Source organism: Gastrolobium bilobum, unplaced genomic scaffold (genome assembly GCF_033153095.1).
Source record: "Gastrolobium bilobum isolate Gb01-03AN ecotype WA unplaced genomic scaffold, APGP_CSIRO_Gbil_v1 utg16750, whole genome shotgun sequence".
NCBI classification, from domain to species: domain Eukaryota; kingdom Viridiplantae; phylum Streptophyta; class Magnoliopsida; order Fabales; family Fabaceae; genus Gastrolobium; species Gastrolobium bilobum.
This window is the reverse complement of record NW_026899821.1, coordinates 34,934-97,131: the sequence shown is the minus strand read 5'-3', so window position 1 is coordinate 97,131 and position 62,198 is coordinate 34,934. Positions and strand designations below refer to the sequence as shown.

At 34.0% G+C, this 62,198-nt stretch overlaps 5 protein-coding genes across 10 annotated transcripts; 3 read left to right on the top strand and 2 right to left on the bottom strand.

Annotated features, from left to right (window-relative positions):
* The first annotated feature begins 3,604 nt into the window (after positions 1–3,604).
* On the top strand, positions 3,605–5,810 carry LOC133293777 (prolyl 4-hydroxylase 1-like). Its single transcript, XM_061492383.1, has 5 exons — positions 3,605–3,669; positions 3,753–3,804; positions 3,921–4,010; positions 4,590–4,682; positions 5,373–5,810. Exons 1-5 carry the CDS (start codon positions 3,656–3,658, stop codon positions 5,493–5,495), a joined length of 372 nt encoding a protein of 123 aa, XP_061348367.1. The 5' UTR covers positions 3,605–3,655; the 3' UTR covers positions 5,496–5,810.
* Positions 5,811–21,331: 15,521 nt separating this feature from the next.
* On the top strand, positions 21,332–35,520 carry LOC133293769 (prolyl 4-hydroxylase 1-like). Of its 5 annotated transcripts, none has more exons than XM_061492370.1 (13): positions 21,332–21,393; positions 21,608–22,266; positions 22,997–23,044; positions 23,593–23,661; positions 26,661–26,713; positions 26,858–26,923; positions 28,166–28,240; positions 31,454–31,528; positions 33,457–33,527; positions 33,611–33,662; positions 33,779–33,868; positions 34,452–34,544; positions 35,235–35,520. In XM_061492370.1, the coding sequence occupies exons 2-13, from the start codon at positions 22,203–22,205 to the stop codon at positions 35,340–35,342; spliced, it is 864 nt and encodes a 287-aa protein (XP_061348354.1). In that variant the 5' UTR covers positions 21,332–21,393; positions 21,608–22,202; the 3' UTR covers positions 35,343–35,520. The 5 variants fall into 5 exon arrangements, with proteins under 5 accessions (XP_061348354.1, XP_061348357.1, XP_061348356.1 ...); XM_061492373.1 differs by lacking the exon at positions 21,332–21,393 and having other exon boundaries at positions 21,587–21,781; positions 22,009–22,266; XM_061492372.1 differs by lacking the exon at positions 21,332–21,393 and having other exon boundaries at positions 21,587–21,781; positions 21,999–22,266.
* A 4,323-nt stretch (positions 35,521–39,843) lies between these two features.
* LOC133293770 (prolyl 4-hydroxylase 1-like) lies at positions 39,844–48,010 on the top strand. Of its 2 annotated transcripts, XM_061492375.1 has the most exons (12): positions 39,844–40,063; positions 40,791–40,838; positions 41,398–41,466; positions 41,924–41,976; positions 42,121–42,186; positions 43,151–43,225; positions 44,916–44,990; positions 45,870–45,940; positions 46,024–46,075; positions 46,190–46,279; positions 46,860–46,952; positions 47,609–48,010. In XM_061492375.1, exons 1-12 carry the CDS (start codon positions 40,000–40,002, stop codon positions 47,714–47,716), a joined length of 864 nt encoding a protein of 287 aa, XP_061348359.1. In that variant the 5' UTR covers positions 39,844–39,999; the 3' UTR covers positions 47,717–48,010. The 2 variants fall into 2 exon arrangements, with proteins under 2 accessions (XP_061348359.1, XP_061348360.1); XM_061492376.1 differs by lacking the exon at positions 41,398–41,466.
* A 387-nt stretch (positions 48,011–48,397) lies between these two features.
* Positions 48,398–53,603, bottom strand: LOC133293776 (uncharacterized). Its single transcript, XM_061492382.1, has 6 exons — positions 53,388–53,603; positions 53,090–53,288; positions 52,862–52,934; positions 49,722–49,771; positions 49,196–49,309; positions 48,398–48,793 (listed from the first exon to the last, which is right to left on the bottom strand). Exons 1-6 carry the CDS (start codon positions 53,569–53,571, stop codon positions 48,655–48,657), a joined length of 759 nt encoding a protein of 252 aa, XP_061348366.1. The 5' UTR covers positions 53,572–53,603; the 3' UTR covers positions 48,398–48,654.
* Positions 53,604–54,138: 535 nt separating this feature from the next.
* Positions 54,139–57,224, bottom strand: LOC133293772 (isoprene synthase, chloroplastic-like). The gene is made up of 6 exons (XM_061492377.1): positions 56,896–57,224; positions 56,536–56,794; positions 55,627–55,999; positions 55,280–55,498; positions 55,038–55,176; positions 54,139–54,866 (listed from the first exon to the last, which is right to left on the bottom strand). Exons 1-6 carry the CDS (start codon positions 57,157–57,159, stop codon positions 54,321–54,323), a joined length of 1,800 nt encoding a protein of 599 aa, XP_061348361.1. The 5' UTR covers positions 57,160–57,224; the 3' UTR covers positions 54,139–54,320.
* Between the last annotated feature and the right edge of the window lie 4,974 nt (positions 57,225–62,198).

Genomic DNA, 62,198 nt, shown 5'->3' with positions numbered 1-62,198 from the left:
TTTTATTTCTTCCCAGTCATCACCTGTGACAATTATGTCGTCAACATAAACAATGAGGATAGCAATTTTGCCACTATCGGAGTGTTTAAAAAATAAAGTGTGATCAGTCTGAGCTTGGATAAATCCTCTTTCTTTAACAACACGAGTAAACTTTTCAAACCACTCTCTAGGGGATTGTTTAAGTCCATAAAGAGATTTCTTCAACATGCCCTGTTCAAAACCAGGTGGTGGATCCATGTAAACTTCCTCATGTAAGTCCCCATTTAAGAAAGCGTTCTTTACGTCCAATTGATGCAAGGGCCAATCAAGGTTGGCAGCAAGTGATAGTAAGACTCGGATAGAGTTAAGTTTGGCAACGGGAGCGAACGTCTCCTGATAGTCTATCCCATAAGTCTGAGTAAATCCTTTGGCAACCAATCTGGCCTTATATTTGTTGATGCTGTTATCTGCATTAAATTTTATTGTGAACACCCATTTGCAACCTACAGTTTTCTTTCCTCTGGGAAGTGCCACGGACTCCCAAGTTCCATTTTTTTTAAGAGCATCCATTTCTTCAAAGACTGCATCCCTCCATTTAGGGTCATTAAGTGCCTCTTGGATATTTTTTGGTATTTTTGTACCGTCTAATATAGTGTTGAAAGCACGAAAACCTGGAGATAACTTTTCATATGAAATGTGATGAGAAATAGGATGAGCAGTGCAAGATCTAGTACCTTTTCGATGGGGCACATCTAGGTCAGGTGTACCAGTGTTCTCAAGTGGATTGCTGGAACTAGGACTCGGGTCAGAATCCTGGCAGTCTAGAGGATCTTGAGGAGATTTTCGCCTACTGTAGAATTTTTCCCATTTACCGGGAGGATCTCCAGTCTCTGGTACAATTTCTGTCCTTGTCTCCTGTACATTAACTCCCCCTGACTCCAAAGGTAAAGAAACAACAGATGTTTCCAAGGGTAAAGGTAAGACAGTAGAATTATTTGGATTCCAAGACTTGTCTTCATTTATACCAATAGACTTCCCCTGAAGAGAAGTCGAGGGAAAAAATGATTGTGTTTCACAAAAAGTAACATCCATAGAAACAAAGACCTTTCGAAGAGAAGGTGAGTAGCACTTGTAACCTTTTTTATTAGGAGGATATCCTATGAAGACACATTTAACAGACTTATGATCAAGTTTGGACCTTTGATGTGGAGGAATATGAACAAAAACCACACAGCCAAACAACTTTGGAGGAAGGGAAGAGAGAGCCTGGAAGGAGGGAAAAGAGCGGGTAAGGCAAGATATGGGAGAATGAAAATTCAGGACGCGAGAGGGCATCCGATTGATGAGATATGAGGCAGTCAAGACAGCCTCCCCCCACAGGTATTTAGGGATATGCATTGTAGACAAGAGGGCTCTAGCAACTTCAATGAGATGTCTATTTTCCCTTTCAGCCACCCCATTTTGTTGAGGGGTGTTAGGACAAGAACTTTGATGGATAATACCTTGCTTGGTTAGGTAATCACCAAGAACAGAATTAAAATATTCAGTACCGTTGTCAGTTCGCAGGATTTGGATAGAGGTCTGGAATTGAGTTTGTACCATAGCATGAAAATTTTTAAAAGTGGCTGCAGCTTCAGACTTATCTTTTAGAAGATATACCCAGCATACTCTAGAATGATCATCAATAAAGGTAATAAACCAACGAGTTCCAGATATATTTTTTTCACGAGCTGGGCCCCAAATATCACTATGAATCAATGTAAATGGAGACGAAACATGATAATCTCTAGGGAAATAAGAAACACGAGAGTGTTTTGCAAACTGACAATCATCACAAAAAAAGGAACTTGGTTTTTTGTTGATAAATAAGTTTGGAAGCAGCTTTTGAAGATAAAAGAAATTTGGGTGTCCTAAACGACGATGCCACAACAAAACATCATTACAATCGTCTGATAAACATAAAGAGTGATTTGCAAAAAATCTCTTTTCATGAGAATCTTCTTCAAAATAGTAAAGCCCTTCTTCCTCTCTAGCACTGCCAATCATCAGCCTCGAATCCTGTTCTTGAAAAACACAGGTTTTGGCAGAGAATTTAGCAACACAATGCAATTCAGAGGAAAGTTTACTAATAGAGATAAGGTTACAAGTAAGAGAAGGGACATGAAGGACAGAATTCAGAGTAATATGTTCAGAGAGCTTAATGGATCCCTTTCCCGCAATATTAGAGAAACTACCATCAGCCGTCCTTATTCGTGACTGGTGATAATAAGGGGTATAAGAACAAAAGAGGGATGCATTACCTGTCATATGATCAGAAGCTCCCGAATCAAGAATCCAACGACTACTATGATCAACATGGAATGCCATACCTTGTTGAGCAACATGACTAGTTGTCTTAGCAGATTGAGACATCACCTTCTGAAATTGCTCATAATTCTTACCGTTTAAACGGTGGTTAGTAATCTGTATAGCTGGGTTGTCTCCGGAAGACGAAGAACAGGGAAGAGGAAAGACACCGGAAACATTACCGGATGATTTTTCAGAATGCTTATTCTCAGCCTCAATATTTTCAACTTCCATTGTTCAAAATAAAAAAACAAAAAAGGAACTCCAATCGTTCAGAACTGAAAAATCACGAAGAGGAACCAATTGGACCCAACAAGAAGAGTGCTCCAATCGTGATTTAAACCCCCAGAACAGGAAGAGGAAGGCCATGTGAGCCGTTCTGTGAAAGCCGCGTGACAAACGGAGGCCGGCAGGGCGGCGCGTGGCTCACACGCGCCGGAGAGGCAGTTCTGCAGTGGCGGCGCGTGGCTGACTTTCCGGCGACGGGGCTGACGTGGGTCGACTCGGAAATGGCTTCTGAGTCCAATGGTGGCCTTGGTTTCGTGATTGGAGGGGTCCAGATATGGTTTCTGAGTTATTTTAATAAACAGTGAAAAATGGAAAACGGAAGGAAACGTGAAGGTTTACAAGATGACCACAGGATAACCTGCTCTTGATACCATGATGAAATATAAGACTGAAATGTATTTTTTTCATATATTGATTGACACCCAAAGGGATCTTTATATACAGATTACAAGGTAGTTAAGGAGTTGAAGTAATAAATAAAATACACAGTAACCGAAGAGGCATCACACTACTCAAAGGAACAAGTAGCTAGAAACAAGTAGAAAACTCTAGAATATTCTACACCAGTAAATGTGAAAATTACTAAAATGCCCTTAGGACTGAAGTTCAAAATTAAATAAAGTAAAAACTTATTAAGGCTAGTAACCCTAAATAACAGTGATCCATTAGCCTTGTGGGGGGTAGTGCAGTCAGACCCAAAACAAAATAAAACCGAAATTATGTGATTATTCATTTATTTGATATTTAAGCTTAAGCTTTCTTGATGATAGAATGCCCTGCATATTAGTCATATTAAATTTGATTTCTGTATATGTATAACATTTTTTACTCTGTTTTTTTCACTGTTATATAAAATTTTAAGTTTCCTTGAAAACCTGTAATTTTTTTTATTATAACATACCATTTTTTTAAAATACAAAACTATATTTTATTGGATAGAATTAATTATACAGTCTGATAAAATATGTTCTTCTTGCTCAACTAGGCAATTGAAAAAAGAATTTCTGTCTATTCTCAAGTACCAATTGAACATGGAGAGCCTATGCAAGTCCTGAGGTGAGGATATGACTTATTTTTTATGTTATATCTGAACAAGATGGGTTTTGCTAGTATCAAGGCTAACATGTGCAGCAGCACAGGTATGAGAAGAATCAGTTTTACAAACCACATCATGACTATTTTTCTGATACTGTAAGTTGTATTCCTCTCTTTGCTATTTTATTATTACAATAAGCACAAGAATTGCCTTGAAATGGCTTCAATGAAACCATCTGCAACCCTTTGTGCTTTTCTTTTTTTTGAGACAGTTCAACTTGAAGCGTGGTGGGCAGCGAGTAGCTACAATGCTACTGTATTTAAGTGACAATGTTGAGGGAGGGGAAACATATTTCCCAGTGGTAAGCTTCTTGTTTTCTGAAATTTTTCATTTAGCACGTTTTGGTAGTTGCTGTAGATATTGTTCTGAAGCATATGAGTAGCCTGAATCTAAAGCAATTATGAGGTTGCAAGTCGATGCCGGAGTTGTGTCTGAGAATGTGTTATATTTTGTTGACTAACAAAAATATCTTTTGTTCTTCAGTTTCTTTGTTTAGATCCTAGAACTGTCAAAATTGTGTTGTATGTCCCCTAGCTTTGTTGAAATTCTTATTCTGCATTCTCATTTATAATTTATTAAATTTTGGCTCCTGTGAGTTTTGATAGTTGCTAAGAAATAGAAAGCCAAATGATAATGATGCCATGATTATGTGTACTACTCAGACTAGTTATGTTACTCTTATAGACTGTTTTCCTGAATTACGGTATTTGTTGATTCTATTTGGATTTTACCTTCAACATGAGAAATAGGCTCAATTTGTAATATGCTATTATTTGCTATCTATTCTGTGGTATGTGCGCTAGTATTAACTATCTGACATTCTAGTTGGGCTTTTTGACTGTACTGAAGGCTGCTATTGATAATATGCAATGCATTTTAGGCTGGTTCAGGTGAATGTAGCTGTGGTGGGAAATTTGTCAAAGGGCTATCAGTGAAACCAATCAAAGGAAATGCAGTGCTTTTCTGGAGTATGGTTAGTATAATTAATTTGCTTGTTAGGGACATCATTCATGGGAATTATGAAATAGGAGCAGCTATCTATTGTCATAATTGTTCTAGTACTTTTCTTATGTTTTTAAGACTGAATCTTTAAGCACAAAAGAGGGAGAGAGTATGTGTCATTATTAATAATTGTCAAACCAAGTCCTTAAAAATACAATAAAATATGGGCTCATGCCATATTCATTTGTGGAATTTACTGTAATGTCTCATATCACAAACGAAAATACGGAAATATGTTTAAGACCATATGCATCTTCTTAGATCAAGGGAGCCTTTTTTGTTTTCTAAGAACGGCCTGCTTTAATGTCCCACTTTTCTTGTGTATTTACATGTTGCAATTTGAAATTTATTTCATCAATTGCAATTTCATGCCCTCCTGCCTTGTTCTATATCACCACTGTCTATCTTTTTCACCTTTTTTTTTTTGTTTGTTTCAACTTTCAATATATACTCGTTGTAATAATGCTGTTAACTCTAGCTGGTTCAGCAATAGGGCATCGCTACTATTCTTGTCATGATAGAAATATTATCTTTGCCGTGAGTATTGAATCACGGGGAGTTATAATTCTTTGGGCTATGCATTTTTTAAATGAACCTTTACAGTGGAAAGTTGTTTTGCCAAATAATAATCACCTTTTAAATGTCTGCTTGGTCTTCATAGGGACTGGATGGACAGGTAGATCTGAATAGTGTGCATGGAGGATGTGAGGTACTCTCTGGGGAGAAGTGGTCAGCTACCAAGTGGATGAGGCAGGGATTTCTCCCCTCATATTCGTCCTTATAAAAAAAATAAGTTTGATTAGTTATTGGTAATATAAATATTTGATAGTGGTAAAAGCTTCAATCAATAAACTACAGCGTAGTGTGATATTATTATTTGCGCCGGGGATGGTTTAGTCTATATCATTGTGTATCTTTGCGACCCTCTTTTTATTCTAGTTTCTGGTAGATCTAGACATTTTATCGGGATTATCATTGGTCTTGGTCACAAGAATGCTTTAAATCGATTACGTCCCGGTAATATATTCCGCAAAACTAATCTGTTTGTAATGATTTACGAAATCCTTTTTAGTTTAGAGGATGAGAACTTTGGCGTAAGCTACATAATTCATTAAGACAGTTTATAAACAAAATGACCTCTACTTGTGTTACAATAAATTTTATTTCGTTTGTATGATTGCAAAACTCAAAATCATTGAAACTAACTCCACAAAAGTTAATGAACGTGGAATTGAAATATACAAGAATAAAGCACATGCCTTGTAATTTATTTTAAAGCGTTCTCCATCATGTCTAATAATAATGTCATCCTTTTCATCAGAGAAGGCAACATCACTCCGTTAGTGATAATAAAATCTAACAAATATTAGACTAGACTTGTCATTTCATCAAAACGTGAATGTTATTTAAAGATGACTGGAATCGTACTAAAATAATTGTTAGAATACAAAACTGAAACAAAACAAGGATGACTAACGTGGAAAATATACTCTCATGTTATTGGAGAGTATTTTTCTCTCCCACATATACATCGATTTTTGTGTTTTTATTTTTTTTATAAATAAGTGAATCCGACACATAGTTATGTTTATAGCATGAAAAAATTTCTTTCATATTATATGAGATTAATAAAGCCCCATAATATACTATTCATCTGGAACAGAATCTCTTTGTTTGCCTTTTAAACGGACAGCCAGCTGTCCTGGACCATAGAGACAGATGCGCAGATCGTCTTGAACAAAATATTAGCGTCGTTTGTGAAATCGATAAACTTCTATTCCGGTGCAAAGAAATATGCTTTAGGTGTCGTTTGTTAGAAGGAATTTTTTAGAATTACCGGGAAATTAAAAGTGATAATTTTATTTATCTACGTTTTGTACAAGATTTTTAAATTTTTTTTGAGAATCTGATTTTTTCGGTATTTTACTTTGTGTGGAATTTTTTTTTGAAAAAACCATCCAGAAATACCATCTAGTGATATTTTAGAATTTTTATCGCAAAGGAAAATTTAATACAACTAAACATAGCATCAAGAAAATTAACCCAATATTCCCGGGAATATGTCAATCTACCAAATAACTTTTTGGTAACATTCTCAGAAAACTCATTTTATCATCATATTCCTATAAATTGTGATTCCTAGATAAATTTTTTTTTTTCCTCTACCAAACACCCTAAGGGGACGTTTGGTAGAGGAGAAATTTTTTGGTGTCTGAGAATCATGATTTCTAGGAATATGATGAGAAAATAGATTACCTAGGAATATTGCAAAAAAGTTGTTTGGTATGACAAAATTTTACGAGGATTATTTGGTTAAATTTACCGAGTGTGTATTTGGTTTATGGTTTAATATTGATGGGAATGTTGGCCAAATTACAAAATAACCCTCCCCTCATCTCTCTCTCCGATATTTCCAGCATCGTATGAACCATACAAAGGAAAAGCAGGTTTTAGAGCAAATCTTTCTGTTGTTGTTTCATCAACATTTTCGCTGCATCTGCAAGCGGTGGGTTGGGTGAACAAGGCAAATAACGCACAAAATAACCATTAACCCAAAAAGAATGAAAAATAAATGAACTTCTGCAAATATGGTTCCAAACCACACATAAATCACAAAACACAAACCATGGACACAACTCAAGAAAACTCAGAGAGATCTAAGGAGGTGAGTATGTCGAAGGAGGTGAGTAGACAAGTTGTCAAAATGGAAGCGCAGACATGTCCAAAAATTCTAGACTACAATTTCTTGTTTCCGATAATTCACAAATACCACACTTTCGGAGATAATTTCAGAACGGAAACTGATCACAATTTCTTCACAACTTTATTTCCTAGGTAAATTGGATACCAAGGCAAATAATGACAAATCTCCTACCAAACATGGGTAAAGGCAATACCCACATCACTTTTCCTGGCATTTTCACAAATATACCTCTACCAAACATGCCCTAAATGTCACGGGAAAATTGAAACTAGAAGGGACATTGTCTATCTTGTAAACGCCATGGCATTCCACCAAAAAGAGGCTGTGACAGCTATATAACTTTAGGGTTTAACTTTTCTTATGTTGTAGGATTGTAGGAGAGAAAAAAGTAGAGAGAAGTTAAATGTGGGTCCCATATTTTATATTAAAAAAGAAAAGAAAAATTATTTGGCACGAAAAACGAATTTGTATAGGAAAATGAGAATATCTCATGTAGCATGAGAGTATTATTTCCCATAACTTTATAGGATAGAAACAACAAAGAGAGGTTGTACCAGACTAACAGTACTGTAATACCCTGAGAAAAAAAAATAGAAAAATTTTAATAATAAAATTAATAGTAATAAATAATAGTATAATAAACTAAGTATATCTTAGGGATGTGCAAAATAACCAAAAAATTTGGTCGACCCATGAACCGAACTGTCCCATAAAATAACCAGTTTTTAAAGAACCGGTTCATGAACCGAACCGATATTTAGAACCGGTTTAAGAACCGAACCGGTTTTTAGAATCGGTTTAATAACATAACCGAACCGAACCATTTTCAAACCGAACCAAAATAATTTTTATAACTTTATTTTTTAAATTTTTAATTTTTTTTCTTTTCAAAAGAGGGTCGACCCGAACCGGTTTCGAATCACTTCCGAACCGAACCGAACTGAACCACTTCCGAACCGAACCAATTTTGAACCGAACCGAACCACTTAAACCAATTCGATTTGGTTTTTCAAAAAATCCGGTTCGGTTCGACCCATGCACATCCTTTGTATATCTTATGTATATGGAATATGTTATTCTACCAATCATTTTTTCTGCCTACTTTTGTCTATCACTCTAAAATACCATTAGATCAGAATCTTAACTAACATTTATTTTTCTCTCTCTTCTTGAGATTCTGATCTAATGGTGTTAGAGAGTGGTAAACAAAGTACGCAGAAAAAATGATAGGTATAATAACTTATCTCTATGTATATTGAGTCTAGCATAAAGTGGTGGACATTGATTATTATTTAATTGATAATATAAACAATTATTTTGTAACGATAAGTTATATAAACTATGATAACCTAAAGAAAAATAATAGTAGTAAAATTATATTTATTCCTATGAGTATTATAATATTAAATATTTTGGATTAGGATAAGTCAGCATTATCCTAGTAATATCTTATTTAATTAAAATGAGTCAGCCACGAGTCAAAATCATCCTATGAGTCAGTTATGAGTTAACAATATCTTATAATAAGCCTATAAGAAAAGAAAAAGGAAAAAAATTCTAAGAAGAAAAAAGAAACAAATGATTATAGGAAACTAAGGAAAAATTTTCTTTAAAGAAACATTTGCAACAAAGCCCATATCTTGAGCCCAAAACTTTAACTATATATAGGGGTTTAATCTAGCCGAACCAAATCATTTGTAATCCCCACCATCTCTCCATTTCTCTTCTTCTTTAATTTCTTCTTAATTAAAATTTTATTTTATTTTTATTTTTATTTTTTGCTACCAAACTGCATTTCTTAAATCATTTTTCTTCCAAAGAAATCATTAATCACGGAGATCAGGTAATCCGGTAATCATAATCCCATCTTTAATCCTAATTCCTAGGTGATCTTTAATCCTAATCCTAGGTGATCTTATGTTAGTTTAGTATGAAAATTTTCATATGATGATCCTTAGGATGTAAATTTTAAATTTAAATTACTACACGTGATATTTACAATATTTTTGAAAACTTTATTAAAAAAATAATAGGATTATTATTTTGGGAATAAATAGAGATGATGAATAATTCACTATAATTGATTAAATGATAAATTTTTTTTTGATTATGTGCGAATAAATGTGGAAATTATGATTATGAAAACATTCCAAATATGTGATTTATTATTGAATTTGAAATTGTGATACTCTTTAATAAAACTTTCCAAATAATTGATTTATGATTGAAATTGAAATTATATGTGATTGTCACTAATTAATAGTGGAAAGATAGCTTTTGGGACGATATCTCCTAAAGCGATGACCACAATCTTTGAGCTTTATGCCTTCAATATTTATATGATGTGAAAAGATGTTATCCGTTCTTCTCAAAGTGGTAGAACCCGATGAGAGTTTTTTTGTTTTTTGGTCCATTTTTATTTATTTATATTTCTAAATTGCAAAAATAATATTTTCTATTTTTTATTATTGTTAATCAATCAAAATAAAATAAATGATTGGTAAATAAATTGCCCTACGGGAGAGTTCATATCTCTATTTAGATTTAATTCGTTACTTTTAGTATTTTGACTGCAACTTGTAAAAGTTGGTTGGAATGTTATAATCGTTCAACGATTTCATACAAAACTTTTAACCTTCAAGCGATTAAAATATTTATAAATTTGTTTAATAGAAAATGAAAAGGAAATCAAAATCAACATTTCAGCATATCGTTTTGATGATTATGATTGTGATTAGGATTTGTTTATTTCTGAATATATAATGAATTAATGGCAATTAAAACGATTTAAAACTATTGTTTAAAGAAAACTGTTATTAAGTTATTTGAAATCATTTCAGCATTTATGAGCATATTATTACATTCATGATTTAAAGTGTTCGTTTCATTTCATCATTAATGATATTATTATACTCACATTTATGATTTAAAGTTATCGTTATTAGAACCATTTCAAATATTGTTGAACTAATTATTTATGCCTCTTATTAAGAATAAGCCTTGTGTATAATGCGGAATTTATTTTTAATGCTTATTTTTCTTTTATATTAATGGCTAGTGGTGTGTGGGGCTTATTGTAATACTTGATGCATATCCTCACTGGACTTTTGGGTAGAACTTTTAAACTTATAATTGTTATTTTGACAACTTTTGGAAGTATGCAAATGGGCTCTTTCTAATAGCATGTGATATAATATACAGTAGCAATATATAATTTAAAATTTTTAATTTATGTAAAATATTTTAAATTCTTCATTTATTTTTGTTTATGCTCCTTAAATGGTAATGGCTACTTGAGAAATATATATTCTCCTACTCTTGAAATATTAGTGAGTGTCTCATGCTCCTAAAGTAGCAATGAGTTTTAATTAAAAAAAAATTATTGAATATTTGATAACATATGTTATCTTGCTCCTAATGTAGCATGAGTGAAATAATACTTGAGAAACATATATCCTCTTATTCATGTAGTGGTAGTGAGTGTTTAAAAATATCCTTATTGGATATTTGCAATATTATATCATTTTTTCTTATTATTAATTTCAGAATCTTTTCAGTATAGCGTTATATCAATTGTTGAAAAGCTACATTTTCACATTATTGAAGTAAGTGAAAATAATTACGATTTCAGATCTGTTGGTTCAAAAGCATTGCCTAAAAGCAAATGACAAATCTATTAAAGACTCTAACTATTTTGAGGGCTATGAATACAAATAATGATATAATCCTTGAAGGGATGAAAGAAAATTCAATGTTGGTCAAATCATGACAAAGAAAAGAAGCCAAACGAAGATAGCTAATAAAATAAATATGGCTACATAAAATAAAGGCAAAAATGATAAATCCCATGTCATTGAAAAGAAGCCTAAAGTCATTTTGTTTGTTATTGCTCCTGAAGTAGCAAATACATAATTAAATTAACGAATTCATTCCTTAATTTTTTTATTATTTTATGTTATTTCTAGTATAAATTTTTTTATATTTCATTTATGGTGATTTTATTGTTGAATATTATTGAAGAAACATATTTTGTCTTGTGTTGAGTTTGTTAATTTATTAACTTCCTGAAGAAGTTATATTTTATATATTTTATTAATTTGCAGAATATTGCAAACATTTACAAATATTATTATGTGACTAATTGTCCCTAAAGGACATCATATGAATATAATAAATTCAAAGTACATAAATAATTTTATCTTTTGAAGAAAGGAAAGAAAACTTCAAAGTGACAGTCTTGAAGAGGGCAATCTAACAACTTCATATTTCTAGAAAAGGTGACCCCATGAGTGGTCCAATCATACAAAGATTATGAGAACTCAATAAGCTCTAAAAATATGAAAAGATGATACGAAATAATGTTTGTGTATATATCATTGACCATGAACCTGAAGTTCGCTGCCTCATATGCTCTCAAGCATACTCCCTCTTGAACTTGTACGTGGATGTGAACATGACATTTCTCATTTTCCCATTTTGTTGTTGTTGCATTATATATGTCCTTATGCCACTTGAAAGTTTTACATTTACATGAGTTTTTGAGACTCAATACATAATCAAGTACTTGGAGTAGAGGTGCCAAAGTGGGCGGCCCGCCCCGCCCCGCCCCTCCCCGCCAAAAAATGAGCCAGCCCGCTCCGCTCCGCTTTTGAAAGTGGGCTCAAAAACTCAGCCCGCCCCGCCCCGCCCCGTTTGGCGGGTTGGGCGGGTTGGCCCGCCATCCTGAGCCTATTTTACACTGACCCGCCTATGCCCGCCATCAACCCGCCAAAAAAGAGCCCGCCCCGCTTTTGAGATGGGTTGAAAAACTCAGCCCGTCCCGCCCCGTTTAGCGGGTTGGGCGGGTTGGCCCGCCGAGCCGAGCCCGTTTTGCCAGCTCTAACTTGGAGCCCTTGATGGATGATTTTTTTTAATACTTGATTCACTAATAAAACATTTAATGAGGGACATTTCCCAGCATTAGGGGGAGAAAGCGAGAAGCTTAATGAGTCTAGTAAACGCGAGAAGCGTGAATGAGACTAAAGACATAAATCTAAGGAAAATAAAAATAAGTCACTCATCGCGCTCTTGAAGAGGTCAACCCTGAAGAAAGCGAACTCGGTGAAATAAATGTAGCTGCTAATTTTTAACAATCCCGGAAATACGTAACGACAAGATCTAAATGTCTTGGGAAACGACGAAGATTTGGTTGATATTGACATAAAAGCATGCAATAAAACTATATTAATAAGGGAGAAAATATAATAATATTATCTGTCGCTAGGCGACACCATTGCCTTCTCAGTAGCTCTTTGTTATCTCAAGAGATAATCTGAATCTAGAACCCAAAACCATTCAAGAATGCCAGAAGCATTCAGATGAGAACGAACGAAAGGAGGCAATTAAGAAGGAACAAGGGTTTTCACAGAGTCCCTATATCAATTATGATGTTTATTCTCTGTAATAAATTCTATTACATTTCGCTACTTGATCAATATGGCAATTAGGATACATATCAAAATGCATTTAATGGACATCGTGACTCCAAGGTCACTTGACAATGATATTTATATGAAAATCCCTGAAGGATTCTCCATACCCTATATGGAAAGAATAAAATTCGCAATATGTTTAGCATCAAGCTGCAAAAATCATTGTATAATGGTCTCAAGCGTATTATTATCTCGGCTTGCAGATCGAGCATCTTTCAAAATGATTATTTTATTTTCACCAATGTTATTATATAAGTGACCCAATGATGGTTCATTAACTAGAAGTGAATATAGATCCATTTAGACCAAATAAGGAAAAAAGATTAGGACATGAAGCTCGTAATCTTAAACATCATGGAAACACTATTATACTCTTCAAATTGCAACAGGTATGATATTGCATTTGCAGTAGAAGTTCTAGCTAGACATAGTGTGGCCATTTAAGACATTGGAATGATGATAATCATATTTTGGTTATCTTCAAGTATTTACACATGATATAAAGATTTTACATTGGTGGAATGTTTTGATGCTAACTATTTGTCTAATAATAACAGATTAGATATGCATCTGTTTGTGGAAGTACTGCAATGCTATGGAAGGCTATAAAAACTAAGCCTAGTCGCTACTTCTTTAATATATTACTTTCATCAGGGGAGCGAATTTATCCCTGAAGAATAGAACTCTGAAGGTTTATTACTATAATTTTCCTTTGCTAAGATTTTCTTCCTAAAGGGTTTTTGTAACATTCCGGGCGCTGACGAGGGCGGGGAGTGATCGCCGGTGCAAAATGGCATGGACAAGGAGCGGCTCCTGGCAGGCTTCTAGGGACGGGGGTACATGAATGAATCGAATCAACACCCGAAAAAGAGGGATTCTAGAGACTGTGCTGGTATGGGATAGTACAGTTGGGAATGACTTATAAGAATTAATTGGTACTACCTATACTAACAAGATGCATCTACTTTTCGGTAGCCCGAAATGGAAGAACTCCATAGTTAAGCGTGCTTGACTTGGGGAAATTCTAGGATGGGTGATCTCCTGGGAAGTTTTCTCGGAAAGTGTGCGAGTGAGGACAAAGCACGCCGAAAAGTATCGTGTTAGTGTGTGGGGACAGTCGTTAATCCTTGCAAGTTGCCAGGCGTTACAAGTGGTATCAGAGCAGAGCCTCTCTTCCAGTACGGAGTGGTTCGAGAACGAACCAGGCGGAAGCTGGTGGGCATGTAACATCCCGGGCGCTGACGAGGGCGGGGAGTGATCGCCGGTGCGAAAGGGCATGGACTAGGAGCGGCTCCTGGCAGGCTTCTAGGGACGGAGGTACATGAATGAATCGAAATAACACCCGAAAGAGAGGGATTCCAGAGACTGTGCTGGTATGGGACAGTACAGTTGGGAATGACTTATAAGAATTAATTGGTACTACCCATACTAACAAGATGCATCTACTTTTCGGTAGCTCAAAATGGAAGAACTCTATAGTTAAGCGTACTTGACTTGGGAAAATTCTAGGATGGGTGACCTCCCGGGAAGTATGCGAGTGATGACAAAGCACGCTGAAAAGTATCGTGTTAGTGTGTGGGGACAGTCGTTAATCCTTGCAAGTTGCCAGACGTTACAGTTTTTCTTGGCTAAAGGTTTTTAATAAGACAGTTTATGTGAGGTTTTTAATAGCACACATCATGGACTCTTTTTCCTTCGTTAATTTTTTTCCTATTGGGTTTTTCCTGCAAGATTTTAACGAGGCATGAAATTAGCATAATAATATCCAACGAGATGTGTTGTAAATGGAAGTTAATGATCAAATTAAATGAACATTACTACAATTTATTTCAGGAGAATATTATAAGATAATCATTTTAGGAAATTGTAAATGCTGACCTATTCCCTTAGCTCCAGTAACTATATGACTTAATTGAGGGGTAGTTATACACATTACATTCTTTTTTTCTTTACCAAGTTTTTATCCCACCTAAATTTTCTTGGAAAGGTTTTTTAATGAGGCATATTTATAGTGTATAGTCATTTAACGGAGAGTGTTGTAAAATATATAGTATAATATGTGGATGACTCTTTGGTTGCCCATGTCTTTTGGTGTATCATATAACTGCAACATTAATAATGTATTTAATGTATTTAACGCTTTATTGTGTTCAAAGTTCTATATAAGGACATGATTCTTGGAAGAATGTGGATGATCAATGAATAATAAGGTTGCTGCATCATACTCTGTCTTCTTTCTCTTATTTCCCACAAATCTTTTCCTCTAGTTTTATAACATTTTTAACTTTATTGTTTGAACTCTTTTTTTAACTTAAACTTAAAAATAATTTTTAGCTTAAAAAAAATGTGTCAAACAAACTCTAAACCAAATTATTTTACCTGCATCTTGGAATATACTGTCAGTGTTTTTACCTCTTTCGACTAATAAGAAAAAAAAAATTCGTATAATTAATTTCATTAAAAGCTATGCATACAAAATTTTAAAAATTCATTATTTTTCAATATACTGAAAATAAAAGAGTAATTTTGATTTTATCTTTTTATAACAAATTTTAATATAGAAATTTATTTATGAATAAAGTGCAACAATTTTTTTTTCTAGAATAATTTTAAACACGTTGAATTGAAATGTAGTCATTGCAATAACTACATAATTGTAGTCAACCATTGCCACGACTTTAAGGACCCGTTTCCTGCTCCAGATTAGAAAGGTAAGATAAAATAATTTATCATATATCATATATCACATATCATTTTTGGGAGGGATTTAAATGTCTTTATCACTAATCTGCCCTGTACTTTAAATTAGTCTCATAGCTGGCTTAAAGAGTCGAAGTTTGTAGGAGTACGAGTGATCCAACTAAAAGAAATAATTAGAGTGGGATTAACTTCAAGAAAAAAGAAGAAGAAGAAGATAATTTATCATATCTTATTCTTATCATGTGTTTGGTGATCCTAAGGCAAAAAGATAGAATAATCTTATAAGGTTCACTTATTTTATCTTGTTGATAACCTGATAAATTCTCTTTAGGGGACCATGTGTTAGAATTATATCGGATAAGATAAGGAAAAGTTAAATTCTTTTTTTCCAAGAGAGCCCTTTGTTGCTCTTCTACCGATCAACCTTGTGACTGGACGATCATTGTCACCATTGAATAGCTCCGTTACCGATTAGCCCTACCATCGAAACACCACATTGGTGTCAGAAACATCTTTGGAAAATGACATCATTTCAAACTTGCTAGCTATGATGTACCGACACTTCAAAAAATCTGACATGTTGTCTCCGATATTTTTTCGAAACTCTTAACACTCCAACACGCGTTGCAGATACTAAAGAAATGGTTAAAAGGTTGCGGTGTATTGTGTTTTTTTGTTATAACTATTAGATTCGTTGGTTTACGATTATCATTTTATTGAGTTTAATATAAATATTTTTAATATCTTATGTTTCTTTGCAAAATTAATGAGTATTATAAGTTTAGATTCATTTTTTTTTTCCGGACTCTACCAGCATTTGAACCTTGACCGTTATGGCGTTAATCTCCAACAACTACCATATCCACCATGAATGCTAGTAATTTAATTTCATTTTTTTGTTAAATTATTGAATATAAAATATACAGACAAATATTTCTGTAGTTAATGCAGATAATTTATCTGCATTTATTTCAAAAAAAACGTCGTTTTAAGATTGAAAAATTAGAAAATTATAATCATAAAGACTATAGTAACCCTGAAATAAATTAAAATTACAAAAATACCATAATTTTCGTCCAAAATAATATTGTATTAGACTGATAGATAATGACAGTTATTTATGTTATTTTTAGTTGTTTAGCTTTTCCCTCTTTTTCCAAATGCTATATATATAGCAGCTCTTGTATCCCTCTTTAATATATCAATATACAGTATCAATTGAGATAGCTTTCTTCTTCTTTTCGTTTTCCTCTTCACACTGTGTGTGATTCTTTTCTTTAAGCACAAAGGTCTGATACCTCACATGGTATCAGAGCCCAGCATCGATCCATGGCATCTCCTCAATCATCACCAAGATCATCCACAAGCTCCGAAAATACAAAACCCGTGAAGCTTATCATGAAATCTTTCTCATACCCAATTGCAGACAAACTCGATGAAGATAGCTTTCTTCCTTGGGAGCAATTGGCTCTTGCTTCCATCCATGGCCACAACCTGCAGGATCATCTCAGTGAAGAAAAGATCCCTGCCCGTTTCTCTACCCAAGAAGATAAAGATCGTGAAAAAGAATCAGAAGATTATGCAACATGGCATCAGCAAGATCACCTTCTTGTGTCATGGCTACTCTCCTCCATGAACATATCCTTCAAAAACAGAATGGTAGGATGCAAGTTTGCTCATGAAATTTGGACAAGGCTACAAGTGTACTTTGCTTCACATACTCAGGCAAAAGTTAAGCAATTGGAAAACCAGTTGAAAACCATCAAGAAAAAGGGACCAGCATCCGATTACCTTCTTCAAATCAAGAAGATTATTGATTCTTTGGGTGCTGTTGGCTCCCCATTAACTGCTGCAGAATATTCAGAAGCCATTCTTGATGGCTTGAGTGAAGAATACACTCCATTAATCACCTCTGCAATGTCAAGATTCCCACCCTTTTCCATAATTGAATTGGAAGCTTTTATTCTTGCTCAAGAAGATATACTTGAAAAGTTCAAGAAGAATGATCCAGTTCCTGTTCAGGCCAATGTCACAAGCTACTGTACAGCAGGGAAACAGATTCAACAACAATGAAAACATGTTCAATAACACTGAAAACAAGTTCAATAGCAATGAAGGCAGATCCTTTGGTGGAAGGAGAGGCAGAGGTGGTCGCGGGTTCAGAGGTGGTAGATCACAAGGTTTATCTTGGAATTCTTGGAATCAGAATCGCTTACAATGCCAAATCTGTGGCAGGCTTGGACATCCTGCCCTTAAATGTTTCTACAGGTATGACTCAAACTATCAACCACCATCACAGAATGCTCAGAATCCCCAACAACCTCCACCTCCACCTTCTTCATTCCACAACCCCAAAGCTTATATGGCAGGACCAGCCTCACTCACTGACAGCTCTTGGTATCCGGATTCTGGTACCACTCATCACTTAACTCATGATCTTGGTAATTTTTCTTCCAGCTCTGAGTATAATGGCTCTGAGCAAGTTCAAATTGGAAATGGTACATGTATGCATATCCATCATGTTGGCAATTCTGTTTTAACCTCACCTGCATCTCCATTTCTTTTTAAACTTGATAATCTTCTTCATGTACCCTCCATAACCAAAAATTTGATTAGTGTATCTCAATTTGCTAGAGATAACAAGGTTTACTTTGAATTTTTTCCTGATTATTGTCTTGTAAAATCTCAGGTAACTAAGGCCATTGTCCTCAAAGGCAAGCTTAAAGATGGTCTCTATCAATTTTCAAATGTATTAGTTAACAACAGCCCATCTGTTTCTTCACCCCCCATTGCTTTGTATTCTAAACATGTTTCTTTTGATCTATGGCACAAACGATTAGGCCATGCTAGCTCCAAAATAGTTACTTCTGTACTACAACAATGTAATTTTCCTATTCTTGACAATAAAACTGCCATAACTCATTCTGTTTGTGAAGCCTGCTGTATGGGCAAAATTCATCAGTTACCACATTTTCCCTCTACCACCACTTATGCTGCTCCTCTTGATCTCATTTTTTCTGATGTATGGGGACCAGCCCCAATGCCTGGCACCTTTGGATGCAGATTTTATGTTTTGTTTGTAGATGCTTTTACTAGATATAGTTGCATTTATCTCTTGCAGAATAAATCTCAAGTTTTTCAAGCTTTTTTGCAATACAAATCTATGATTGAAAACCTCACTGGTTTAAAAATTAAATCAATTCAAACTGATAATGGTAAGGAATACTTATCTAATAGCTTTCTTCATTTTCTGCTCACTCATGGCATCACTCATAGGCTTACTTGTCCTTACTCTCATCAACATAATGGTAGAGTCGAGAGAAAGCATAGACATATCACTGAAGTTGGTCTAGCTCTCTTGGCTAATGCCAAACACCCTCTATCTTTTTGGGAGGATGCTTTTTCCACTGCTACATATATCATAAATCGATTGCCATCTCCTGTTACACATCTAAAATCACCTTTTGAACTAATTCAGCACAACAAACCTGATTACAAGTTTATGAAAGTGTTTGGCTGTGCATGCTTTCCTTTACTTAGACCTTACACCAAACATAAACTTGATTTTAGATCTCACAAATGTCTGTTCTTAGGATATGCCATCAATCAAAAAGGTTACAAATGTCTCTCTCCCACAGGACGGATTTATATCTCTCGAGATGTTATTTTTGATGAAATTGATTTTCCCTATTCAGTTTTGTTTTCTAACACCACTACCATTACACCTCGTACATCTCCTCATCATTCTATTCCTACAATCCCTTGCATCTCTAAGCATACTTCATCTTCGAATTTACCTGCTGTTCCCATTACATCCTGCCCATCCTCATCACCTGTTATCTTATCAGATGCTACTGATGTTTTGGTTAATTGTTCTCCTTCAGGTTCCGCATCTCAGTTTTCCCATCCCATTCCCACCACTACAGCAGTTGACAGCTCTACTTCCCTCTCTAGTCAAAGTTCTTCTCCTCTCAATTCACATCCTATGCAAACCCGCAGCAAGTCCGGCATTCATAAACCCAAGACATATGCCACTGCACTTCTTGACTCTTCATTATACCTTCAGAATTCCGAACCTACAACTGTGTCTCAAGCTTTACACTGCCCTCACTGGAAGCATGCTATGGCTAAGGAGATTCAGGCTCTCATCAAGAATGGTACCTGGACCCTTGTTCATCCTCCGCCTAACATCAAACCCATTGGCTGCAAGTGGATCTTTCGTATCAAGAGACAACCAAATGGCACAATTCAAAAATACAAAGCTCGCCTCGTGGCTAAAGGTTTTCAATAAAGAGAAGGCTTCGACTTCAGTGAAGTTTTTAGCCCTGTTATTAAGCCATCTACCATTCGACTCATACTCTCCATTGCCCTCACAAATGGCTGGATCATAAGACAATTTGATTTCAACAATGCCTTCCTTTGTGGTACCTTACAGGAAGATGTCTTCATGCAGCAACCTGATGGAATCCCTAGTCCTAATCCTCATCTTGTCTGCAAGCTAAATAAGGCCCTCTATGGACTCAAACAAGCACCTCGTGCTTGGTTCAATACCCTCAACCTAACATTACACCAGTTTGGTTTCAACAGTACCAGATCTGATCCATCATTGTTCACCCGTTTTACTTCCACCACCACAACCTATATCCTTGTATATGTTGATGATATATTGATCACTGGTAACGACTCAACTGCTATCTCCTCTCTTATATCTCAACTTAACAACATATTTTCCCTCAAAGACCTAGGACGTCTTCATTACTTTCTTGGGTTAGAAGCTGTCTACACCTCTCCCACAACCATTCACCTTAGCCAAACTAAATATATTACTGATCTTCTTGCAAAAGCAAAAATGACTTCTGCCAAACCCATGCCCACTCCAATGCTCACAGGTCAAAAATTGTCTTTGGAAGGTGACACTGCCTTCGCAGATCCCACTTTGTACAGGTCTATTGTTGGTGGATTACAATATGCCACTATCACTCGACCAGATCTTTCATATGCTATCAACAAAGTGAGCCAATTCATGCATAAACCTCTTGAAGTTCACTGGAAGGCTGTCAAGAGGATTCTTAGGTACCTTGCTGGAACTTTAACCCATGGCCTTCTCTTTCATCAGTCCAAGGATACTCGGTTAATTGCTTTTTGTGATTCTGATTGGGGGTCAGATGTAGATGATCGCAAATCCACCAGTGGTTTCTGTGTATATCTTGGTTCCAACCTTATCTCCTGGTCAAGTAAAAAGCAGCATGCAGTGTCACGATCCAGCACAGAAGCTGAGTTTCGTAGCTTGGCATCCACTTTAACTGAAATAACTTGGTTGCAATCTCTTCTCTCTGAACTTCGAATTCCATGTACTGTCCTTCCCACGGTTTTCTGTGATAATGCTAGTGCTGTTATGTTAGCACAAAATCCAGTTCTGCATAGTCGTACTAAACACTTCGAACTGGATCTTTATTTTGTACGAGATAAGGTCATTCAAAAGCAGGTCTTTGTGCAACACATTCCTGGAACAGAACAAATTGCTGACCTTCTCACCAAGCCCATCTCTGCTGCCACTTTTCTCTCGTTCAGGAACAAACTCAGAGTCAGCCCTCTGCCACTGAGTTTGAGGGGGGATGATAGATAATGACAGTTATTTCTGTTATTTTTAGTTGTTTAGCTTTTCCCTCTTTTCCCAAATGCTATATATATAGCAGCTCTTGTATCCCTCTTTAATATATCAATATACAGTATCAATTCAGATAGCTTTCTTCTTCTTTTCGTTTTCCTCTTCACACTGTGTGTGATTCTTTTCTTTAAGCACAAAGGTCTGATACCTCACATAGACTTAATGCATAATTGCATATAACTTATCTGCAAGTAACTTACGTAAATCAAAAATATTATTTAACATTAAAATATGTCTTAACATTTCTAATATTTTTTTAGAATTAATGTCATATAGTATGTATCTCGTGTCTCATATCAACCTCGGTGTAACGTAACTCGCTAAATCGTGGTATTTCTGTGTATGAGTTGCAGAGAACATGGCTTCAGTAGCGCCTCTGAATCAGCCTGGATAGATTTTCCCGTAGAGAACGCATACTCAGGAGTATCGCGTCGTCTCGCAAATTGGCCAAAGAAACTCACCAGAACCTCACTGATTCAAGGAATGATTCCAACAATTTATGCAAATCCTAGCCGCCTACGAGTTGGGTACAAATCATACTCAGGTTTTTTATTATTGTTCTTGACGGCTATAGCTGAGCAAAACTTTTGTATAGGGTTTTATGTTCAGGGGATATTTCCTTTACATTTATGTATAGGGGTACGACTAATTGGTTATAATTAATTGGTTTTGCTTTTGCATACGAACAAAGTTTTGTTTGTTTCCATTTTTTATATTTTTAAATATGAGAAGAAGCGTGTGCAGTGGCATGAAGCGGGTGAGAAGGTTTCACCTTGTGGCATGAAACTGGAAAGCAAAAAGCAAGCTATGGGCGTCAGAGTCAGAGTGAGAGAGCGGTTTGTGGACGCACAAAATTTAGCAGCGTTTGCGTGTGAGAGTGAGTGAGTGAGTTTTCAATTTGACATTTATACCCTCTTTGATCTTCATCTTCATCTTCTCTCCGTTTCCATGGCGCCTGCTATGAGGATCCTTTTCGGACTTCTCACATTTGTCACCATCGGAATGATTATAGGTAATTTTCATTTTAGATGCTTTATCGATTTCATATTACGTTACCAACTTATTATAATGGAGCCATGATCTCCGTGCGTGCATTTCATCTTCTTCTTTAAATTACATAACTAGCCTTATTTTACATTCTATGCCAACAAAACCGAATGAGCTAATTAAAGTTGAAAGAAATGCCTCTGTTGTCCTCCTCAACAGTAACTGCACTACTTTGAATACTTGTATTTGGTATTACAAGTTCATGAAGAAAAAGTGCTCTTGGCTTTTAGTTTAATGCTGCAGTTACCACAGAACTAGCTCATAGATGCTCTTGTGTTTTGAAAGCTGTGGAATGCCAAAGGTGATCCACGTTTCACAATTATGTCTAGAAAAAAAATGATTAAAGAAGAAGAGATTTTGTGATATATCTGCAGAGATATTTGCAATTCCTTATTGTGGGTGATTATGTGTTCATTTATTTTTAGGTGTTGGCAACTCCCCTCCCACCCCTTTTTGAAAAATCTATAGACTATGTTGCGTGCAATTTAGAGATAATTCCTGTTTTTGAATTATTTTTTTGCAAATTGGTGGATTTATTTCTTCTATATTCCTGTGTTGGCTTATTGCACTACTGGAAAAGAATTATGTCAGTAATAAAATGGTTATTACTGTTAAATTATTAACAAGAATCAATACCAACAAAGTTTTTCATTTTATAATTATCTAATGGATTCTTTTCTGTTCTGGAATTACAGGTGCTCTCTCGCAATTGGCATTCATACGAAAATTGGAAGAATCATATGGTATAAAGTTGTACTCTTTCTCTTAGTATTGTGGCTTAATAGTGTTTAAGGGGCTGTTTGGTTTTTATTTTCAAGAACTGGTGTCCGTTTTTAAAATAAAGAAACAACAAAACTTGTTTGGAAGAATGTTTCCTGTCTTAATTTTTAATGACAATAGGCTTGTCAAGAAAAAATTATCTTGAAAGCTTAAGCTGCTAAGTGAAAGCACATGAATGACTCTCTATATCATTATTTTAACACACCCCTTGATATAAGAGTTCTTTGGACTCAAAACGTTGACGAGTGAAAACATACTTTCCTTGTGCCAAAATTCAACATTTTATTAGAAGAACGGGTATCGAACTCAATACCACTTGCTCACAAACTCTCAAATACTATGTTAGGAACCTAGCTTAAGCTTTTAGTGGAAGGCACATGAATGATTTTCTAACTTACTTCTGTAACAAGGTGAAACCAAATATGGGATTTATGATAGGGGGATATTTGGCAGAGTTTTACCAATTTGATTGTTATTCTTATGCTCCTTTAGCCTAACTAGTTCTTTTTAGGCACGGAGTCTTTGCCATTTAGAAGATTGCGTGGACTTGAGAGTGATGGTTACCTTAAGTTGTCCAGAGGTCAGTATTATTTTAGTTTTATTTAGACTACAAGTCTGGTTACTTTTATAAAGTTTCACAAAGTATGTTTATCTTATCTTATTTTACACCTAATATGTTACTTCCATCATTTTAACGCGAGACGCAGGTGCCTGCTTACATGACTTTTAATGTTATTTATCACATGCGGGATATATGTAATTCTATATGATTCACGATGTGTGTTGTTTTGCCTTAACAATAAAATCAGTGCTGGACCCATGAATTTTCATGACAGGGGGCAAAAATAAAAAATATTATTATTATAATTAAAAGTACTTACAATATAATATAAAAAAATTTGAAAGAAATTTATTATAGAAGTTAAGATCACTTCAGTTAACTCTTACTCTACGTGTTTTCATATCATTAAACTCTTCATAATTGAATCCGTGTTAAAACTCAACAATTTATTTTTCAATGGATGTAATAAAAATATATCAAGAAATTAGTCTTCCATTCTATTTCGAAGTCTGTTCTTGATTATCTTCGTAGCTGAGAAAGCTCTTTCAGTAGTTGCTGTAGAAACTAGAAGAGTGAGTACAAATCTAATCTCTCTATCAATAAGAGGGTAAATGATGGACTTTCCAGTTCTTGCTAGCCCTTGACATAATTCAGATGTAGTTGCTAGATTAATCAAATCTGGATGTTTAGGAATTTCAAGCTCAAAATATTGTAACTCCATCTTCAAAAGCAATTTCTCCTGTTTTGTGAAATTTTTAGAATAAAATTTGTCAACAAGTTTGCAAACATCATCACTATTAAATGACTTGTACCTATTTCTTGGATCTAAAGCCATACTCAAAGCAAGTAATTCAACAGTATTATTATTGAATCTTACTATTTAATTCTTGCTATTGATAATCAATTGTAGCATAAAAGATATTTATCCTGTAAAATTTTTCAATTGAAAAATCAGCTTGTTGATTTCGAGGACGATTTCTTCTTCCAATATATTTTGCAATCATATCTGGAATGTCAATTTATGCAAAATTCCTAAACATGAACCATGAAAGCATCCCAACTTGTCTCTCTTAATTTTTGAAGTAAGGAATAGCTTCAATATTTGACAATTCAACATTAGGAGTAGACGGGGATAAAAACTCAATATTCTTTCTCTTAAAATAAGCATCAATGGTAGCACTCTTTCCTATAACAATCACCTACAAAGAGCATGATATATTACATGATGAGACCTTGGGATGCATCACCCCAAAAGCTAGCTCAAAGGGTGGGAGTGCCCAAAGCCTTATAAACCTCACATTAGTTGCCCATACAACCAATGTGGGACCCCAAGTCCCATACCTTGCAAATGGAACCCCAACATTCCACCACGCTTCCCTAGTGCGTGCCCCCACGCACAACTCCACATGATGGATGCTCTGATACCAAATTGATGGAACCAGAAAAATAACATTGAAATTACAGAGATAATGGAGGTCATGCCTTTTTTACATACACTAATATGCAGAAAATAAACTCCAAGAAACCTCAACTCCCCCTTCAACCAAATACCTAGGCTCAAGAGTTCCCTAGAAGTCTCTCAATTTCTCCACTAAACCAGAATTGAATACATGCATAACAGAAACATCACCCTAAACTTCTATATATACTAATTCTAAAATACTAATGGGCTTGAATTATTTATTATAGGCCCATTATTACATGACCAGTGTGATTTTAAAAATATTATTAAGATCTAATAACTTAAAAAACAAAAAATATTCATGGAAACGATCATTTTAAAAAGAACAAAAGGAAATGAAAAAATTAAAAGGGAAGGTGCATTTACAATAATAAAATATGGGTTCATTTTTTTTACAGTCAATGCAGATAACTTATCTACATTGAGCCCGAAACGATGTCGTTTTGAGGCGGAAATTAATGTATTTTTGTAATTATAATTTATTTCAGGATTATAAAAGTTTTTTTAATTATAATTTTTTAATTTTTCAACCCAAACGACGTCGTTTTTGGAGCGAATGTAGATAACTTATCTACATTCACTGTAGAAATATTAAAGCATAAAATTATATATTAAAGATTTATTTCTTGGAATCAATTCAGCAACAACGTGGCCTATGCTTACTAACAAAAAATAATTAAATAAATAAAAATAAACAAATAAAAAAATAAATCACACACAAAGACATGTCCAACAAACAAAAATAAGATATGTAGATGTACACAACGCTCATAAGTCAAACAATATATTTTTTAAATGGCAATTTAGGAAATAGATAATTTTGTCAATGAGACAAAAAAGAGCAAAAAAAAAAAAAAGAATAAAGACTTACTATCAGTTGTGAAAGCCTTGAAATTCATTGGTGAGCGATTAATGATTTGGAATGGATGAGAAGTTGAGAATGAGACAAAAGACTAGCAAAATTTGGTGGAGGAGAGAAAGGCAGTGGCAACAAAGGAATTAGGGTTAAGAAAAAAATGTATTTGGTAAGTGAGAAGATTACGAAAAATTAAAAAGATCATAAGATATTATTTTATAAAAAAAATAAAATATTTTTTATAAAAAAATAAGAACCTAGCTTGAAGGCTTAGAGGTCATCCTTGTTAAAATAGACTTGTGACCCATTTACATCCTTAAGGGGATATGGTTTTCTTTTAGGGATTTTTCTTTTTAAATTTTAGGGGATTAATTTTTAAGACAACAATCCACTAATATTACCAAAGTGATATTTTGTATATTACTATTTTTTTTTTTCATATTTTTCCCTGAATAAAATATGCTACCATATTGATATTTTTTCTTTAATTCATGAATGAATTTCAAACTTTTAATTGCTGTGCCTTCTGGGAATAGTGTTTGTTTTAATTTTTTGATAAAAAATAATATCTTTGCATGTTATATCATCAGTATGTATTTTTTTTTTAAAATAATTTTAAAATTTGTTATTAGCATGCAGTTTTCTGTGATTGAAACTCTTTCTCCTATTTCTTTTTCAATTATTTCTTTTGATTTTCAGGTATTCCTCATTGGAATAATGACAAGGAAGCAGAAATCTTACGCCTTGGATATGTATGTCTGTTGTGCCATTTTTTCTCCTAAGCTTTTATATTTAGAAGTGTTTTCTCTTCCTCTTTGATTGAATCAAGATACCATTGCCTACACATGCTTAAAATTTGATGTTTATTCTCCTCTGATCATCAATCCTTGTTATAGGTCAAACCTGAAGTGCTTAGCTGGTCTCCACGAATTATTTTATTGCATAACTTCCTGAGCATGGAGGTATTTCCTTTCTTCTGATTGCTGATTTTCATTATCAAAATGATTATTCTTGGGCTCATTTATTTATAAAGTATAGGTTCAACATTATGGGCCCAAATACTCATTCCCCCTTTCTAATAATATTTCTTCTTTTGGTAAAAAAAAGGGTCCAAGTTTATACTTTTTGGGACCACATACATGCCTGATATGGCATGGAAAAGTATTATGTTTGAAGGTTATTATTTAGTTTTAGTTAAAAAAAAAAAAAAAACTAGAAGGAAGAAAGGTTTTAGTTATGACATTCTTGGGGCATTTGGAATTTCGAATGAGATTCATGGGCTTTCTTATTAAAAACTGGGATGTGGGGACAAAAGACAACATAGCCTAATATTAGATGGCTTGTACATGAAAATAAAATTAATAATATTTTTTCTGCAGTACAAGACATAATCATTCTTACTAGTGTGATCATTTCTATAGTCGGCATCTTTTATATTAAGCCAGGAACTTTTAAAACCCAGAATCCTGGAATTACAATGTAAGCCCCTATTATGATAAACTTCTAGCAGACCTATTAATCTGGTTGTAAATATATTAAATCCTATATCAACATGTTTCTGCAATAATCATTACATTCTGCGCTGCTATTTATGGAAAAACCTAAAAGATGCATGTTTGGTTTTGATCAATTTTGAGAAACAAAGTCACTGTTTGATTACTGTTTTTAAAAACAGTTTTTTAGTTTTCAGAACAAAAAAAACTCGTTTGGTAAGGCTTGTTTTGTAAAAAAAGTTTTAAAAACTGTAACTATTTTTTTGTTTTCAGAATCAAATTTAGAGAACATATCTGAGTTGTTTTTATTTTCTGTTTTGGTTTTTAACTTTCAAAACAAAAAAAAAACACAGAAAACAACTGTTTCCATAATTATTCTAGAAAACAGTTTTAAGAAAAAAAAAACCAAAACACAATCAAACAGTTTTGAAAGTTTCCTCAATAAGATTTTGATTATAAGCTGTGAGGACTGAATAGTCAATTAAAATTTTCTAACATCTATTCAAGGGCAGAAGTTTCCTCATGAAGTACCAGGCTGCTAGCTGTGCAGTATGATTTTTTTGTTAGCCACATATAAGATCTTCCTATCCAGTGAAAGAGGATCAAATACTAATCTCGGGCAATTAACCAATTTTACAAATGCTGCTGCTGAATAAAGAACCTTGAAGATCATGGTCACGTGTGTGTATTAAAACTATTTTGTCTTTACAGGAATGTGATTATCTCAGGGCTATAGCACGCCCTCGCCTGCAAGTTTCAACAGTGGTGGATACCAAAACTGGAAAGGTACATTGACAGTTTTATTTTCTTTTGAAATTTCATTTTGATTGGTCATAACCATCAATATAGGTGATGAGGTCAGGTTAAAGTTTCATTTGCTCCCGTGAAGTATTGTCAGATTCACCTTTGAAATTCCTGAATTTAGTTTGTATAAATTTGATATATATTACTAAATGCCTTTTAGGAAGAAAGACAAGGCGTATATGCATAGACAGCAGCTTGATATTCTATTGAACCCTCTATAATGTTGTGCAACTAACAATCAAATTGGCTTTATGACAGCTTTTTCTTTCTTCTCTTTTATGAATAAATTTGTTGACAACTATTAAATGGCTTATGCAATGGCGGGAGGACCCAGCTCAGAAAATACCTAACCTAGGGCAAGAAAAAAAGATGAATGAGAAGTTACGAACTCAAGAGAAGAATACCAAGCTTGAAATTAAGGAAAGAGCTGGATCCATTTTAAGAGTTGTTTTGAAATTATTGCATGATCCTCTCTATGGACTATACCTTTATTAGGAAAGTTCTTTCAATTCTCACCTGCAAAATAGTTCACAGTTGGAGATTATGAAGCCTGTAGAAACTACAGAGACAATGATCTAGATAGAAAACCCAGTTACCGTGAATGGATGTGAGTAGCACCTCACATCAAAGCCTTATTATTTTAGCAGAGAGGGTTGTTTACAGTATGGTGCAATTGTATGGTGCACTCCTCAAGTTATCGTGTCAATTTGGCATTGCTGTTAAATTTTTTCCATTTTGAGAATTGGTTTCTTAAAATATGCTGTTATAAGAAAAAGCTATGTAAAGAACCAATTCAACCCAAAAGTTTAAGCTGTTGGGTGAGACTACATTAATGGTTTTATATATCTCTAATAAATCCCCTCACAAGAGAGCCCATTAGGTTTGAAAGGTGGATGATGCATAAGGCCCAGCCTATCTGTGCTAAGAAATTCCACAAAGAAAATGGGGGGCGGCGAGGACCAAACCTGGAAAACTGAGGCTCTGATACTATGTAAAAAGCCACTTTAACCCAAAATCTTAAGGTATTAGGTTCATGGGTCCATCCTCTTATATCCAGTGACGATCGAACTCGGGAAACTGAGGCTCTGATACCATGTAAAAAGCCACTTTAACCCAAAACCTTAAGGTATTAGGTTCATGGGTCCATCCTCTTATATCCAGTTCACTTAGCCCATTAGCAACCAATGTGAGACTAATCACACTTGAATATCCAAACAACCTCCCCCTTAAGTGTGAAACCCACCATTGATATGCTTCTCCTCAACTGAGTACCCAAGCCCAAAGTACTCAACTCGCCTCCTAGCCAAACACCTAGCTAGCCCAAGCCCAACCCGGCTCTGATACCATTGTCAGACGGGGATCACCACCAATGGGCTAAGTGGATCAAATACACAAAGTGAGTCCGACACCACATCTTAACCCAAAACCTTAAGGCATTGGGTTCATGGATCCATCCTCTTATATCCACTTCACTTAGCCCATTACCAACCAATGTGAGACTCATCACACTTGAATATCCCAACAATTTTTATATATCTCTAACACGCCCCTTCGCACAAGAGCCCGTTGAGTTTGAAGGGTGGACAATGCACAGGCCCACCTACCTATGCTAAAAAATTTTCACAAGAGAAAGTGGAGGTGGCGAGGATCGAACCCGAGACACGAGGCTCTGATACCATATAAAGAACCAATTCAACCCAAAAGCTTTTGGGTAAAGAACCATTACAGCCTCGGTGTCCCGGGTAAAGAACCATTCAACCCAATACCTTAAGGTTTTGGGTTGAAATGGTTCTTAACATGGTATCAGAGGTTCAGTGACCACATGGTCACGAGTTCGATTCTCACCGCCTCCCACTTTCTAATGGAATTAAATAAGCACAAGGTAATGCAGGTTCTGATACCATGTAAAGAACCAATTCAACTCAAAAGCTTAAGCTGTTAAGTGAAGGTCTCTTTAATAGTTTTATATTATACTCTAACAAGCTATTAGAAAGAAACGATTTTTTATGAAATTGATTTTTTTCCCGTTTCTGCGTTGTAACCTAATTATACCAATTTTTGCTTCTCTTTGACAGCAATTTTGTGCATCTGGAAAAGTCACTCTGGCCTTTCTGTGAAAATTTTCAAAGTGCGCTTTGGCCTTGCTGAGAAATTTTTGCTTTTCTGAAAATATGATGCTATAAAAAAATATAAAATAAACTACTAGAAAGAAACAATGTTTTCTAAAATTGATTTTTTTTCAAGCTTCTGCATTGCTTCCCAGTTACGCCGATTTATTATTTCTCTTTGACATCGATCTTTTGTGTCTGCTGTTACATAAAAGCACTTAAAAGAATTTGGCAAAACACCTTGAAGAATTAAAAGAAATGTTGTTCATTAAGATTGAAATAAGCTTTTCTTGATTTCACAGCGTGGCCAAATAGGCTAATACCATGTGTTATTATATTGTATGGCCATTAGGCAAAAGTGTTTTTTACTGTCAAATTATGGAAATGGAAATTTTGAATGAGGATAATAATTAACTAAAATTATTATCCTCATTCAGATAACACAGTTCTAATATGGAGGTCATTCATATCATTTTGAGCCAATCATGAAAAAATAATAAGAATTGCTTTTTCCCCTTCCACCATTACCAAACAACTATTTTCAGATGTTTTCTTTCATACATAAATAGATTAAACAGAAAAGGAAATCCATATCTGTCAAGTGGCACTTCAACCCAAAACCTTAAGGCTTTGGGTGAGGATACATTACTGATTTTTATATCTCTGTAACACACCTTCTCATTTTAGAGCCCTTTGGGCTTGAAGGGTGAATATGACAGGCTCTTTTTTTGGTCTACTTTGTGCTGCACAAACCCATTTTTGGTTTACCTTATGCTTTTCTTAATTCCACCTGAAAGTGGGGGGCAATGAGGATTGAACTCGTGACCACTTAGTCATTGAGGCTCTGATACCATGATAAGAACCATTTCAACCCAAAATCTTAAGTCATTAAGTGAGACTTAATTAATGATTTATTATATTTTGTATCTCTAACAATATCAAAACAAATGTGGATATGTAGTAGCATGTCAGTAGTAGCAGCACGTGGGATCATTTGCATCTAAGTCTAACTTAATATAGTTGTTATTTGAATTTTAAAGAACTTGTATTTCTTCCCAAAACATGATGATATTTCTATCTTCCACAGGGAATCAAGAATGATGTCAGGACAAGCTCTGGTATGTTTTTGAGTCCCGAAGAGAGAAAATATCCTATGGTACATGTAAGTTATCAAGTTTACTTTCCCCTAAAGTCTTCTTTATCTTACTTTTGTCATCAAACCAGGGTAAAAACCTGGACTGCACTAGCTGGTTTAACCATAAAATTGGATAGTTTTCTGGTTTGATACATGCTAAGGGCCTGTTTGGTGTGATGTGTAAGTCCTGATAGGGGGTTGATGTATTAACATTGCTGACTAGTGCAATTCTTAAGAATTATACGTTATGACATTTTTAATTGTTTGGTCCGTGTGACCATCGTATAGTATAAGCTTATATAGCATAATCTCTCAATACATCAAAATGATGTATAACTTAATCAAGTCTAAAGGCCTGTTTGGTGTGATGTATAAGGCCTGATAGTATAAGCTTATACTATACGTTATGATATTTTCAGTTGTTTGGTGTGACCATCGTATACTATAAGTTTATACAGCAGGATCCCTTTGTACATCAAAATGATGTATAACTTAATCCGGCCTAGGAGTGGTGGATTAGGCCTGATAAGGGGTTTGATGTATTAATATTGCTTACAAATACAATTCCCAAGAACTAATATATCATTTCAATATTTATATATTAAAATAAATTTTTTTAATATTTTAAAATATTGAAGGATATTATCTTATACAATATCATACCAAACGCTGGATAGTATTAAAATTTAATCAGGTCCTATACTATCTCAGGTCTTATACTATCAAGCCTTATCCTATACTATGCACCAAACATGCCCTAAGGGGGTGAGATTATGCCTGATAAGGGGTTGATGTATTAACATTGCTGACTAGTGCAATTCTTAAGAATTAATATACTATTTTAATATTAATATATTAAAATAAAAATAACTTTTCAATATATTAATTTTTAAAATATTGTAGATTTTTTATTTTTATAAAAATTAATATATTTTTCTGACACACTAATCAATGGATTTTTACAAAAAATTAATATCATATGACATATTTGGAAGAATTATATAAATTCTTTATTAAAAGGTATTTTTTTCAAAAATATTAATTTTTATTCTATTTAGTATTATACAATGTATTACCAAACACTGGATGCTATTATCTTATACCATATATTATCTTATATAATATCATGCCAAACGCTGGATAGTATTAATTTTTAATCAGGTCTTATATAATCAGGCCTTATACTATCAAGTTACTATCAGACTTTATCCTATACCGTGCACCAAACATGCCCTAGGAATCCTTTTTTCACATAATCAGCTGCTTCACTAAAAACTCTTGTTGGGTGGTTATTAGTGGTCGGTTTGGTTTTTGAAACATTGTCATACCTATGGTCCTTTTGGTTTCTCACCTAGGGTTTGATTGCATCACAACCACGTGCTCCATGAATTTTATAAATCTGATCATCAAAAAAGAGAATGCATTAAAACTGTTTAAATGGACCTTCTTTCAATAACTTATTCTACAAGAATCAGCAATAGAATCAGCTCTACAAGGATTGAGATTCTACAATTACTAATCTGATAAGTGAAACTTGTGAATCACAAGACCAAACTCAAAACCCTTAAATGTGAAAATTACTAAAGTGCCTTAGGACTGAAGTTCAAAATTAAATAAAGTAAAAACTTATTAAGGCTAGTAACCCTAAATAACAGTGATCCTAACCTTGTGGGCAGGAAGTGCAGTCAGACCCGAAACAAAATAAAACCGAAATTCTCTGATTATTCATTTATTTGATATTTAAGCTTAAGCTTTATTGATGCTAGTATGCCCTGCATATTAGTCATATTAAATTTGATTTCTGTATTTTCACCGTTACATAAAATTTTAAGTTTCCTTGAAAGCCTCTAATTCTTTTTATTATAGGATACTATTTTTTTAAAATACAAAACTATATTTTATTGGATAGCATTAATTATACAGTCTGATAAAATATGTTCGTCTTGCTCAACTAGGCAATTGAAAAAAGAATTTCTGTCTATTCTCAAATACCAATTGAACATGGAGCGCTTATGCAAGTCCTGAGGTGAGGATATGACTTATTTTTTATGTTATATCTGAGCAAGATGGGTTTTGCCAGTATCAAGGTTAACATCTGCAGCAGCACAGGTATGAGAAGAATCAGTTTTACAAACCACATCATGACTATTTTTCTGATACTGTAAGTTGTATTCTTCTCTTTGCTATTGTTATTATTACAACAAGCACAAGAATTGCCTTGAAATGGCTTCAATGAAACCATCTGCAATCCTTTGTGCTTTTCTTTTTTTGAGACAGTTCAGCTTGAAGCATGGTGGACAGCGAATAGCTACAATGCTAATGTATTTAAGTGACAATGTTGAGGGAGGGGAAACATATTTCCCAATGGTAAGCTTCTCGTTTTCTGAAATTTGTCATTTAGCACGTTTTGGTAGTTGCTGTGGATATTGTTCTGAAGCATATGAGTAGCCTGAATCTAAAGCAATTATTATGTTGCAAGTTGATGCTGGAGTTGTGTCTGAGAATGTGTTATATTTTGTTGACCAACAAAAGTATCTTTTGCTTTTCAGTTTCTTTGTTTAGTTCCTAGAACTCTCAAAAAATTTGTGTTGTATGTCCCCTATCTTTGTTGAAATTCTTATTCTGCATTCTCATTTATAATTTATTAAATTTTGGCTCATGTGAGTTTTGATAGTTGCTAAGAAATAGAAAGCCAAATGATAATGATGCCATGATTATGTGTACTGCTCAGACTAGTTATGTTACTCTTATAGACTGTTTTCCTGAATTAAGGTATTTTGTTGATTCTATTTGGATTTTACCTTTAACATGAGAAATAGGCTCAATTTGTAATATGCTAGTATTTGCTATCTATTCTGTGGTATGTGTGCTAGTATTAACTATCTGACATTCTAGTTGGGCTTTTTGACTGTACTGAAGGCTGCTATTGATAATATGCAATGCATTTTAGGCTGGTTCAGGTGAATGTAGCTGTGGTGGGAAATTTGTCAAAGGGCTATCCGTGAAACCAATCAAAGGAAATGCAGTGCTTTTCTGGAGTATGGTTAGTATAATTAATTTGCTTGTTAGGGATGTCATTCATGGGAATTATGAAATAGGAGCAGCTATCTATTGTCATAAATGTTCTAGTACTTTTTTTATGTTTTTAAGACTGAATCTTTAAATCCAAAAGTGGGAGAGAGTATGTGTCATTATTAATAATTGACAAACCAAGTCCTTAAAAATACAATAAAATATGGGCTCATGCCATTTTCATTTGTGAAATTTACTGGAATGTCTCATCTCACAAACGAAAATATGGAAATATGTTTGAAACCATATGCATCATTCTTAGATCAAGGGAGCCTTTTTTGTTTTCTAAGAACGGCCTGCTCTATTGTCTTGTCCCACTTTTCTTGTGTATTTACATGTAGCAAATTGCAATTAATATCATCAATGGCAAGTTCATGCCCTCCTGCCTTGTTCTATATCACCACTGTCTATCTTTTTCCCTTGTGTTTTTTGTTTGTTTCAATATATACTCGTTGTAATAATGCTGTAAACTCTAGCTGGTTCAGCAATAGGACATCGCCACGCTACTATTCTTGTTATGATAGAAATATTATCATTGCTCTGAGTATTGAATCATGGGGAGTTGTAATTGTTTGGGCTATGCATTTTTTGAACGAACCTTTACAGTGGAAAGTTGTTTTGCCAAATAATCACCTTTTAAATGTCTGCTTGGTCTTCATAGGGACTGGATGGACAGTCAGATCCGAATAGTATGCATGGAGGATGTGAGGTACTCTCTGGCGAGAAGTGGTCAGCTACCAAGTGGATGAGGCAGGCAGTTCACACTTGATTTAGCTTTAACCATCTTGTCTCCCTGAAAAAAAAAAAAAAGTCACTAATGGGATTTCTCCCCTCATATTCGTCCTTATAAAAAAAATAATTGATTATTTATTGTTAATATAGATATTTGATGGGAGAGGTTATATTTACTACCTCTTTTTCTTACTATCAAATCTTAACCGTTGATTTTCGCCAATCTAACATTATAATTTATTAGAAATTAATAATTAATTAATAAGTATAACCTAATAAATTATAATGGTTAGATTGACGGAAATCAATGGTTAAGATTTGATAGTAAGAGATAATAAGAAAGAGGTAGTAAATATAACCTCTCTCGTATTTGATAGTGGTAAAAGCTTTAATTAATAACCTACAGCGTAGTTTGATATTATTATTTGCGCCGCGGATGGTTTAGTCTATATCATTGTGTATCTTTGCGAAAGATATACCCCTTTTTCGGGTATACACTATTTTTTATTCAAGTTTCTGGTAAAGGGACAGATTATATTTACAAACTCTTACAAACTACACTATCTTCTTTCGGGAGAATACTAGGTTTCACTATGTTCTCGATAGTGTAATTTGTAAAAATTTGTCAAAAAAGTTTGTAAACGGATCTTTCCTCTTCTGATAAATATCTAGACATTTTATCGGGATTATCATTGTTCTTGGTCACAAAAATGCTTTCAATCGATTACCCAGAAGTTCGTCCTAGTAAGTTTCACATAAAAACTAATCCGTTTGTAATGATTTACAAAATCCTTTTTAGTTTAGAGGACGAGAACTTTGGCATAAGCTACATAATTCTTACGACAGTTTATAACAGAATGACCTCTGCTTGTGTTACAATAAATTTTATTTCGTTTGTCATGTTAAAATATGATTGAAAAACTCAAAATCATTGAAACTAACACCTCAGAAGCAAACGAACGTGTAATTGAAATATACAAGAATAAAACACATGCCTTGTAATTTATTTTAAACCGTTCTCTATCATGCATAACAGAGGCGGAACTAGGGGGATTAGGTGGGCCGTTGCCCCCTCTAAAATATATATATATATATATATATATATATATATATATATATATATATATATAAATGGAAAAAACTACTCTTATGTTGCATAAGAGTAGTTTTATCTTCAATAGACCCATCGAAAACTGTGACACTTTTTTTTAAAATGGCGGGCCTAATTTACAACATAAGAGAAGATTTCTCTTGCAACATGAGATTAGATAGACACATATATTATATGCAAAATGGTAGAAGAAGAATTTTTCAACTTTTCCTCCTCTGACTTTATCAATCTGCAGAAGAGAAGAACCACTCCCTTAGTGCTTGATTGGTCTGTTGGGAATAAGACATGCAAAGAAGCTAAGAAGAACTTGACCAGTTATGCATGCCAAGCAAATAGCGTATGTATTGACTCTGAAAATGGAGTAGGGTACCTCTGCAGATGCTTAGAAGGTTATGTCACTTATGTGGGAAATGCTTACCTTCCTAGAATCCTAGTGAATGTAATTAGTCTCATTCATAATTTGTTTTCTCATAAACTGAATGGAGTATTAACTATTTTTGGGTTGTTTCTTTATAAGATATTGATGAGTGTTTCAATCCGAGTCTAAATGACTGTTCAGACATTTGCATTAACTTACCTGGGAGTTATAAATGTTTATGTTCCAAGAGGAAGACTTACCTGGGAGATGGCAGAAAAGGTGGAAGTGGCTGTGTCTCTGATCTACTACGTGGTGAGGTTAATGAGATTGAGATAGGTAAGTATTATTTGTGACGTTTACATAATAGCATTCAATCAGTGAAAATAAATAAGACAAAAACAAAGGAAAAGGAAGGCATGCGAAAAAATGCAGATTTTTGCTCCATTATTTTCAAGATCGTTGCCCTGTTTGTCCACTGACTTTCATCCCTTCTAGTCTATTGCTTTGGCTTTATACAAACTTTTTAGCCTACTTTTTGACGTTTTACAACCCTGTCTGTAGATATTTTTTGGGGAAAATATAAATTTACAACTCTTCAAATCTTTAAAATAGAAGTAACATTTGTTTGCAAGTATATAGTATGAAAATCCTAACGCCTATAGTGTCAATGGGTTTCTTTATCCCGAAATTCATGGAGAGTAATGTATTATTATACAAGGTCTGATTAGGGTAGTTGTATTCTTGAGATTTGAGACTAGATTTAGGGTTTTTATCTATATCCTTATTATCCATTGTTAAAATATTTATGATGTTCAAATTTGGCTAAAACTAGGGCCGGCAAAATGGGCTGAGCCCGCCGGGCTGGCCCGCCCCGCCTGCCAAATGGGGCGGGTTGGGTTGAGTCTTTAAACCCACCAGCCCGCCAAACCCGCCAGCCCATATGGGTCAGCCCGCCACGGGGCGGGCTAGCCCGCCAAGTCATTTTTTTTTTTTTTTTTTTAGGTTACCCAATTGTTATGTAGCTCCGTATCTTAGATTTCTCTGCTTGCAAGTGGCTTTTTTGAATTGTTGTGGACTGCTCATACAACACTTTGTTACTTGTTTTGTTATTATATTTTATCCTGATATGATTTTATTTTTTTATTATTATTTTTGGATTGAAAGATGCATATTTATATGCAGATTATTAAACACTGATCTTCTTGGTTTCATAAGCACATTAGGATTTTATACAGATTTTTGTATGCTTTTATGCAGATTTTTTTATGTGATTTTATGCAGAATTTAATTTTTTGTATTTTATTTTTATTTTATTTTTATTTTAGACGAGCTGGCCCGTAGCCCGCCAGCCCACTCATAAAACGGGCCGGGTTACTCAATTCAACCCATTTGATCAAAACGGGCCGGGGCGGGCCAGCCCATTTTGGGCGGGCTAGTGGCGGGCCGGGGCGGGCTGGCCCATATTGCCAGCCCTAGCTAAAACATAGCTCGGTTGCTTACTCATAGTCATTATAGGTGCTTTAGTTGTTTTTTTAGAGCTGTGAGTGGATGATAATTCTAATGACATATTTTATTTTTATTATTATCCTTCAACTTTTATTTTATTATTATTGTTTAGTAACAAATGCATAAGGAAATAAATATTTTAAAATGTGATTATTCAAATTTATGCAATTTTAAAATTACATGACATGGGTTTGTATATAATGGCATTATATTAATGATTTTTGGAATTTGTAATTATTTTATAAATTTTGGATATAAATTTTATTATGAAATATTTAATTTAAGATGTTGAGATTTTATAATTTGTATTTATCTTTGGAAATGAATTTATGTGAACTAAATGTTGCTTTGTTAAAATATTTTGTAAATATTATTCTCGGATCCATGTTAGAATCTAGTAACCGTTAGTAGGGATAACGGTCTAAGTTCACCTAGTTGTATATACATATTTATTCCTGGAAGAGAGGAGTATCCGCTAGATATAGCCGCCTCAAGAGAGGGGTCATCGTTTTTGAAGAGAGGTAAGCGAAATGCGAGATGAGGTCGCCTCCGATAGTTTGACTTGAAAAAAGGAAAAGGATGCATGTTAGATGAAGTCACCTCTAAGGAAAAGGACACCCTTAGGAGGAGAGGACTATCAGTAAAGTGAAGTGAAGCCGGCCATTGCTTGATTCTATCATGTGATATCTCCATCATATTAAACTTATGATTTTATAATGCTTTGTAAATTTTCATTACATCATTCTAAAATTTCTTGATTTTTATTCACATATCTACATTGTTGATTTTATTTACATTGTTTACTTTCATTGTTTGAATATGTTTATGGCTAAGTTGTTAAAAGGATAAAGCAATCGCGTATCTTGTTTCTTATTCCTGTTCATTGTAATTATTATACGCTCATTGAGTCTGTGTGACTACCAGACCATTGAGTAGTGACTATTAGGAGTTGCAGATCTTTTCATAGAATATTTTGGTGGCTCTTTTTTGGGTAGAATGTCATTTATTTATTTATTTTGGAACTCTAAGTAGTTTGTAACTATGGAGAGTCTGTTAGTGACATCTTTTAAATTTTGTTAAGTCTATAAAGTCTGAATTATATATTTTGTTATTATTGCTATTGGTTGGTAATATATACCTTATGTAGTAGGTGTTTGGGTTTTTTGTTTGGAAATATTTGAAATACAAAATAAACTGTCAAAATTTCAGTAAAATTTGAAATATGAATGTGTTTGAGATTTTCTCTTGTTTTATTGATTATTTGAGGAAGATAAATTTGTCAAGTAAGGAGTTTGTATTACCTTATCTTGTACGCCGATGCAGGTCTTCACATTATAATAATGTTACACATTATATAATTTTTTTAAGAAAATTGATTTTATTGAATAAAAGATACAAAATAAAATAAAATTTATTTATATACATTTTAATGATTTTTCTTTGTGAAAAAAAAAAAAACAAAAAAAGAATTCTTTTTTTTCTAAAGAAAAAAAAAAGCAAACAAGAAAACTAATAAGTCTTCAATTTTGGAAAGCAAAACGCTGCATAAAAGCTATGGGCGTCGGCGTCAGAGTCAGAGTTAGAGTGAGACAGCGGTTTGTGGACGCACAAAATTTAGCAGCGTTTGCGTTTGCGTTTGCGTTTGCGTGTGAGAGTGAGTGAGTGAGTTTTGAATTTGACATTTATACCCTCTTTGATCTTCATCTTCTCTCCGTTTCCATGGCGCCTCCGATGAGGATCCTTTTCGGACTTCTCACATTTGTCACCATCGGAATGATTATAGGTAATTTTCATTTTAGATGCTCTATCGATTTCATATTACGTTCCCAACTTATTATAATGGAGCCATGATCTCCGTGCGTGCATTTCATCTTCTTTAAATTAGATAACTAGCCTTATTTTACATTCTATGCCAACAAAACCGAATGAGCTAATTAAAGTTGAAAGAAATGCCTCTGTTGTCCTCCTCAACAGTAACTGTACTACTTTGAATACTTGTATTTGGTATTACAAGTCCATTAAGAAAAAGTGCTCTTGGCTTTTAGTTTAATGCTGCAGTTACCACAGAACTAGCTCATAGATGCTCTTGTGTTTTGAAAGCTGTGGAATGCCAAAGGTGATCCACGTTTCACAATTATGTCTAGAAAAAAAATGATTAAAGAAGAAGAGATTTTGTGATATATCTGCAGAGATATTTGCAATTCCTTATTGTGGGTGATTATGTGTTCATTTATTTTTAGGTGTTGGCAACTCCCCTCCCACCCCTTTTTGAAAAATCTATAGACTATGTTGCGTGCAATTTAGAGATAATTCCTGTTTTTGAATAATTTTTTTGCAAATTGGTGGATTTATTTCTTCTATATTCCTGTGTTGGCTTATTGCACTACTAGAAAAGAATTATGTCAGTAATAAAATGGTTATTACTGTTAAATTATTAACAAGAATCAATACCAACAAAGTTTTTCATTATATAATTATCTAATGGATTCTTTTCTGTTCTGGAATTACAGGTGCTCTCTCGCAATTGGCATTCATACGAAAATTGGAAGAATCATATGGTATAAAGTTGTACTCTTTCTCTTAGTATTGTGGCTAAATAGTGTTTAAGGGGCTGTTTGGTTTTTATTTTCAAGAACTGCTGCCTGTTTTTAAAATAAAGAAACAACAAAACTTTTTTGCAAGAATGTTTTCTGTCTTAATTTTTAATGACAATAGGCTTGTCTAGAAACAATTATCTTCAAAGCTTAAGCTGCTAGGTGAAAGCACATGAATGACTCTCTATATTACTATTTTAACACACCCCTTTGTACAAGAGCTCTTTGGACTCAAAATGTTGACGAGTGAAAACATACCTACCTTGTGCCAAAATTCAACGTTTTATTGGAAGAATGGGTATCAAACTGAATACCACTTGCTCACAAACACTCTATTACCATGTTATGAACCTACTTTTTCAAAAGCTTAAGCTTTTAGTTGAAGGCACATGAATGATTTTCTATCTTACTTCTGTAACAAGGTGAAACCAAATATGGTATTTATGTGAGGGGGATATTTGACAGAGTTTTACAAATTTGATTGTTATTCTTATGCTCCTTTTGCCTAACTAGTTCTTTTTAGGCACTGAGTCTTTTCCATTTAGAAGATTGCGTGGACTTGAGGGTGATGGTTACCTTCAGTTGCCCAGAGGTCAGTATTATTTTAGTTTTATTTAGAATACAAGTGTGGCTGCTTTTTTAAAGTATCACAAAGTATGTTTATCTTATCTTATTTTATGCCTAAATAATATGTTACTTCCATCTTTTTAATGCGAGACGCATGTGCCTGCTTCCATTACTTTTAATGTTATTTATCACATGCGGGATATATGTAGTTCATTTGCTTTACCATGTGTGTTGTTTTGCCTTAACAATAAAATATGCTACCATATTGATATTTTTTCTTTTATTCATGAATGAATCTCAAACTTTTTATTGCTGTGTCTTCTGGGTAAAGTGTTTGTTTTAATTTTTTGATAAAAAATAATATCTTTGTATGTTATATCATCAGTATGTATTTTTTTTTTGAAAAAATAATTTAAAAATTTGTTATTAGCATGCATTTTTCTGTGATTGGAACTCTTTCTCCTATTTCTTTTGAAATTCAGGTATTCCTCATTGGAGTAATGACAAGGAAGCAGAAATCTTACGCCTTGGATATGTATGTCTGTTGTCCCATTTTTTCTCTGAAGCTTTTATATTTACTAGTGTTTTCTCTTCCTCTTTGATTGAATAAAGATACCATTGCCTACACATGCTTAAAATTTGATGTTTATTCTCCTCTGATCATCATTCCTTGTTGTAGGTCAAACCTGAAGTGCTTAGCTGGTCTCCACGAATTATTTTATTGCATAACTTCCTGAGCATGGAGGTATTTCCTTTCTTCTGATTGCTGATTTTCATTATCAAAATGATTATTCTTAGGCTCATTTATTTATAAAGTATTATGGGCCCAAATACTCATTACCCCTTTCTAATAATATTTCTTCTTTTAGTAAAAAAAGGGCCCAAGTTTATAATATTTGGGACCACGTACATGCATGATATGGCTTGGAAAAGTATTATGTTTGAAGGTTGTTATTTAGTTTTAGTTATGAAAGGCAAAAAAAAAAGGTTTTAGTTATGTGTTCTGACATTCTTGGGGCATTTGGAATTTTGAATGAGATTGGGCTTTCTTATTAAAAACAGGGATGTGGGGACAAAAGATAACATAGCCTAATATTAGATGGCTTGTACATGAAAATAGAATTAATAATATTTTTTCTTCAGTACAAGACATAATCATTGTTACGAACGAGTTTGATCATTCTATGGTCGGCATCTTTTATATTAAGCCAGAGAATCCTGGAATTACAATGTAAGCCCCTATTATGATAAAATTTTATTAGCAGACCTATTAATCTGGTTGTAAATATATTAAATCCTATATCAACATGTTTCTGTAATTATCATTACATTCTGTGCTGCTATTTATGGAAAACCTAGAAAATGCATGTTTGGTTTTGATCAATTTTGAGAAACAAAAATTTCCTTTTTTGTTTTTTTCTTTTCAAAGTTTCCTCAATAAAATTTTGATTATGAGCTGTGAAGACTGAAAATAGTCAATTAAAATTTTCTAACATCCATTCAAGGCAGAAGTTTCCTCATGAAGTACCAGGCTGCTAGCTGTGCTGTATGATTTTCTTGTTAGCCACATATAAGATCTTCCTATCCAGTGAAAGAGGATCAAATACTAATCTCGGGCAATTAACCATTTTTACAAAATGCTGCTGCTGAATAAAGAACCTTGAAGATGATGGTCACGTGTGTGTATTAAAACTATTTTGTCTTTACAGGAATGTGATTATCTCAGGGCTATAGCACACCCTCGCCTGCAAGTTTCAACAGTGGTGGATACCAAAACTGGAAAGGTACATTGACAGTTTTATTTTCTTTTGAAATTTCATTTTGATTGGTCATAACCATCAATATATGATAGGTGATGAGATCGGGTTGAAGTTTCATTAGCTCACGTGAAGAACTATTGTCAGATTCACCTTTGAAATTCCTGATTTTAGTTTGTGTTAATTTGATATATATTACTAAATGCCTTTTAGAAAGAAAGACAAAGCGTATATGCGTAGACAGTAGCTTGATATTTCTATTGAACCCTCTATAATTTTGTTGTGCAACGAAGATTCAAATTGGCTTTATGACTCAGCTTTTTCTTTCTTCTTTTTTATGAATAAATTTGTTGACAACTTTTAAATGGCTTATTCAATTGCGGGAGGACCCAACTCAGAAAATACCAAACCTAGGGCATGGAAAAAATATGAATGAGAAGTTACAAACTCAAGAGAAGAATACCAAGCTTCAAATTAAGGAGAGCTGAATCCATTTTAAGAGTTGTTTTGAAATTATTGCATGATCTTCTCTATGGACTATACCTTTATTAGGAAAGTTCTTCAATTCTCACCTGCAAAATTGTTCACAATTGGATATTATGAAGCCTGTAGAAACTAGAGAGACAATGATCTAGATAGAAAACCCAGTTACCGTTATTGGATGTGACTAGCACCTCACATCAAAGCCTTATTATTTTAGCAGAGAGGGTTGTGTACAGTATGGTGCAATTGTATATTGCACTCCTCAAGTTATCGTGTCAATTTGGCATTGCAGTGAAATTTTTTCTGTTTTAAAAATTGGTTTCTTAAAATATTCTGTTATAAGAAAAAGCAATTAGAAAGAAACGATTTTTTCTGAAATTGATTTTTTCCCCCAGTTTCTGCATTGCATCCTAATTTTACCAATTTTTGCTTCTCTTTGACAGCAATTTTGTGCATCTGGTAAAGTCAGTCTGGCCTTTCTGTGAAAATTTTCAAAGTGCACTTCAGCCTTGCTGAGAAATTTTTGCTTTTCTGAAAATTGCTTTCTTAAAATATGATGCTATAGAAAAATTAAAAAAAAAAACTATAAAGAAACAATGTTTTCTAAAATTGATTTTTTTTTTTTCATGCTTCTGCATTGCTTCCTAGTTACGCCAATTTTTTTATTTCTCCTTGAAATCAATTTTTTGTGTCTGCTGTCACACAAAAACACTTAAAAGAATTTGGCAAAACACCTTGAAGAATTAAAAGAAATGTTGTTGTTCATTAAGATTGAAATAAGCTTTTGTTTATTTCACAGCATGGCCAAGTAGGCTAATATCATGTGTTATTAATATTATATTGTACGGCCATTAGGCAAAAGTGTTTTTTACTGTCAAATTATGGAAATGGAAATTTTTAGTGAGGATAACTAAAATTATTATCTTCATTCAGATAACACAGTTCTAATATGGAGGTCATTCAGATCATTTTGAACCAATCATGAAAAAATAATAAGAATTGCTTTTGCCTCTTCCAACCTGACCAAACAACTATTTTCAGATGTTTTCTTTCCTGCATAAATAGATTAAACCGAAAAGGAAATCCATACCAAAACAAATGTGGATATGTAGTAGCATGTCAGTAGTAGCACGTGGGATAATTTGCATCTAAGTCTAACTGAATATAGTTGTTATTTGAATTTTAAAGTACTTGTATTTCTTCCCAAAACATGATGAATTTCTATCTTCCACAGGGAATCAAGAGCGATGTCAGGACAAGCTCTGGTATGTTTTTGAGTCCTGAAGAGAGAAAATATCCTATGGTACATGTAAGTTGTTAAGTTTACTTTCCGTTAAAGTCTTCTTTCTCTTACTTTTGTGATCAAACCAGGGTAAAAACCTGGACTGCACCAGCTGGTTTAACCTTAAAATTGGACAGTTTTTGTGAACTGATACACACTAAGAATCCTTTTTTCACCGAATCAGCTGCTTCACTAAGAACTCTTGTTGGGTGGTTATTAGTGGTCAGTTTGGTTTTTGAAACATTGTGTCATACCAATGGTCCTCTAGGTTTCACACCTAGGGTTTGATTGCATCACAACCACGTGCTCCATGAATTTATAAATACGATCATCAAAAAAGAGAATGCATTAGAACTGTTTAAATGAACCTTCTTTCAATAACTTATTCTACAAGAATTAGCAATAGAATCAGTTCTACAAGGATTGAGATTCTACAATTACTAATCTGTTAAGTGAAACTTGTGAATCAAAAGACCAAACCAAAAACCAGTAAATGTGAAAATTGCTAAAATGCCCTTAGGACTGAAGTTCAAAATTAAATAAAGTAAAAACTTATTAAGGCTAGTAACCCTAAATAACAGTGCTCCATTGGCCTTGTGGGGGGTAGTGTAGTCAGACCCAAAACAAAAACCGAAATTCTGTGATTATTCATTTATTTGATATTTAAGCTTAAGCTTTCTTGATGATAGAATGCCCTGCATATTAGTCATATTAAATTTGATTTCTGTATATGTATAACATTTTTTACTCTGTTTTTTTTCACCGTTACATAAAATTTTAAGTTTCCTTGAAAACCTGTAATTCTTTTTATTATAACATACCATTTTTTTTAAAATACGAAACTACATTTTATTGGATAGCATTAATTATACAGTCTGATAAAATATGTTCGTCTTGCTCAACTAGGCAATTGAAAAAAGAATTTCTGTCTATTCTCAAGTACCAATTGAACATGGAGAGCTTATGCAAGTCCTGAGGTGAGGATATGACTTATTTTTTATGTTATATCTGAACAAGATGGGTTTTGCTAGTATCAAGGCTAACATGTGCAGCAGCACAGGTATGAGAAGAATCAGTTTTACAAACCACATCATGACTATTTTTCTGATACTGTAAGTTGTATCCTCTCTTTGCTATTTTATTATTACAATAAGCACAAGAATTGCCTTGAAATGGCTTCAATGAAACCATCTGCAACCCTTTGTGCTTTTCTTTTTTTGAGACAGTTCAACTTGAAGCGTGGTGGGCAGCGAGTAGCTACAATGCTACTGTATTTAAGTGACAATGTTGAGGGAGGGGAAACATATTTCCCAATGGTAAGCTTCTTGTTTTCTGAAATTTGTCATTTGGCACGTTTTGGTAGTTGCTGTAGATATTGTTCTGAAGCATATGAGTAGCTTGAATCTAAAGCAATTATTAGGTTGCAAGTCGATGCTGGAGTTGTGTCTGAGAATGTGTTATATTTTGTTGACTAACAAAAGTATCTTTTGTTCTTCAGTTTCTTTGTTTAGTTCCCAGAACTGTCAAAATTGTGTTGTATGTCCCCTAGCTTTGTTGAAATTCTTATTCTGCATTCTCATTTATAATTTATTAAATTTTGGCTCATGTGAGTTTTGATAGTTGCTAAGAAATAGAAAGCCAAATGATAATGATGCCATGATTATGTGTACTGCTCAGACTAGTTATGTTACTCTTATAGACTGTTTTCCTGAATTAAGGTATTTTGTTGATTCTCTTTGGATTTTACCTTTAACATGAGAAATAGGCTCAATTTGTAATATGCTAGTATTTGCTATCTATTCTGTCGTATGTGTGCTAGTATTAACTATCTGACATTCTAGTTGGGCTTTTTGACTGTACTGAAGGCTGCTATTGATAATATGCAATGCATTTTAGGCTGGTTCAGGTGAATGTAGCTGTGGTGGGAAATTTGTCAAAGGGCTATCCGTGAAACCAATCAAAGGAAATGCAGTGCTTTTCTGGAGTATGGTTAGTATAATTAATTTGCTTGTTAGGGACATCATTCATGGGAATTATGAAATAGGAGCAGCTATCTATTGTCATAATTGTTCTAGTAATTTTCTTATGTTTTTAAGGCTGAATCTTTAATCCCAAAAGAGGGAGAGAGTATGAGCTCATGCCATAATCATTTGCGAAATTTTCTGGAATGTCTCATCTCACAAACGAAAATATGGAAATATGTCTAAAACCATATGCATCATTCTTAGATCAAGGGAGCCTTTTTTGTTTTCAAAGAACGGCCTGCTTTATTGTCCCACTTTTCTTGTGTATTTACATGTTGCAAATTGAAATTAATTTCATTAATTGCAAGTTCGTTCCCTCCTGCCTTGTTCTATATCACCACTGTCTATCTTTTTTCCCTTTTTTTTTTGTTTTTTGTTTTTTGTTATTTTTAAGTTTCAATATATACTCAGTTTGTAATAATGCTGTAAACTCTAGCTGGTTCAGCAATAGGGCATCGCCACGCTACTATTCTTGTTATGATAGAAATATTATCATTGCTCTGAGTATTGAATCATGGGGAGTTGTAATTGTTTGGGCTATGCATTTTTTGAACGAACCTTTACAGTGGAAAGTTGTTTTGCCAAATAATCACCTTTTAAATGTCTGCTTGGTCTTCATAGGGACTGGATGGACAGTCAGATCCGAATAGTGTGCATGGAGGATGTGAGGTACTCTCTGGGGAGAAGTGGTCAGCTACCAAGTGGATGAGGCAGGCAGTTCACACTTGATTTAGCTTTAACCATCTTGTCTCCCTGAAAAAAAAAAAAAGTCACTAATGGGATTTCTCCCCTCATATTCGTCCTTATAAAAAAATAATTGATTAGTTATTGTTAATATAAATATTTGATAGTGGTAAAAGCTTCAATCAATAAACTACAGCGTAGTCAGATATTATTATTTGCGCCGGGGATGGTTTAGTCTATATCATTGTGTATCTTTGCGAAAGATATACCCCCCCCTCTTTTTATTGTAGTTTCTGATAAATCTCTAGACATTTTATCGGAATTATCACTGGTCTTGGTCACAGAATGCTTTCAATCGATTACGTCCCGATAATATATTCCCCAGAAACTAATCTGTTTGTAATGATTTACGAAATCCTTTTTAGTTTAGAGGATGAGAACTTTGGCATAAGCTACATAATTCATTAAGACAGTTTATAAACAAAATGACCTCTACTTGCAAAACTCAAAATCATTGAAACTAACTCCACAAAAGTTAATGAACTTGGAAATGAAATATACAAGAATAAAGCACATGCCTTGTAATTTATTTTAAGGCATTCTCCATCATGTCTAATAATAATGTCAGAGAAAGCAACATCACTCCATTAGTGATAATAAAAACTAACAAATATTAGACTAGACTTGGCATTTCATCAAAACGTTAATGTTATTTAAAGATGACAGGAATCGTACTAAAATAATTGTTAGAATACAAAACTGAAACAAAACAAGGATGATTAACATCATAATATAGGAAAAATATACTCATGTTGTTGGAGACCGGAGAGTATTTTTCTCTCCTACACATACATCGATTTTCGCGTTGTTTCTTTTTTTTCATTTTCTTTTTTTATAAGTAGGTGGATCCCAGACATGGTTGTGTCTATAGTATGAAAGAGTTTCTCTCCTATTGCATGAGATTAATGAAGTCCCATGATATATTATTCATCTGGAACAGAATCTCTTTGTTTGCCTTTTAAACGGACAGCCAGCTGTAATGGACCATAGAGACAGATGCGCAGATCGCCTTGGATCATCGGTTGATAAAAATAATTCTTGAACAGGTCCCAGAATTCATCTCTGCCAGTCAGTTATATTATACACTTGTAAGTATAACATCAATAAGTTTAGCTAGACGAAAAAGGCGATTTCAATATGACGGAAGCTACTTTTATAAAACTGAAATTGCAGAAAACATAAATAGAGCCAAGCTTCTTACAAGATAAAATTCAAAAAATAAACCTAGAAATCTCAACTCTCAGATATCCTCAATTTTTCTACTAACCAATTCTGAATACATGCATAATGAAATGTCACCCTAAACATCTCAATATATACTAATTCCCAACTAACGGCTTGGTTACTTTATTGAAAGCCCATCACAATACAATCCATCAGCTTCTAATTTTGTGTCATGTTACAAGAGAGATGATGTCGTTAAGAATTAAAGACAGAAATAGGGGAGACGAGGTATAACCAAACCTGACTTGTGGAAGGCTAAACAAGGAATAGCCCTTTACGTCAGGATGCATGTCGAGCACAAGTACTTTTAACCTTGAAAGGCCTAACGCCTCAGTGTCAATGAGTTTCTTTATCCTGAAATTGATGGAGAGTAATGTATTATTTATACAACACGTACATGACTACAAATTTAATAATGTCAAGATTTTAAATTATCTAATCACCAAAGAAACGAAAAGAGATCTTCAATCTGCCAGAAAATATAAGATAGTGTATGGTTTGTTTTTCATTTTCAGGATATGATTTCATTGATTTTTACTTTGTTTCTTGTTTTTGAGAATTTACAGTGGAAATGGTAAAAAACATTAAAACAGCAAAATCTTGTTTTTAGTTTTACCATTTCCTTCACAACATCTTGGAAACAAATAATGTGAAAACAACTAACAATTTGAAAATAACAAATGACAACATTAACTGAAAATGAATACAAAAAAGACAATAAACACCTCCTAATTTTCTTTTAAAGAAAGGATCAAAGACGACCAACCTGCTTGGTGTGCCGCTAGCAATGTTAACACGGTCTTTTAACAAAGAAACCTGCAGTGACCATAAAGCAAACTCAATGGACAATGTTTCCATGAAGAAGGATCGCAAATTTTTACATCATGCAAATTACTGGAAAACAGAGAGATCAGATGAAAAGAGAAACCATGCACTATAGAAGAACATCACATTTGTCATTTTCATAATTTCATTTGCAAAAGAAAATTTAAAATTGTTTTTTTTCCTAGGGTCCAAGGACAAATGGAATTGAAACTTTATGGATAAAAATTTAAATGTCAGCTCCTATATACATAGGAATAATTTTTTGGAAATTAAACCTGCTTTGTTGAATAAAAAAAGGCAAAACATGATACGCAAGGCTCCCCAACTTGCGAGGGTAGAGGCAAGGGTGGATTGTACGCATCCTTACCCATTTTGGAAAGAGGCTGTTTTCAAGACTCAAATTTAAATTGTTAACCAAAAGTTATTTTTACTTTATTTAAAACTTCTCAGAATAACTCGAGGGGTGTTAGCCACTCAGCCTTATGCCTATGAATTTTTCTCTTATTTCACTACAAAACCCTAAGAATTGTAGAGCACATACCCAAGAACGATTTACAACACAAAGCATGATCAATGAGATTTTATCAAAGACAGTGATGACAACAATATGCATTCTGTCGGTTGCACCCATCAAAAAGATTTTGATTCCCCTGTCAGTGACTGTTCTATCAAGTTGAGATGTTCAACTCAAGCTTTAAGGAAAGTGGTTATTAAATCATTAGTTCACTACATCACTTCGCGCTATACTACATCTGTAGTTTTTTGAGTTTCATGTGACATGTAGTGCTGCTATAGCATGCACTGTCTGCAATAAAAATCATTGAATGACTTTCTTACCAAATCCACCATTGGATTGAAACCTTTTAATCATGTTATCTTGCACAGAATATTTCAACATCAATATCACTTTAAATCCAAACCGGATGGGGTCGGCGATCGATGTAATATCCACTCACAAAAAAAGAAAAAAGAGACTGCATCTGTCAAATAATCAGAAAAGAGTCTCCCTCTTACTTTTGTTACTTCACGTTGCAGAGCAGGTGAGATATTTCACCTTCACCCCAACCCCTCCTACACTGTTCTTCACCATTATTCCTCCTTAATTATTTTTTTGCACCTTTCTCATTTCTCACATAGAAGTTTTTACACCTACAGACTACTCTTCCTCCTAACCTTCAGAAACACTCACTTACATCTTACTTTTCAGTTTTCACAACCACCAAACCATTTCCCTCCTAATCATCCATCTTCTTTTCGAAAGAAGGAAGAGCTGACCCTGTGTGTGTGTGTACATCTTAGTGAAGAACTCCAACAAGTAAGTACCCAAGGAGACTCTTCTTCTGTGCAGGAGAAAAACTCTGTCTCTGTTGCCATGCATCATGTGTAAAATACAAATTGTGTGGATTGTATTATATTATAGTGGATTGTGGTGAAAAAATCTGGACAAACCCTTACTGCATGTGGTAGATGGTTCTAGGAATCAATTGACTAAATCTCTTATTATATTATATACTGTAAAATCATTTTTTGGGTACACAAGAGACATGCATGGATGAGTTAGAACCACTATTAGATATGAAAAATTTTGGATGAAAATCTGGGTTCTGTCTTCAAGTAATTGGATACTCCTCGATGGGTAATCGATTACTTGATGAAAAAGTAATAATTACTTCCTGGTGGTAATCGAGCACCACCAAGATTGCTTGATGGAGAAGTAATCTGATACTTCCCGAAAAGTATCCGATTACTCCCCTCCAGAAACCCAGATTCCTCATTTAAGCTATGCAATGTGGATTGTAATTCAATTCTATTACTGTCAGTATGTTTATAGCTGCAAAATACAACAGATTATACACTTGTGCTCTATAGAAAGGATTGATTGATACATTTACTTTATTTTATCATTGATGTATTCTATGATATAGTAGTAGATTAGTTGACATCCGTGAGGGATGCCTCACTATATTTGAGTTCAAATTACATACAGGTCAACTAGTGCAAAGAAGTGCACATACAGTAACTTATCTTTTAAGGGCCATACAGTTGTTTTATCATCAAGTTTTCTATATTGTTAGTAGAAGATGAGCAGGTATATCGCTGAGATTAAAATTACTGTGAAAAATATTTGTAGACTAACTTTTTGCAGGTGTATGTGTCTGAAATTCCAAGTACCACTTTGGTGCTTGGTTGGGTTTTTCTTAGCCAGAATAGGGAGCGGTCTCCTTAGGTACTTATTGAGATTCACATCTCACCCATTTCATGGGGTTATTTCAGGTGGAAAAGATCAAGATAGCAGACCCAGAAAGGCTTGATTACACTTATCTAGATGCTGTTTTGCTTGGATGTTAGGTGTTGATATTTTGGACAGCACCATTAATTTTTAATTAGTAACCAATAGTTGTCTTGTATTGAAGGATCTTGCAAAGATTCTGTACGTGTATTAATGACTTGAGAACACAATGTATTTGAGGTTTTGGATGTTGGACAGCCTCGAATTTTGTGTAATCTGGTAACCTTTCGCCTTGTGGTGGTAAATGACTGCATTTTATCCATTCTGTGCTTCGATTAAGTGTAGTGTGCCAATTTTCGAATTGGGGTGTTACAATCGACGAACCCAAATAAAGCTAAACAATTTCAAAATTGCTTCAACTAGATCACAATCATCACATCTACGTCATTTCACATTACCTTGAATTTGTCACATATTCTGTGTATATCATAAGGTTAATGCAAAATATATTGTTCAAATATAATAAATATGAATTAGTTCGTTATATACTTTATTGTTGTCCAATTTGTTTCATAATCTGAAATGTAAGACCAACATAATAATTAGCAGTAGTCAATGGTTGGAGGGATAAAAATTTATTCTAGAAAAGGTTAATTAGAGTATGTAAGTAGGTCAAGTGTTACATTACAGCGATGTCAATGATCCCTCCTTTGTCCGTGCGTGGGTGGGTGGGTTCATTCAACTTTGATCAGTGTTTCTAGCACATGAGTGAATCTATGCATGTTGAATGACAATGGACACACCTAAAATATTAAGAATGATATACTGATAAAGTTGGGCAGAGAGGTAACCTGTTCTTCAATTTTCATATGCTTTGAGAATAACTTGGCAGCATGACATTCTTTTGTGAAAGACCGAAAGCCCCTACACAAGGATAATTGATTACTAGGAAAGAAAAATTTTGCAACTAGTGACAGACAGGCATTTTGTTTCGCTCAAAACTGTAAATTTCGATAAAAGGATGGATAATAAGAAAAGTGAAATTAAATTTGTATGGGTTTGATGTCGTGATGAAATACCTTAAAAGATGTATGGATCTTAAGGCAGAGGAAGTTAGAATAAGAACTGATGGGCTCCCAGCATCAATTTTGCCTTGTACGAGCTTCCCTTCACAAAGCACCTCTTTCCATGATGCCCCAAAAGCACCTTTAATATCTCTCCCCAACATTTTCACATCCAAATTTGCCTCTTCCGATACCTCCAGAATACATTTATCCGCTGCATCAATTTAATATAGTAATTTTAAATTCCCAAATATACTACTACGCATTGATAGGGTTTAATTAAATGTCAACGGCAGCGGAGAGGAGCCCTAACCTTTGAGGGATTCCAACTCGAGAGAAGAAAGCTGAACACCCTTCGCCGACTCGAATTGTTCCACAAAGAAACGCAACTGCTCCAAACCTCCCTTCTTTTCATTGCATGCCTTCCTTTTCTTTCTAACATCATCTTCATCATTTCCCTTTCCCTTTCGCTTTCGCTTTCCCTTCTCAATCCCCATTCTTCTTCTTCTGCGTTCTGCGTTCTGCCTCCTTCAGCTTCCTCCTCCTATGCTCATTGCTCACAGTCGCCTTTAACAAATTCAAAACCCGGGTTGGGCCAGCCTGGGTGGGCCTTCAACCCGCAATTTAACATGTATTATGGGAACCCCGTTCCGATTCGGTTAATAAAAATTGTGATTTTTTGTATTTTTTTATTTGTATATATATTTTATTTTACTTATGACTGTTATAAATTGCCACAATTCTTAATATAACGAATAAGAAAAAATCTAATCAAGCCAAATCACCATGTCACGTGATTATTATTATTATTATTGTAAAGAACCTTGACATACACCACCTCAGTGCTGAGAAAGTGGGGGACGGCGAGGGTGGGAGTGCCCAAGACCTTATAAAGGTCACATTAGTTACACATACAATCAACGTGGGACTATATATCTCAACACACGCTCCCTCACACGAGAGCCTATAAAGAACCTTGGGATACACCACCCCAAAAGCTAGCTCAAAGGGTGGGAGGGTCCAAGACCTTATAAACTCCACATTAGTTGCTCATACAATCAATGTGGAACTATATATCTAAACAATTATTATTATTATTATTTTATACTTAATTACCCAACCAAGTGGGTTATTAAAATGATTGGACGATGAACCATGTACAGGGTTAACCAAGAGGTGTACAAAAACACAAACGATACGAATACAAATACTAGTATTGTACTGTACTGTTACATTAAGGAACTAATTAATTAATTGGAATGGGGTCAATGAGCAACAAGGTGATTCTGCTCTCTTCTGTGTTGTCGGGCCTTCCGAGTCCATCTCCATATTGGTAGATGCAATGGGAAACCCTGGCCATGTTAATAGCTGTCTCTATAAATGCTTTTGGGAATGTACGATCCATGACTCGCTCTCTGTTCATCTTCTTCCACTCTCCGTCAATCAGCTTTCTCAATTCCTGCCGTGCTCCTTCCTCACTGGTCCCATTCTCATGCATGTAGGACGTTATTGAATTTGTGGTTTCGCCCCTCTCTAGTTCAGCCGCCGAGGTGGCCAGATCATTGCAGAGTCTGAAAATGGCGCATGACGACCGCACCAGCCCATGGAAATTAGTTAAGGAATCAATAGCTTCCTTCGTTATGTTTGGGCTAACTGAGAACAGCGAAGGAGCAAGTAAAGCCACTCCGGACGATGAAACCGATGCATTTTCTAGGTACTTGTCGAATGCCGGAATTATTTTGTTGTTGGACCATTTTGCTTCTTGCAGGAATGCTTTGCACAAGTCACGCCACTGTCGTGAAGAATCATCAATCATCATCAGGTTAATTATATAATTAATTTCATTCCCTCATATATATATATATATATATATATATATATATATATATATATATATATATATATATATATAATTACATAGTTAATCAATTAGTGGTGGTGGTAGTTATACAAGTATACATACAGATTTGGCTAGATAGGGAAGGCTGTGATCTCCTTTTTCTTTAAGGATGTTATAAGCCGTTTCATTAACAGTATTATAGAGGGCTAAGTAGCACAACTTCATGTAGTCCGGAAGTGTATCTACCGCATTCACGTCCCATCTGTATTCATTTCAATTTCAATTTCAATATTTATATAATTAATTAATGAATTCGACTACGTCTATATATGCTGAAATTAATTCAAGTCAATTAAATAACAAACCTCTCAACGGCATCCGTGAAGAGTTGTAGCTCGTCCAAGGTACCGTACACATCATATACATCATCGATGATGGTGACCAGTCCAAACATTTTAGTCACGGCTTTCCGGCATTCAGCCAATTCAGGATCGGGGGCCATTCCCAGAGCCCAAAAGTACACCTCCACTAATCTGTCTCTAACAAAGTCCAGCTTGCTTGTCAGCCCAATTTCCCTCCACCACCTATGTATATATATATATGCCAACAATTAATTGGAAATCCCCAAGTGTACCTTATCATGCATAGTTATTTAATTTTATATCATTTAATTAAGACTTGAATTGAAACTTGTATTATTTATTTCTTTGACCTTGACAGTTCTTGCAGTTCTTTCTTCAAAAATGATTGCACCCTGTTGAAATCCAACTTTGCGAGCTCGAGTACTAAACCATCGTGGGGTTCCTTTACTTCAAATTTTTCGATGAACCATCGTGCTTCTAGTCTGTGCAATCTTCGATGGTAGGGAAGTTCCAGTGCATGACTGATTTTTTCTGCCAGTTTCGTGGGTATTCCTTCTTTTAAGTTCTTTAGATGTGTCATTGAGAATGCCCTTGCCTCATCCAAGATATTTTCTCCCTCAAAGGCAAAGTATGACGCTTCATATAGACTCAGCAACCCCTGCGCATCACCTTTAATTTCATCCCTAAAGCTTCCCTCCTTGTCCCTAAAACTCTCAAACACATCTGCGCACATTTGTTGCCATGTGTTCATTTAATCACAAAACCATAATATATATGTATAAAAAAATATTTGTTCTTTTTAATGAATATAAGATTATGTCATTTTGATTAAAATTACTCTATTTTAGGAGAGTAGACCCTCTCATGTTAAAAAATATATGATATGATCATGTGAATAGTCAAAATCAGGATAACTAGTTATAAAAGAGAAGACGGGAAAAATATTAAAATAGGTAGTTACTAAATCATAATCATTGGTTCATCTTTATATGATTATGATTGTCCCACACAATCATATCATGTTTTTTAAAAACATGAGATGATCTATTTTCATTTTAGGATGAGAAAACAGTTACACAATTGAAGATAAGGTAGGAAAGAGTAAGAAGTTATTGAATTTTTTTTTAATTTAAATATTAAAAAAACATTATTATTTTATTTAAAATAACATAATTTTAGGACAAATACTTTTCCGATATTTATGACTTGGTGAGCAAAGTAATTTAGGTACGTGGTTATAAACTCATAACATATATTACCTTGGGAGACCTCAAAGCCATGTTGTCTAAGAAAGCGGAAGCGGAGAGCAGTAGCATGCAGGCCACTTTTCTCTCTCTCATCCCTTGAAACAATGCTCTCGAGGGCTTTGTTTATGTCATTCTCAAACTTGTAGGTCAATCCCAGGCGCTGAACATTGTCAATGAGTTCGAGTAAGTTTAGTGTCTCCATGGGTACACTGTTTATCATGCGCCGCACCTCCTCCTCCAGCTTTGTTGTACTCTCTTGCAGTGCTTCCACCTGTCCTCGGATTAATTATAAGAACAACTTAATATTTAATCTTGGAAGATATTAAAAGTAAAAATGAACTTGAATATTAATTAATTAATTAATAGAATCACCTCGAGGCCAGTCTCCAGGGACTTGAGAAATTCTAAATTCCAGAGGTTTGGCTGGTAATTGGCTGAACGTCTATTATTTTCTGTTATTTGGGTATCCTGTGATGAGCTCACTGCACAAATGAACCGCAAAGGTTTGGGATTTGCAAGAGATGTTATTTGCGTGCAGTTCCTACTTTGTGGGAGTGGGAGTGGGAGTCTAGTATTTAGTGTTGGTACTGTGGTAGACGAGAATTGGCAAGACAAGCATAAAAGGTCACTTGCCATGATCTTACGATGATATATGATCTCCAAATACACTTGTTCTCCTTTCTGAAATTGCAATGCATGTACTCCGTTTATATTGGAACGAGGATCCGAGGTAGCATATGGGACAATAATAAACGAAAAAATAATAAATTGTTGTGGTGGATCAATAAATCAATCACCATAGGCTTACATGAATGATCATACCCTGCTTGCTTGTCAAATTTCTAGCACATGCGACAAGATTAGTATACGACGACCACAAATTTATTATCATTATTTTTATTATTATTATTTCTTTTTGGTAAAAAACCACAAAAAATTATATCAAGATAAGGCAAATCTTTTCGTGAATATAATTGATTTACAATTTTTGTGCTACAAAACCCAAATGATAGGTTTACAGTAGTAGTCTGCAGACAACAAATAAGCGGCGACAAACCTAGCACATCCCCCTCAACGATTTTTATGAAAAATTGAAAAGATAGTCGTCCATATTTTTCTCTTATCATTTTTATACCATTAATTATGTATAAATAATTAATGAATAATATATATTATGTAAGGAATGCATATATATTTTTAGTCCACAAAAAAAAAATATTTTAGTTGATTATAAGTACGTTATTTAATAGTATAAAAATAGCGTGGAAAAAAGGAGTATTAATAGAATAATAATTAAAAATTACCATGCCACTACATAGTTTTATTTTAATATATACTAAAGAAAATATAGCCAAATAGAAATAACAAGTGATAAAAGGGCACAAAAACTGAAAGTTCCCTGAGATAGACTTTAGTTTTTCTTTTCTTTTTTGTAAATAACTTTAGTTTTTCTTAGCATTAAGTTGTTACATAAACCTTATATACAAAAGTTGTATACAAATTGGTCTATGAATATTTTGATATAATTTTATAAATTTAAAAATTAAATCCATCATATTATAAAAATAAATTATATATATATGGCTTTAATCTTTCTATGGTTAATGTAGATAAGTTATCTACATTTGATCCCAGAATGAAGTCGTTTTGGGATGAAAAATTAAAAAATTATAATAAAAAAGATTTTTATAACCCTAAAATAAATCATAATTACAAAAATACCGTGATTTTCGCCTCAAAACGACGTCGTTTTGGGCTCAATGTAGATAAGTTATCTACATTGACCGTAGAAAAAGCGAACCTTATATACATATATATATATATGTGTGTGTGGTAAAATCATATCTAAAGTTGTTGTACGTGCAGTAATGACAGATGTATGGTTATGATTTCTCACATTTAATGCTTCCACATTTTTGTATTGTTATGATTCCCCACATTAAATGCTTTAATTTATATATCGAAAAAATTTCACTATTGAACGTAGAGTGGCTGTAGAAAAATCGAACCTTATATATATATATATGTGTGTGTGTGTGTGTGAAAAATGTTAGAGAAATATTTTCTACAGTAAAAGTAGAAATGTTAAACCCATATATATATATATATATATATATATATATAGGTGAAATTATTTCTCAAGTTGCTGGTTGTCCAGTTAGTAATCCTGATCGTTGATTCTCATTTCTTTCCCATATTTAATGCTTTTACCCACCCATGTATGGTTATGATTCCTAGCTAGACATTTAGCAACTGAGAAACGATAACCCGAAATACATATATATATATATATATATATATGGGTTTTATAATTCTCATTTAACATGAGAATTCAAATTTTCCTACACACCCTTCGATTTCCGTGCTGACATGGGTCCTACATATAATTTTTTCTAACATCTGGGTCCCACATACTTTTTATCTCTACAACATGTGAATTGAATTCTCATTTAACATGAGAAAATCAAATCCTATATATATATATATATATATATATATATATATAAGGTTTATTGTTTTTCCTACCATAGGAGATAAATTTTTCTCCAATAGTCCCAATCCTACGTTGTTTGGCGGGTTGAGGGAATTAATAAATGGGATGTTTTGATAAAATTCATATAACAAAGAAACAAACAAAATTCCTAAAATATTCTTCATTAATTCTCTCAATCTCAAAAACGACGTAGTTTTGAGGTTGCAGGAGATAACTTTATCTCATGTGACAGAAGAAATATTTTTCCCTTATTATGGGGGAAGGATCTGTTTACAATTTTTTTTACATATTTTTGCAAATTACACTATGTACTCCCAGAAATACATAATGTAACCTAGTGTACTTCTGAGAGTACATAGTGTGTGTAGTTTAAGAGTTTGTAAATAAAAAGTTTGTAAATATAACCCTCCTCATATTATGTATACACTTAGGGTTTAATATTTCTCATGTTATAGGAGATAATTTTATCTCATATATACATATAAAAGTGTGCGTGAGAAGAAAAGAGAGAGAAAAAATATGGACCCCACATATTTTTATGTGTATGTGGGAGATAATTTTATCTCATATAACATGAGGGAAATTAAACCCTATTACTCATTGCTAAAAACATTTCACATATTTCGGGTGCTTAAGTTTTCTTACAAGCTAACTAGTTTTTACTTTTTACTTAAAAACCAAAACTATATCAACTACCAAAATAAATAAATAAATAAATAAGTATATATATATATATATATATATTCATAAAATTAATAGTTAAAATTTGATGTCAAACTTTTTAATTTGACCTTGTGGCCCTCTCTATATATATATATATATATATAGGCGGGCGCGCGCGCGGCATTAATAATAAGGGTAAACTTTTAATATATTCCATATATTTTTTCTGAAATCGTTTATGAAAAAATCAAATTATAGTAAAAGTGTTGTGTACTGGTAGGATGATCTTGACCTGTCATCTTATTCAACTGCCACACAAGATTAGAATATTTGTGCACTAAAAGATAGATGATCCCATTTATATGTGATTATCCGGGTTTTTGACCACTATAGCCTTTTTTTAATAATTAATTACCAAATTGACCCTATTTATAAACTATTTCAAAAATTTAACCTCTCCAGAAAACATAACACCAATCTGCCCCTGTTTGACCGTTGACCATGAAGCCTACCCGGGTACACCCCTACCTACCCGGGTAAATTTTAAAATTTTTTACCTACCCGGGTACACCCCTCCCTACCCGGGTATATTTCTTGAATCTGGAAAATGTTTGAATTATTTACCCGGGTAGGGAGGGGTGTACCCGGGTAAATAATCATAAACTGGTTGTGTGCGCCCATCCTCTTTGTGTGAACAGCAAATGAAAATCTCTAAATTGAAGGACTAACGCATGGAGAACAAAATCTGAAAACAAGTTATTGATAAAAGATATTCCACTGGATCATATGCCTGAGATTAGTGAAGCAAATAATCAAGGTTCTGCTCCAACAAAGGATGCTATTACATGTCACCAGTCAGACAATTCAAAAAAATGTTCAGAATTAGAGGTGAAGGAATTGGGCGTTGACAAGCTTGAGTTGTGGAAAACTGTAAAAGAGACCACTGAAGATGGCAAGAGGAAGATGTTGCAGAGGGTTGTCTCAGATGCTCAGAAATTGGCCATTCTTAAAATGACTCTGCAAGGTTTGAAAAAGAAACCAGAAACAAAGAAGAAAAGCAAGAAGAGAAAAGCTTGAGTTATGATTATTTACCCGGGTACACCCCTCTCTACCCGGGTAAATAATTCAAACATTTTCCAGATTCAAGAAATATACCCGGGTAGGGAGGGGTGTACCCGGGTAGGTAAAAATTTTTAAAATTTACCCGGGTAGGTAGGGGTGTACCCGGGTAGGCTTCATGGTCAACGGTCAACAGGGGCAGATTGATGTTATGTTTTCTGGAGAGGTTAAATTTTTGAAATAGTTTATAAATAGGGTCAATTTGGTAATTAATTATTAAAAAAAGCTATAGTGGTCAAAAAGCCGTGATTATCCCCACACTTACCACGAAAACAAGACTCATACGAAGAGTCACGTTACCTCACATCATTGTAGAAATTATATGGTTGAAAAACGGTGATAGAATCCACTATATATACATGTTAAGAGAATCGTTTTCTCGTTACAAATACCTGATCTCTTCCTCAAAAATTTCATATCCATCAATTTTCTTTTTGAAACTTTGTTGAATTCACCTTTTACAAGTCATAACTGAATTCATTCACCTCCCTTAAATTCTGAGCTTACCTGAGACTCAAACGGTGACACAATCTGTCGTTCATACTGCTGCCTTGATCCATCATCTACTTCACAATTTTGACCAGCTCAAAAAGTAAAAAGAAAAAACATGACATGATATTTTTTTGGGGGTGGGAGGCAAAATTAGTTGTTTCTTTGGTACAACAAAATAAATTTTCTACCACAAAAATCGATCGAGATGAATGATGAGACTTTGCCCACTTTACTTGTCAAAACTTTCGAGAAATTTCTGCCAACAGTGACAGGACTCGTGAGTCGTGACCACAACAATTGATGGCCAAAAATGAAATCTTCCGCGATGTTAACCGTGCGGCCGGCATTTTGAGAATATACCCATACATTAATTCAGCTGGCCGTAGTTTCCCCTTTTTACAATGTCAGTTTTTCTCTCTTTGTAGTTCTTTTTCAATTAGGCATTTTGAAATTTTATTTTTAAGTAAAGTTTATTTCAGGTTCTTAATAAAAAATATAATCTCTACTTTCATTTCTTACAAAAAAAAAAAAAAAATTTATAACTTGTAATTGGAAGAAGATTAAAACATCCTAAACTGATTGATGTGACTTAATTTTTCTTTTTTCTTTTCGTAAGTATTAATTTTAGGATTTTATAAAAATTATGGTATTTTTCTCCCCATGTTTCTAGATTTTTTTGACCTTGCCTGTCATTGTTCACCAAATAGTGATCAAACAAAAACGAAAAAAAAAAAAAAATACAAAGGAGCCTTCTCGAATTTGTTTTCCATTTTTGTCTATGATTGTTCGATTAGAAAAACAAACGCAAAAGAAGCCGTATCGATTTTGTTTTAGATTAAGGAAAGCCAACCGATTTTGAAGGGCGGAAAAAGAATGAAAAATAAAATAATATGAGGAAGTGATAGAA

Coding starts and splice junctions, on each gene's coding strand:
- LOC133293769 (XM_061492370.1), top strand. CDS start 22,203: ATGGCGCCTGCTATGAGGATCCTTTTCGGACTTCTCACATTTGTCACC. Junction 22,267..22,996: donor CACCATCGGAATGATTATAG/GTAATTTTCATT, acceptor CTGGAATTACAG/GTGCTCTCTCGCAATTGGCA. Junction 33,663..33,778: donor ATGACTATTTTTCTGATACT/GTAAGTTGTATT, acceptor TTTTTGAGACAG/TTCAGCTTGAAGCATGGTGG.
- LOC133293776 (XM_061492382.1), bottom strand. CDS start 53,571: ATGGGGATTGAGAAGGGAAAGCGAAAGCGAAAGGGAAAGGGAAATGAT. Junction 52,935..53,089: donor AGATCCATACATCTTTTAAG/GTATTTCATCAC, acceptor ATCCTTGTGTAG/GGGCTTTCGGTCTTTCACAA. Junction 49,310..49,721: donor GCTAGCGGCACACCAAGCAG/GTTGGTCGTCTT, acceptor CATCAATTTCAG/GATAAAGAAACTCATTGACA.
- LOC133293777 (XM_061492383.1), top strand. Junction 3,805..3,920: donor ATGACTATTTTTCTGATACT/GTAAGTTGTATT, acceptor TTTTTGAGACAG/TTCAACTTGAAGCGTGGTGG. Junction 4,683..5,372: donor CAGTGCTTTTCTGGAGTATG/GTTAGTATAATT, acceptor TGGTCTTCATAG/GGACTGGATGGACAGGTAGA.
- LOC133293770 (XM_061492375.1), top strand. CDS start 40,000: ATGGCGCCTCCGATGAGGATCCTTTTCGGACTTCTCACATTTGTCACC. Junction 40,839..41,397: donor AAAATTGGAAGAATCATATG/GTATAAAGTTGT, acceptor AGTTCTTTTTAG/GCACTGAGTCTTTTCCATTT. Junction 41,977..42,120: donor AAATCTTACGCCTTGGATAT/GTATGTCTGTTG, acceptor TCCTTGTTGTAG/GTCAAACCTGAAGTGCTTAG.
- LOC133293772 (XM_061492377.1), bottom strand. CDS start 57,159: ATGGCAAGTGACCTTTTATGCTTGTCTTGCCAATTCTCGTCTACCACA. Junction 56,795..56,895: donor CCCTGGAGACTGGCCTCGAG/GTGATTCTATTA, acceptor ATCCGAGGACAG/GTGGAAGCACTGCAAGAGAG. Junction 56,000..56,535: donor TGGCTTTGAGGTCTCCCAAG/GTAATATATGTT, acceptor AAATGTGCGCAG/ATGTGTTTGAGAGTTTTAGG.